We start from the raw sequence: 69,538 nt of genomic DNA on the forward strand, positions 1-69,538 counted from the left end.
TACTATAGTTAGAATGATCCGATTTAGGTCAAATATGCGTCGTTTTGTTCGATAACTTGTTGCCATTTTGAAGGTAATTTCATTATGCCTCTCTCATAGAAGCCCTCGTCCCTATTGGCAAAAAATTGAGACAGTCGATTTTCACAAGCCTCTTTTGAAGCGAATTTTTCACCAGCAAAATTGTTCGCCATGGACAGGAACAGATGGTAATCACTTGGTGCTAGGTCCGGACTATAAGGTGGATGCATAAGAACCTCCCAACCAAGCTCCCGGAGCTTCTGGCGAGTCACTATCGATGTATATGGCCTGGCGTTGTCCTGATGGAACACAATTCCTCTCCTATTGACAAAAGCTGGCCGCTTCTGGGCGATTGCTTCTTTCAGACGGTCCAATTGTTGACAGTACAGTTCCGAGTTAAGAGTTTTGCCGTAGGGGAGCAGCTCATAGTAGATAATTCCCTGCCAATCCCACCAAATACACAGCAAAACCTTCCTGGCCGTCAATCCTGGCTTGGCTACCGTTTCCGCCGGCTCACCGCGATTCGACCACGACCGTTTTCGCTTGACGTTGTCGTAAGTGATCCACTTTTCATCACCAGTGACCAACCGCTTCAGAAATGGGTCGATTTTGTTGCGATTCAGCAGCGATTCGCAGATGGAAATTCGGTCCATGAGGTTTTTCTTCGTTAACTCATGTGGCACCCATACATCGAGCTTCTTTTTGTATCCAGCCTTATTCAAATGGTTCCAAACGGTTTTTGTGCAATCTTTAGCTCTTGGGCAATCGAAACAGTGCTTACATGACGGTTGGACTCGACAATGTCCATGATTTTATCGATATTTTTGACAATTGGCCTTCCAGTGCGTGGTGCATCTTTGACATCGAAATTACCGGAACGGAATCGACGAAACCAAAATTGCGCGTGATTGGCTGTTACAGTATCAGGACCATAAACACTATTCACATTTTCAGCCGCCTGGCTTGCGTTTTCGCCTTTATCGAAGAAAAACTGTAAAATATAGCGTATTTTCTGTTTGCTAGTGTCCATCTTTGACGCGCGCTCAAACAAAACTGAATCAACTAATCACAAAACTGCCAGAAAAGTTTTTTTAGTATGAAATCTCATCTTTCTATCGGACTTATACAACGCGAGATATAGATAACTAAAGCCATCTATTGGAAAAATAATGGATTTCTTTTTACTACACCTGATATTTGAGTGTTAGAACTTTTGTTAAAAGGTAAACCATCAATGTTACCTAATAAATTTAATTTTTGTGGTTGTTTCTCTGATAAATTGATAAGCTTTTCAACTGCAGTTTGAACTCCAATGTGTGAATAAGTGCCTGAACCTACAGGTTTGCTGAATATGTGCTGAATATGTCGAAGAGTGTGGAGCAAAGTTCTGGGATCCTGAGGCATACAAATATTAGCTTCTAATTTTTTATAATAATTTATAATAATTATAGCAAATCTTGTAAAACTGAATGTGAAATGTTATGCGATATTGTCCATAATCGTAATTTATTGATAAAATTATTTTCATTATCTTTTACTACATTTGGTTTCAGATCTATTGAACAATTGCATTCTGTAATATCATCAAAATTATCCAAGGAATCTGAAGTATTAGAACAATCTGTTTTACTATTATCACATTGCAATTTTATATTTTCCATGACATCGTGGCGTCGATATGCGACGCCGCGATGCTCCGGTCCCACCCCCGCCGGCGCCGGGCCGCGTACTGGTGGACCGCGGCCCTCTCGGAACTTCAGGAGGCAGCCGTTCAGGCCAGACGGGCGTATACCCGGGCCCGGCTACGAGGCGGGAAGGCTGCGAAGGAGAAGGAGGGCTACTCTCAAGCGAGAGAAGCCCTCAAGGCCGCCATAGTCGAGGCGAAGAAGAGAGCTTGGGAGCAAATGGTGAACTCCCTGAACGAGGATCCGTGGGGGCACCCCTATAAACGGGCGATCGGCAAGATCCGCCCGTGGGCGCCCCCACCAACAGAGGCCTTGGACCCCCAGGCCCTCGAGGGGCTCCTGGACACTCTCTTTCCGAAGGTGGAAGGGAGCCCCCCAGATCCCTGCTTCCGAGATGAGAAAGGAGGACTGAGATGAGAGCCTGGAGGTCTCTCCGGAGGAGTTCGCCATGGCCAGGAAGAGACTCGGGGCCAAAGGCAAAGCGCCTGGCCCCGATGGCATTCCTGGCCGCTCCTGGGCTCTCGCCATCGGCGAAAGGAGCCTGTCCGCAGCCACACGGGACACTATCAATGGGTCCCCCCAGAGTGGAGGAGGGCCAAGTTGATCCTCCTCCCGAAGAACAGCAAGGTGCCCGGTCGCGCGCCGACTTTTAGGCCGATATGCTTGCTGGACGAGGCGGGCAAGATGCTCGAACGCATCATTGCCGACCGCTTCGTCCAGCATCTGTCCTTGGAGGGGCCGAACCTCTACGACCACCAATACTGGTTCAGGCCCGGACGGCCCACACTGGACGTAATCCAGAGACTCCGGGACCTGGCCAGGGTGGTCGTGGAGAGAGAGAGAGCGGGGTGTTGTTGGCAGTGTAAATGGATATTACCAACGCCTTCAACACTTTGCCCTGGCCAGAGATCGGGCGGGCCCTCGAGTATCACGGGGTGCCCGCCTATCTCCGGCGCATCCTGTCGGCCTATTGCAGGGACAGGGACCTCGCCTACTCTGGGAGAGGCGAGGTCCAGGGTGGGCGCGCCATGGAGCGTAGTGTCCTGCAAGGGTCGGTCTTCGGCCCCCTGCTATAGGACATCACGTTTGATCGGGTGCTGCGCTCTCCCCTTCCCCTCGGCTACTACGTCATCTGCTATGCGGATGACACGTTAGTGGTAGCCGGGGGGAGGGACTGGGAGGAAGCCCGCCTCCGAGCGGAGGTGGTACTGCATTCCGTGGTGGGCACAATCGCGGACCTGGGACTCAAGGTGGCGCCCCTGAAGATGGAGGCTGTCTTCTTCCATAACGCCGCGGGGTACCGCCGGAGACTCAAGTCTCGGTAGATGGAGTCCGCGTCTTCGTTGGGCCCACGATCAAGTATCTGGGCCTGATGTTGGACGGCCGGTGGGACTTCGGGGCCCACTTCAAGGTCTTAGGCCCCCAGGTCCGAAAGGCAGTCCTAGCGCTAGCCGGCCTGATAAAGACCCAGGGCAGATGGCACTCTCGTCGCCTATACGTCGGTGTAGTGCTCTCGATCGCCTTCTACGGGGCGCCCATATGGGCCCCGTGCCCTTGACTCCCAATCTGGGAGAGGCGTGGTACTTGGGCGTGGGGCTCCATGCGAGCCCTGGGGCCGGAGTGTCGGGAAGGGAATGCATTCGTAGTTCCCCTGACTCCCCCTACCACGGTCCGAGCGGTAGGCACCCCGCAGGGGTTTTAGTCGGTAGAAGTCCGACATAACCCCCGCCCTCCCCAAAAGGGCGGGGGTATCCATGAGGATTTCCCCCTGCGTGACAAAAAAAGGGTTCAACGGCCAGGGGCCTAGTGACTCTGAAGTTATAGGCCAGAGCCCGGGTACTGGAACGGTGGTCGGCCATATTGGCCGACCCCCGGGGACCCGGGCTCCGAACGGCCGAGGCCGCCCGCCCCTGTCTGCCCGAAGTGGCGGACAGGAGGGGACGGGGAATCACTTTCCATCTGGCGCAGGTGCTGACAGGACACGGGTGTTTCAGGAAGTACCTGTGCCGGATTGGGAAGGAGCCCACCACCAGCTGTCAATACTGCCCGGAGCCTATGGACACGGCGCACCATACGCTGGCGACATGCCCAGCATGGAGCCAGCAGCGCCGTGTCTTGGCCCGGGCGGTGGAGTGTCGCGTGAAGGACCTCTCGCTTCTACGCATGGTTCGCGCCATGTGTGGGAACGAGGAGGCATGGGGGGCAGTGGCCTCTTTCTGCCGCAATGTCATGTCGCGGAAGGAGGCCGTCAAGTGAGAGCGCCGTCTTGGTAACCACCGCAGGGAGCAGCGGCGTAGGCAGCGCTCCCCAGGGATGAATAGCGGGCCTGAGGGCGCCAGCCGAGGAAGAGCTGCCACCGGTTCGCTGGAGGCCTCTTCCTCGGCCGTCTCGGGCCCGCCTTCGGGTGCGTGGGGGGAGGAGGGTGACGGGTGCGTGAAGCCCATCCGCCTCCCCCCAGACGTCGATAGGGGTAGGTGAAGGGGGAGTGGAAGCCTAGTTGGGGCCGGGCTCCACTCCCCCGCCCTCCTTGATGAACAAGGGGGGTGCTGAGGGAGGGTGAGTGTCCCCTCCTTCCAGTAAGTGTTACCAGAAGGCCAACTCGGCCGGGTAACCGGCCGGGGATCGCGCCCCCGACTCCCTTTATGGGAGGGGGCGCGGTATTTAGGCGGGAGGCTCTGAATATGAGTGGGGCCGGGGTATCGGAGAAGGAATACGGGAGTAGTTCCCCTGATTCCCCCCACCACGATCCGAAAGGTAGACCCCCCCGGCCGGTGGGGTTTTAGCCGGTAAGGGTCCGGCATAACCCCCCCCCCAAGGGACGGGGGTATCCATGAGGATTTTCTCACTGTTATAAATAAAAAAAGCTGCACTGCTACACGCACCAGTGTAACAGTGCAGCTGAGAAAGACAGACCAAGAGTGGCGTGCTCGTTTGAATTCATTACTCTGACTAGTTTTGTTACATTCAGTGAACATTTATGGAATATTAATATAATATTTCTACAGACGATTTTTATAATACTTGAAGTAGATTTACAGACTATTCTACAAAATAAAAATATTCTATTAACATTTATACATGATTTCGTTGAGAAGATTCTTGTAACAGTATATTGGATGCAGCATTGAATATTTATAGAATATTGTGTGTTATTTGGATATGAATGTCACTAGAATATTACAATAAACGAAATTCCAAGATTTGGTCACAGTCATCATCTTTCTTATATATTACTTATATTTGTTTATTCTATTGTTAACACAACTGTAACGATATAGTCAAGCGATATAAATATTTCAGAAACTAAAGTGATTATTTTAAAGTGTTTATATTCATAATGCAACATGTATATACTTTGCAATTTTTATATCATTTTTGTGTCATTTATTGTCAGTGACGTTTAAGTGACAAATAAAGTCATATTGACATCATTATGATATCATTATGACTTCTATGTTCTACCTGGGTATGTCAAGAGCGCTTTTCGCTCGAGGGGTTAGTCCGCGATAGAAAGTTTCCTGCGACTGGAAGCCGCTGTGATTTGAAGTTAAGTTGCAGCAAGAGCATTGTTATCGGGCAGCCCTGAGACAGGCTGCTATCATCCGTCCGTGACGTCTGCTGCGCGCCTTTGCGATTATCGGCAAATTCAATTTTCTCGATTGTTCGTGCGATTTCAAGTGGCCATAATATATGGCGATAATACATAGCAATATATGGCAATAATATATGGCAACAATATACGGCAACAATATATGGCAACAATATATGGCAACAATATATGGCAATAATATATGGCCATAATATATAGCAATAATTTATGGAATATATTTTTCGTTACAAAGGTCAATGCAAATTTGCGGCATATACAATGTAATAATAAAAGAGCTCACTGCGAGCATTGAGTCAAACGTTCACCGATGATGATATTGATGATGTCCCGTTGCATCCAGCTGGATCCGCCAATGTCCGTCCATGTCCGCTGCCGTTCTTCATGTTGCGCAGCACCTATCTTGCAGCGTGTCCCACATTGATTGCTACACCTTCACCACATTTGCGCAACGCGGTCGATACTTCTATTAGAGCGGCGATATTTGCGTCAATTAATGAACGTTTTATCGACATCTGAACACGACACACACACACACAGAGAGAGAGAAACTGCTGCTGTCTATCCGTTTGAGACCCCGCTCACCGCTCAACTTGTTTCGACGAGCCAAGCGAGAGAGAGAGAGAGAGAGAGAGAGAGAGAGAGAGAGAGAGAGAGAGAAGGAATGTGTTCGCTCCATCTCGCTCTGACTCGCAACGTTGCCGAGACTGTGCTTCCTGACACACGGCCGAGACTGACGTTTCCCTCTTGGCGTGAATCCAACGAGATGATCAATAGCGATCGACCAAACTCGTTGTGTCGATAGATTTGCATGACAAATTAACATTGCATATAAAGATACGGCGTACCATTGAAGCGTTTGTGAGAAAATTGCGATTGAAAATCGCGAGTGCTTCATGGACTAAATGAAAGATTAGGTTTCTCAGAGTGTGACTTGGTGGAAGCGTGCTAGACCCGCGAGGTTGAGGTTGGTGGTTCGCGTCCCAAGCGGTTGACGTTGCCTTTTTTTCAAACAATCTTTTTTTTCATTTTTTAAGAAAATGCACGTGTTGCATACAACATACGCGTATCACAATCTATTTTTTTCATTTTTTAATAAAATACATGTATTGCATATAACATACGCGTATCACATTGCACGTTTCATTGATGACACTCCATCTGAGACCCCGCCCTCCGCTTGGCTTGTTTCGACGAGCCAAGCGAGAGAGAGAGAGAGAGAGAGAGAGAGAGAGAGAGAGAGAGAGAGAGAGAGAGAGTATGTTTTCGCTAGAGACCCTAGAATACAGAGTCTGGACAACCCATAGACATCTTTTCATTAGTTCATGTTCTCAGGCCCTTCAAAATGCGAATCACATTGCAGCGGGAACACGCATATTCAAAGTATGATAAAGGTAAAATATCGATTTAAAAGCACACATATATTTTTATTAAAAATATAATTAAATTTACATTCGAAGAAACTAAATTGTTGGCTGTGTTGTTAGAAGCTGTAATAATTTGAATGTTTTTATTGTTAAATATTGTAGGGACTGCTATTTTTTTCAATTTTTTCTTTCCGTCAATCTGTTTTTCCCACATTTCAGTCGCAAAATATGCCTATGGTATATTAATATTATTAAATAAAATTTAATAAATATTTATACAAGTAACCTTGCAAACATAAAATAATAGTTATATAACTGTTAGTTGTGATTTCCCATTCAACAATGTAACTGTTACATAACATGTGTGTTATTAGAAGCGCAAAAAAGTTCTGAGCTCTAGATTTCATACTACTGAAACCACAATTTAAATTGCATTAATTTTCCCGCCCTCTTGCGGTTTTAAAGCAGTGACATTTGGTCTTTCGAAACATCGTACGATTTGGCATTTGATGCACATAACCTTAAAATCAGCAGTGTTCACGATGGCAATAACAAAAGAGCATATTCGATTTTCTATCCACTTCGCGTTTCATCTGAAGAAAAATGCTGCTGAAGCCACTGAAATGATCTGTGTTGCATATGGAGAGAACGCTGTAAGTTATGCTACGTATAAAAGGTGGTATCAAAAATTTCGCCAAGGAGATTTCAGTCTCGAAGTCTTCAGTCTTGAAGATGAACCGCGTGCTGGACGCCCTCAAAAGATTGAAACGGACGAACTGCAAGCATTGTTGGATATAAACTCTGCACAAACTGAAAAGGAGCTTGCAGAGCAACTTGGCGTTACGCGACAAGCCATTTCCACACGTTTACACGTGCAATGGGAAAAGTTCAAAAGGAAGGCAGATGGGTTCCGCATGCACTGTCCGAAGACAACAAAAATCGACGGCGTGACACGGCACTCACTTTGCTTTCAAGGTTCCGGAAAAGGATTTTCTGCACCAAATCATTACAGGTGATGAGAAGTGGATACTTTATGATAATCCGAAGCGTAAAAAATCATGGGTTGATCCTGGTTAACCTTCGACATCGACGCCAAAGACCAATATCCACGCCAAGAAGGTTTTGCTTTGCATATGGTGGGATTGGAAAGGTGTATTGTATTACGAGTTGTTACAGCCGGGTGAAACAGTAACGGCAGATCGCTATCAGCAACAATTGAGCAATTTGAGCGATGCGTTTGAAGAAAAGAGGCCATTTACTGGCAAAGGACGTCGTAAAGTGATACTGCTTCATGACAATGCCCGACCACATGTTGCGAAAGTGACTCAGGACCATATCTTTGCGTTAGGCTGGGAACTTCTCCCTCACGCGGCGTATAGCCCAGACATGGCGCCTTCCGATTACTACCTATTCCGGTCTCTGCAGCATTTCTTGGCTGATACACATTTTGTGACACTTGAAGAGATACGAAAATGCATTGATGACTTTATCGCCTCGAAGCCGGTGAGCTTCTACCATCAGGGAATTCGCAAGCTGCCCGAAAGATGGCAAAAGGTCATTGATGCAAACGGGGAATATTTCGTTGATTAATATAGTTTTGTTTGTTTTTAAATAAATTTTGAATTTTGCAAAAAAAAGCTCAGAACTTTTTTGCGCTCCTAATATATAACAGTTACATTGTTGAGTGGAAAATTACAATTAACAGTTATATAATTGTTACTGGGTGTTTGCTGGAAATATTTCTAATGCAGCTTGTTAATGCACCAGGTGTATGCATAAGTGTTTTCCGGTTTAACTAAGAGATGGCGCCAGCGAAAAGTACGCAGCGTATTAATTTCACACATACGTCATTTTGTTCGTCTGACATTAAACTACAAACACACATAAGTTGAGTCCGCCAAAAACTAGCGTCTTTGTTTTATCGTTCAGTGATCATGTCGAGTTTTGTGCCTGAAAAAGAACATTTGCGGCACGCATTGCTTTTCTTATTTAATCAAAGGAAAAAGGCTGCTGAAAATCAACGTTTGCTGGTAGAAACATATGGTGAACACGCTCCATCGATTAGAACATGTGAGATATGGTTTCGACAATTTAAAAGTGGTGATTTTAATGTGAAAGACAGTGAGCGCTCTGGTAGACCACAAAAATGCGAAAACGAGCAATTGCAGGAGTTATTGGATGATGACCCAACTCTAACTCAACGGCAATTAGCAGAAGCATTACATGTGTCACAAGAAATAATCAGCAGATGTTTACGAGCAATGGGGAAGATCAATAAACTCGGTAAGTGGGTCCCACACGATTTGAATGAACGTCAAATGGAAAATCGCAAAGTCACTTGTGAAGTGCTGCTTCAACGCCACGAAAGGAAATCATTTTTTCATCGAATTGTGACGGGTGGCGAAAAATGGATTTATTTTGAAAACCCGAAGCGGAAAAAATCGTGGCTTTCACCTGGCGAAGCCGGTCCTTCAACACCAAGGCCAAATCGCTTCGGCAAGAAGACCATGCTCTGTGTCTGGTGGGACCAGAGCGGTATTGTGTATTATGAACTCTTGAAGCCCGGCGTTAATACACAACGCTATCGCCAATAAATGATTAATTTAAACCACGCATTAATCGAAAGACGACCGGAATGGGCCAGAAGACATGGCAAAATGATTTTGTTACACGACAATGCGCCGTCTCACACAAAACCAGTGAAAGAAACCTTGAAATCGCTTGGATGGGACATCCTTCCGCACCCGCCGTATTCGCCAGACTTGGCGCCATCTGACTGTCACCTCTTCGCATCAATGGGGCACGCGCTCGCAGAGCAGCACTTCAGCAATTTCGAGGAAGTTGGAAAATGGCTCGACGAATGGTTTGCCGCAAAAGACAAGCAGTTTTTCTGACATGGTATTCATAAGTAATTACCTGAAAGATGGGCGAAATGTGTAGAAGCCAATGGCTAATATTTTGAATAAGACAAAAATTAATTTCCCTTGAAAATTACGTGCTTTTTGGAACCAAAAAACCGGAAAAAAACTTATGCATACACCTGGTAAGTAAAGAAAAATAAACTTACCTCGCATATGAAATGGGCTTTTGTTGAATCTAAGTCAAGTCGACCAATATTCATAATCCACTGTTGCTTTCTTTCCTTCCCAGACAGCACCGGGACATCCAATGGATGTACGTTTCACGTCCAATTTATGTCTGTATGCCCGATTTACGTCCGTGGACATAAATTGGACGTAACAAGGATGTCCTTATTGGACATCGGACCTGTAGAACGTCCGATTTACGTCCACCGGATGTCCTATGTCCGAAGTTGTGACAAACGTACGTCCTATGGACGTCTTTTGTAAAAGAAATGAACATATAACTGATGTCCAATGGACATCCGTGTGCTGTCTGGGTTATCTGTTGGTAAGCGATGCATGGAGAAGTGTTTTTTTATGGATTGGAGCACTTAGTTACACAACAGTAAGGCATGGCTTATTCTGTAATTAAAGTTTATAATTATAGTTGACATTATATTTTAAGGTTAGGAAGAACATAACTTATGTGTTTTAACTTATGTCTTATGAAGAATTTTCTAATTTCAGTTTCATATATTGTTTATTAAGATAATCAAATATCTTGTCATTTATTACTTACCCTTTCTTTTTATATCTTCTATAATAATAATAAAAACAGTCAATTCTATATAACTTTTTTATACACTTTTATATACACTTTTTCTGTTATTATAGCTCTCCTCACTATATATGTACGCCATTTTGAGGGGCTTTATCTCAGATGTCCAGACTCTGTATTCTAGGGTCTTTAGTTTTTGCTCCATTTCGTTCTGTCTCGACACGCAGCCGAGGCGGATATTTGTTTCTCGGCATAGATGCGACGAGGAAATGATCAACAGCAATGGATTTCGTTGCGTCGATAGACTTGCATGACGAATTAACATTGCATACAGATCGGCATTATTTTTTTTTCCATTTATTTCTTTTTTATGTGGGGAAATCCTCATAAACACCCCGGCTCCTTATTAGGGTAGTGTCAGACTCTTGCCGACTAAGATTCCACGGTACCTTACCTCTGGCGCGATGTTTGGGAGACCTTTCCGCGCCTGTCCATGTATAATTTTTCTTTGCGTATGACATATTAATATTTTTCTATAACTATTACATATACAATTACAGTTATAAATTGAAAATATATTTATATATATTCCTGAAAAAGATTATTTAATAATAATCAGCAATTTTTTGCAGCTCATAGTTTATGTCGTATCATAGAAAATGTTTATAAGTGAAATATACACCTATTTGTATGTACTTGCATGTATATTCTCTATATTTCTATAAGAAAAGTGTTTTTTTGTGAAGAGAGCCTATGTAATTCATGAAGTTGTGATGTATAACGTAAGACGCAGAATCGTTAAACATACAAAATTTTGAACTGGAAAGAAAATATTCCATTTGTTGGCATTAATAAACATGACCTCGCAATCATCGAATCATCGAAAGATCGCAATCATAGTTGAAACAATAAATCTTAGGCTACAGGTCCCATTATGGATAAACAAGAGGCTTTAATACGGTCATGCTATAAATTGCAAAATTGTATACATTTTGTTATTAACAAGGATGAGATAAAAGATACAAATAAAGCGTTGAGATTTGAAGGAAATATAATCATTTGATTGACATTATTCGTTGGCTCACGGTATTCTAAAAAAACAGGGTAAAGAATGAGTAAAGAATACCGTGAAACATGCAACAGAAGTAATTCCAGTGAGAATTACATAAATGAAATAATAAATAAAAGCGACCTTCAATATATATGATGGGAAAAAGGGCATTAAAAGCACATAACTGATTTTTTGCATATGCAGAAAATGTGGAATATACAGGGTGTCCCATTTAACCTGACAAATCGTAATATCTGGAAAACTACATGTCGGATCAAAAAAAGTGGGTAATAAAATTTGTTCGTCTCGAAGGAGGACATCCAATGATATCAAACTCGACCTCCCACCCCACTCCCGGGGGGTGGGGGTGGGGGACAACTTTGAAATCTTAAATGGGAACCTCCATTTTTTATTGCAGATTCGGATTCTACGCCACAAAAAAAAAGTTTCGTTCGAAACTTTTTTTTTGATTCGTGATAGATAGCGCTATAATCTCTATAATCGCAAAAAATTAGATTTTCTGCAATTTTCCAGAAATGATCATGGGATTGAAAAATAAAAAAATACCTATTCAATATTTTTAAAAATATTTTTAAAAAACATAATAACAGTTATTCCCCCCATCCCCTCGGGGTAGGGTGGGTGGTAACGTTCAAATCTCAAATGAGAACCCACATTTTTCATTGCAGAATTAGATTTTACGTGAAGTTTTTATGAAAACAATTTTTTTCATTTGTGATAGATAGCGTTGAATTTTTCCGAGATGCTGTCAATTTGTATGCTGAGCATTTTCCTGAAAGAGTACGATCACGTTCTTCTTTCGTTAGAGTTGTTACACAGTTTTGTACTGATGGAAGTGTACAACTGAAGAAAAGAACGCGTAGAGCTACTGTTTGTGAAGAAAATAATCAAATATCAGTACTAGCTGCAGTGGCTCATATGTGAGCATCCGAGAAATTTCGCACCAATCAGGAATTCCTCATATAAGTGTTTGGAGAATTATGAAGTTCTATAAATTTCATCCGTATCATGTGTCCTTGCATCAGGAGTTAACTGGCGATGACTAAAAGTAGTTTCTCGGAAAAATTCAACGCTATCTATCACGAATGAAAAAAATTGTTTCCATAAAAACTTCACGTAAAATCTAATTCTGCAATGAAAAATGTGGGTTCTCATTTGAGATTTGAACGTTACCACCCCTCCTACCCCGAGGGGATGGGGGGAATAACTGTTATTATGTTTATTAAAAATATTTTTAAAAATACTGAACAGGTATTTTTTTATTTTTCAATCCCGTGATCATTTCTGGAGAATTGCAGAAAATCTAATTTTTTGCGATTATAGCGCCATCTATCACGAATCAAAAAAAAAGTTTCGGACGAAACTTACGTATTTTGTGGCGTAGAATCCGAATCTGCAATAAAAAATGGAGGTTCCCATTTAAGATTTCAAAGTTGTCCCCCACCCCCCGGGAGTGGGGTGGAAGGTCGAGTTTGATATCATTGGATGTCCCTCTTCGAGACGAACAAATTTTATTACCCACTTTTTTTTATCCGACATGTAGTTTTCCAGATATTACGATTTGTCAGGTTAAATGGGACACCATGTATATAAATATACATGTATATCTATACATATACAGGGTGCACGATTTATCTGAAGACATTGAAATATCTCGAGAACTATGTATTGGATAAAAAAAAGTGGTTAATGAAAGTTGTTAGTCTCGAAGGGGGACATCCAATGATACCAAACTCGACCTTCCACCCCACCTTCTGGGGGTGGGGGTTGGGGGCAACTTTGAAATCTTAAATGGAAACCCCCATTGCAGATACGGATTCTACGCCACAAAATACGTAAATTTTATCCGAAACTTTTTTTTTTATTCGCTATAGATGGCGCTGTAATCGCAAAAAATTATATTTTCCGCAATTCTCTAGAAATGATCATTGGATTGAGAAATAACAAACCTGTTCAATATTTTTAAATCAACAAGTGCCAACAACTCGTGAAAACATGATAGAACGCATAAGAAACGTTTGCGCTAAACTCCCGCAGATATGCTTCTATCCTGTGTACAGTCATTTGAAGAAAGGATCAATAAGTGTATTGAAGTTGAAGGTAAAAATTTCGAACACTTACTCTATAAATAATTGAACAGTGAGAGGCAAGGGTACTCACATTAAAAAAGCACCCGAAGGGAATATAAAACTACTACGTCCTCGTCGTTGTTCCTGTGTAACGCTACAAGTAGTTTCTCGGAAAAATTCAACGCTATCTATCACGAATGAAAAAAATTGTTTCAATAAAAATTTCACGTACAATCTAATTCTGCAATGAAAAATGTGGGTTCCCATTTGAGATTTGAACGTTATCACCCACCCTACCCCGAGAGGATGGGGGGGAATAACTTTTATTATGTTCTTTAAAAATATTGAACAGGTATTTTTTACTTCTCAATCCAATGATCATTTCTAGAGAATTGCGGAAAATATAATTTTTTGCGATTACAGCGCCATCTATAGCGAATAAAAAAAAAAGTTTCGGATAAAATTTACGTATTTTGTGGCGTAGAATCCTTATCTGCAATGGGGGTTTCCATTTAAGATTTCAAAGTTGCCCCCAACCCCCACCCCCAGAAGGTGGGGTGGAAGGTCGAGTTTGGTATCATTGGATGTCCCCCTTCGAGACTAACAACTTTCATTAACCACTTTTTTTTATCCAATACATAGTTCTCGAGATATTTCAATGTCTTCAGATAAATCGTGCACCCTGTATATGTACGGTTCACCGTGACGAGTCCTGCTAATTAAAGCCTGAAATTTATGCAATTGTTTCAACTATGATTGCGATCTTTAAGTCATGTTTATTTATGCCAACAAATGGAATATTTTGTTACAAATTCAAAATTTTGTATGTTTAACGATCCTGCGTCCTACATTATAGAGGGTTTGTCAAAAGTGTGGAAACCCTTAAATAATTTTTGTAAAAATGAAAATATCAAAAAACGGTAAAACACGTATTTTGGTTTTTCAAAAAAGCTACCCTATGACATGGATACCGATCATTCCCCCTGGTATACGGGGGTAAAAGGGGGGTTGAACATTTTAAATTGGATTAAAGGTCGAGTGGGGGCTCATTTGAAAGGTCTTTTCATAACAAACACACCCTTAAAATTTTAAGTCGCTACGACCCCCATTAAAAATGGCGGCCGTTCAAATTTCGAAATTTCATGCACTTAGTGTTATCCAGGATCAACTGCGTGGAAGTGACATGAATTTGATCCCTTGTGTGTGCGTGTGCGTGTGCGTGTGCGTATGTGTGTGCGTGCGTGTGGCTAAACAAGTGTGAATGTGTTGTATGTATAGTCGTGATAGGTTGCAAAACAGACGATTGAAAACTGTCATTTCTCTTTAATGATTCAAAACCTTTTATTCCGTGTTTTAAAATAAATTTTACTCAGTGTGTTAAAGTAAATGCTGAAAGTGGCTGCCATTTACTTCCTGACAATATGCCAATCTTTGATTGAATGCAGAAATGGCTCTACGATTCGTCTCAAAAGGTATCAAATCCATTTCATCCCTTATTCGCTGTATCAATTCTTGGATGCTTTCAGGTTTTGTTTTGTAAACCTTACTCTTCAGGTGTCCCCATAGATAATAATCAAGAGGAGTTAGATCTGGTGACCGAGGTGGCCAATCTCCTCTCCCATTTCTGTTCCTTCTTCCATCCATCGTACCATGGGAAGTCTCAACCATATTCTTCGAAATTATTTGGAAAAATATTTCGTATGGCTGGAATTTATTTTGATTCTACAAGTAAATCTGGTCATTACCTAATATGGAGTGCTGGTTCCATTTTCTGACATATAATCTTGATTGAATGCAGAAATGGCTCTACGATTCGTCTCAAAAGGTATCAATCTTTCATCCTTATTCGCTGTATCATTCTTGGATGCTTTCAGGTTTTGTTTTGTAAACCTTACTCTTCAGGTGTCCCCATAGATAATAATCAAGAGGAGTTAACTGGTGACCGAGTGGCCAATCTCCTCTATTTCTGTCCTAATCCATTTAAAATTTGACGTGGCCCTAAACCAAAATAAGCGGAAGCTCCATCATGCTGAAACCATATTTCTTCGAAATTATTTGGAAAAATATTTCGTATGGCTGGAATTATTTGATCTACAAGTAATCTGTCATACCTTTGAGCGTTCAGATTTTCTTAAAAAAAAAAACGGTCCTATTAAGTAGCCATCTATTATTCCACACCATACATTTATTTTTTGTGGGTATTGTGTGTGAGTTTCCTGCACCCAATTCGGATTCTCATCTGACCAGAAACGAAAATTTTGATTATTATCTTCTCCCGTTAACGTGAAAGTTGCCTCGTCTGTAAAAACAATTTGATAAGGGAACATGGGCCGGACATCTATTAGTGCCATCATTCTTTCACAGAAACCTATACGACGCTCCACATCTCCGTCTTGCAATTCTTGAACATATTGTAATTTGTATGGATGGAACTTGTTTTTCTTTAAAATTCTCCAAATGGACTTGGGAGCAATATCGTGAGTTTGATTACGGCTCTGTTAATAGTAGAATTGGGACCTTCAATAAATGTCTGCAAAACATCAAATTATTTTTCTTCGTTAATGGCAGGTCTCCCTGATTTAGGGCGATTGTTTACGCTACCAGTTTCTCTAAAACGTTCCATTGTTTTTAAGACAGTGGAGTTATTAAGACTTATTAATGGTTAAGACTTATTAATTCGACGATTCGGATACGTCTCATTAAATAATTGAGCGACAACAGCGTATGACCGCTCGTTATCACCCTATCCACGCATCATGAGGATAGTGATTCTTTCACGTTCCGACAATTCGCCAGCCATTTTTAAAACGTTTAATTTTTAATCTGCCTAAGATCTGTGAGAACTGATTTTAAGTAGCCGTGAGAACAATTGATTTTAAGTAGCAGTGAGAACAACTGATTTTAAGTAGCCGGTTGATCCTGGATAACACTAAGTGCATGAAATTTCGAAATTTGAATGGCCGCCGTTTTTAATAGGGGGTAGCGACTTAAAATTTTAAGGGTGTGTTTGTTATGAAAATACCTTTCAAATGAAAGGTATTTTCATTTGACCCCCACTCGACCCTTAGTCCAATTAAAAATTTTCAACCCCCTTTTACCCCCGCGTACCAGGGGGTGGGGAATGATCGGTATCAATATCATAGAGTAGCTTTTTTGAAAAATCAAAATACATGTTTTACAGCTTTTTGATATTTTCATTTTTACAAAAATTATTTAAGGGTTTCCACACTTTTGACAAACCCTGTATATCACAATTTCATGAATTTCATAGGCTTTTTCACAGAAAAATAGTCCTCTCATAGAAATATATAAAATATTCATGCAGGTACATACAAATAGGTGTATATTTCACTTACAAATATTTTTTATGATATGAGGTAAACTTTAAGTTGCAGAAAATTGCTGATTATTATTGACGTAAATAATACATCTTTTTCAGGAAATTTATATGTAAATTTATATGTAAATGGAATTATATGTAAATGTAATATGGAATTTATATGTAAATATATTTTCAATTTATAACTGTGTTATATGTCTAACAGTCACAGAAAAAATTAATATGTCCTATGAAAAGAAAAATTATATTAGGTTGGGGAAAAAGAAATCCATTATTTTTTCGTTTATTTCAAGGCTTTATTTAACATAGTTAGGATTGTTCGATTTTGGTCTAATAAGCACCGTTTTGTTCTACAATTTGTCATTTTAAAGGTAATTTCATGATCCCTCTTTCATAGAAGCCCTGGTCCTTATTTGCAAAAAACTCGACTAAGCGATTTTCACAGTCTTCTCTTGAGGTCAATTTTTTACCATCAAGGAAGTTTTGCAATGACAAAAACAGATAGTAATCGCTTGGTGCCAGGTCCGGACTATAAGGTGGATGCATCAAAACTTCCCAACCAAGCTCCCGGAGTTTCTGACGAGTCATTATAGACGTATGTGGCCTGGCATTGTCCTGATGAAAAATAATTCCTCTCCTATTGACCAATTCTGGCCGCTTCTGGTCGATCGCTAGCTTCAAACGGTCCAATTGTTGACAATAGAGGTCCGAATTTAGTGTTTGGCCATATGAAAGCAGCTCATGGTGGATGATTCCTTTATAGTCCCACCAAACACTCAGCAAAACCTTCCTGGCCGTTAATCCTGGTTTGGCCACCGTTTAAGCCGTTTCGTTGCGCTTTGACCACGATCGTTTTCGCACAATATTGTCGTATGTAATCCATTTCTCATCCCCAGTCACCACCCGTTTCAGAAATGGCTCGATTTCGTTCCGTTTGGTCAAGGCTTCGCAGATTGAAATTCGGTCCATCATGTTTTTTTGCGTCAATTCGTATGGCACCCAAACATCGAGCTTTTCTTGAATCCTGCTTTATGCAAATGGTTTAAAACTGTTTTGTGGTCGATCTTCAGCTCCTGGGCGATACTACGACTGCTAACATGCCGGTCCACTTCGATCATTTCCATAATTTTATTGACATTTTCGACAACGGGCCTACCTGTGCGAGATGCATCTTTAACATCAAAATTACCGGAACGGAATCGACGAAACCAAAATCGTTACTATCGTTACCTTTACTATCAAGAATATATTACTATAATAATGCCCTAACTTTTGTTAACTTATCGACCTTTGGAAATTTCAAAATTATTAAATTAACAAAAGTTAGGGTACTATTATAGTAATATATTCTTGATAGTATATAAATAAAGTATATAATATATATAATAATAATAGTATATAAATAAATAAAATAAAAAAGTAATACTATTTTTTCTTTCGACGAATAGTTAGCGAGATATCGTAAGTTAAATGGTGAAAAAATTACCAAGTTTTTCTTAAATATCTCAAAAATATTAAGCAAATAAAAAAATATTTCAGACAAAAGTTGTTCAAATTAGTTGGTCGAAAAAGATGATATAATAAAAGATTTCTATTTAAGAAAATTGATGATTAGTGAATATCTTGAAAGTGGCGCCATCTCTAAACAAAATGCTATCGCTGTCTTATATCCCCTTTCAAGCCAAACAACTTTTGTCTGAAACATTTTTCGATTTAACGCAGTGTTTTTGTGAGTGAGATATTTGAGTGGGTCCTTTAAAATGGGACACCCTGTATATACATACATACATATTGCTGCGTCCGTGTCTTTGGGGGACATGATATCCCCACGCTCCTGGGAGTGGACTGCAAAGGAATCGAACAGAGATTGTTTGATAGCTGTTGTTGTCAAGGAGGTTGTTTAATAAATAAAAAAAGGAGAGATGAGAGAGTCGCCCGAGTTTTGTCAAGACGAACGGACGTGTTAAAAATAAAGCTTCTTTCGTTTTGTTAATTCCGTGTTATTTTTCTTGCGCAAGGGCGCAACAATATATATATATCTATATACGTGGACGGTCCGATAAGTACTTAGCCTCACCGCCCGATGGCGCCACTATCACAAGAGAAATTTACTATCGTGTAGTACATTCTCGTAGACGGCTACTGTCGAAATTTCAGCCGAATCGGACTCGTAATTTTGTTTTGACCGCGTGTGGAAGCGGGCGTGTCCGCGGATTTTAGAAAAATGGAAAAAGAGCAATATCGGTCGGTGATTCGATTCTTGTTTTTGGAAGGGAAATCGCGCAGCGAAATCAAAGAGCGCTTGGATGCTGTGTACGGTGACTCTTCTCCTTCGATGGCGACCGTCAAAAATTGGTTTAACGAGTTTCAACGTGGTCGCACGTCGGTTTTTGATGAGCCACGCCCAGGTGCCCCGAAAACGGCTACCACGGAGGATAACATGACAAAAATCCACGATCTCGTATTAGCAGACCGCCGATTGAAGGTGCGCGAGATAGCTGAGACAGTAGGCATCTCAAAAGACCGCGTGGGTTATATCCCGCATGAAATTTTGGGCATGAGAAAGCTGTCGGCGCGATGGGTGCCGCGTTTGCTCACTCCGGACAACAAGCGCAACCGTGAAACCACTTCAGCAGTGTTTGACGCTGTTTAAGCGCAATCCGAAGGAGTTTCTGCGTCGTTTCGTGACCGTCGACGAAACATGGATCCACTGGTACACACCAGAGACTAAGGAACAATCGAAATATTGGACTTCACCCGGCGAACGTGCTCCGAAGAAGGCGAAGACTGTCCTATCGGCCGGAAAGGTGATGGCCACCGTTTTCTGGGATTCACAAGGTGTGATCTACATCGACTACCTGGAGAAGGGCAAAACGGTCACAGGGCTGTACTATGCCGAATTATTGGGCCGATTCGACGCCGAATTGCAGAAAAAACGGCCCCATTTGGCGAAGAAAAAAGTGCTCTTCCACCATGACAACGCACCGGCTCACACCTCCGCCCTCGCCACGGTCAAATTAATCGAATTGGGCTACGAACTGCTGCCCTATCCACCATATTCTCCAGATTTGGCCCCGTGCGACTTTTTTTTGTTTCCAAACTTGAAAAAGTCACTCGCCGGGTAGAAATTTGAGTCGAATGAGGAGGTCATCGCCGCCACGGAGGCCTACTTTGCAGACCTCGAGAAAACGTATTTTTCAGACGGGTTAAAGAAGTTGGAGCATCGCTGGGTCAAGTGTATCGCTCTAAAAGGAGACTATGTTGAGAAATAAATCGCCACTTTTCCAAAATTTTCGTTTTTCTTTTGTAGGCTAAGTACTTATCGGACCACCCTAGTATATATAAAGCATTATTGCATACAAATTATATTACAAATGTTGCTGCAATGTTACACTGCAATGTTACTGCAATATTTCATTGCAATATTGCTGCAAGCGGACATTTTACCTTTGCTGCAAGATTGCAGCAACATTGCAGTAACATTTCGCATCGTTTCTGCAATGTTGCAATCTTGCAAAACAACGTTGCTGCAATGTTGTTGCAACGGTGCTGTGCTGTATGGGAATGCACATTTTTCAGCGAATATTTAATGAAAGCTGTGTCATACCTCGATGTTTAACGATAATTCGCGACCGAGTCTCAGCTGACGAGTCGAAAACGAAACTTCGTGACGCGAAAACCGAGTTGCCTTTACGCAGCTGGCGCGCTGAACTTTTCTCGGCATTCCGACGATTTATTTCACTTCACTTCGCGCAGCGGAACGAACGTCATTCCACCATAACATGCGCTCGAAACTTATTTTCGACATTCCCGGTAACGATTTAAGGCACGAGACTCAGCTACGATGAATGTCAAAATCACAAGAAATCACGGGCGACGGTTTCTTGCACACAACACAATCCGTAACCGGCGCCATAACTAAGGCCATAACTAAGGCGCCATAATAAATAGGAATCGCAACTGCGAACAGCACTACAAGCGGGATACTCGGGAAGCTGAGTTGACCAATCGCGGTGATTCATTTCTTTCCGTAGTGGAACTATTTATCTGCACAAAGTGTACGAGGACGAGGTGCGGGTGAAAGCAGTCGATGATATTTCGATTTAGGCTGCGTTCCGAAATTCACTGTTCGTACTGAAAATACATAGTTTATGTCACGTATACTATAGAATTTTAGTGCTGGCAGTGAATATCGGAACGCAACGTAGTCTTCAGCGCGCCCATATGGATGCGCAATCTATCTATATAAGTCTATAGGCCTGTTCGTTTTGTCTGCACTGCTGAACTGGTGCAACAAATTGAAGTGAGAAAACCTACGTTTGTCTCACTTTAACTTGTTGCACCAGTTCAGCAGTGCAGACAAAACGAACAGGCCTTATGGTAGAAACAAATGCGTCTGGCCAAAATATCTAGTGATTTTCGATTTGGATAAATGTCGGGTATTAATAAGATTGTGTACAGCGCATGAAATGCAGCAACTAAATATTTTATTTTTTAGGGTTTCTAACTTGGCAACTTCTTTGTTTCTAGAAAGCAAATTTTCTTATTGGATATCTAAAATCATACGTTGAATATCGGATACAGTGTGAATTATTCGTAAGAATTTACCGCCATCCGTTTTCCTATCTACAATCCGTCGACCGTTGCTTCTTCTCTGTCGGATTCTCTTTGGTTTCGCTGACCTCAAGTATCAGAGTCCTCCTTGTTACATCTCATATTGGTCACGTTCATCTGGACAACAGGAGTGGTTCTACGGTTATACGTGCTTCTAAAGTAAGTAATACAGTATACGAAAAATATTGTGAGCCGAGAAATCATCGATTCGGTCACCCTCGTTGCACGTTCGTTCGATCAAGTTTCCGTGATGTTTAATGGCCTCGGCCATCATCGTGGTCTATGTACCGCGCGCGATCTTAACCTCTGAATCAGCCGTCTGGCATTATGTGCGTAATCCACACGCATGACGTGTGTGCCTTCAAGGTGCGCCCGATATAACGTACAATGGAACGACGCAAAGAACTCTCGATGCGGCCATTTGTTAAGAATTGCATTGAACTGTCTTTGAGGTCAAGTGTCAGAATGTATTGTGACTGTCGTGGCCACACGCTCTTGTCTCCGCATTTTTTTTAGTCACATATTGATAAATCGACGATTATATCATAAGGAAGGAAAAATTTTTAACGCTCCCAATACGTCGGAGTGTCGAATCTTATGTCTTGCAAATGTCCTAATATATTTCACAAGTTTTCGCAACTTATCTTTGCCATCTTGAAAAAAATAGCTTTGAATGATATAATGTTCGAGAGAGGGCATTTTGATTACATTTTATTAACATTTTGGTTTTTATGTTTTCCAGAAGGTTATTGTATGAGTCAAAAAATAGAAAAACCGATACTATCAGGTCAACGTATAAAGACCAGAAAAAGAGGTAAAAATAAATACTCATATTGAAAGGGCATATGAAATTCCTTAGAGGTATTGAATTATAACACAGTCATCATTAATAGATGAGAGAGAGAAGTATGATCCAACGGGGTTCCGTGATGCAGTTTTGCTTGGCTTGGAAAAGGCTGGTAACGACCTAGAAGCAATTTCTAAATATTTGGACGCGGCTGGTTCCAAGTTAGACTATCGTCGATACGGGGAAGTACTATTTGACATTTTGATAGCTGGAGGCCTTTTGGTTCCTGGTGGTTCCATTGCTCAAGATGGCGACAAACCAGTTAAGACCAGTGCATGTGTGTTTGAGCAGCCAGAGGATATGGAATCTATGCGGAATTTTGAGCAGGTAAATATCAATAGGAAGGTAAATTTAGATTGCTCTTTGCAATCATCTGTCTTTATTATTTTGCTAAGAGGAAAACTATGTTTTACGGGTAATACATATCTATGAATGAAACAGGTTTTTATCAAGCTCATGCGACGATATAAATATCTGGAAAAAATGTTTGAAGAAGAGATGAAAAAAGTTTTGGTATTCATAAAGGGATTTTCACCTAAAGAACGCATCAAATTAGCTAGAATGACAGCATTATGGATTTCTAACAGTTCTGTACCACCTACAGTACTCTCAGTGTTGATCAATGAACATCTGGTCAAAGACAATTTGGCATTGGACTTTCTTTTAGAAGTTTTTGTCACCTGGAAACAAGAGAAAGGTTTATCCAGTTTAATGACTGCTTTGAAGAAAGGAGGTATCGAAGGAAGGTATATATAATGATAAACTATAAATATTACATGTAACTCTTGAAATCAAGCACGAGAAAAATGACAAATAAAAGTTTTATCTTAATTACCAGTATTTAGCTGTGCGTGTGTGTATGTAAATCAAATATAATTAAGTTTGTATGTAATATGTAATATAATTAAAATTGTATTAATTTGTAATAGTTAAATATGCAATATAGTTGCTCAAGTACTATTATTACTTTGCATGTTCACATAATTCTATATACATTTATTTAATACTTAAGTAATTTATTTGCTACTTATGTAATTATTTTAGACTGATGGAGTTTGTACCACCAAATAAACGAACAGAAGAACACTTTCGGTCTGTGTTTGAGGCAGTGGGCTTAGCTGACATTGTGAAACTGCATAAGGCTCAGGCAAGTCAGGAAGCTAAGCGAGATCTGCAACAACTCCTTCTGGACGATTTAGCGGATAATAGGCCGATGAAGGATATTATATTCGATCTCAAAGAAATGGCACAAAGGAGTGGCATTCCCGAACATGAAGTGATTGGATTGGTAAGATCAATCTTTTTTTTAATGGATAGTTTGAAATTCACAAAAAACTCTTACGAATGTTGACCATTTCCGTCTATAGATTTGGGTTGTTGTAATGGGACAAGCCGAATGGAACAAAAAAGAAGAATTAGTCGCTGAACAAGCACTGAAACATCTAAAGATTTACACTCCACTGTTCGGTGCTTTCACAACCACTGCCAGATCTGAACTCGCGCTTATCCTCAAGGTCCAGGAGTTCTGTTACGAGAACATGAACTTTATGAAAGTCTTCCAGAAGATTGTTTTACTCTTTTATAAAAGTATGTTGATACACGTGTCGGAAAATTGTCTAATATTCTAATAAATATAACTAAATGTGTGACCCCTTTGCAGCGGATGTTGTCTCAGAGGAGGTAATATTAAAGTGGTACAAGGAGGGCCATTCAGTCAAAGGTAAAATGCTCTTCTTAGACCAAATGAAGAAATTTGTAGAATGGTTGCAAAATGCCGAAGAAGAATCGGAATCAGGAGAGGAAGAGGATTAAAAGCACTCTCTCAAGTAAGTTTTTTTCAATAAAATCCCCTTGTACATTTATTATGTGTCTCTTAATGCGACTTCCTTCAACAGGACGCATCATTGCCAGAAACAAGAAAAATTGACATAGTCCCGAATTTTCAAAATGGGTCAACAATTCAATATCAATCGTAAAAAGCACTTGACAAAAGTCCAGTTATACAGATAAATAAAACATAAGTCAATGTTAGGTACTGTATGTTGGATCAAGTGTATAAGAAAATAGGAAATTTTTAAATCGTCAATAAATTAATGCTAATACCCAATCATCAGTGTGAAAGATGAACTGTAAATTTGCAATGTCTTTGAATTGTATTACTTTAAGAAAAAAATATTTTGTGTTACATTTTTATAACTCCGCTACAAAAATATATACAGAGAATAACAAAAAAGTTATAAGAAAAAGAAGGAAGAGAAATCTTTATCCCTGTGTACGTACAATTTTCGGATCCTCCTTTCTTTGTATAATATTGTACTAGTTTTTAGAAAATATACTGTCAGGTAGAGTATTTGATGTCCGATCTTTTGGTGAATCCTAACTTCCTCGTGAGTAGAATGGACAAATTTTTCAATGAAGAATCTTGACGTTATATTACGACTAATTGTTATATTGATACGTATATATATATATATATATATGTGTGTTAAATATCGAATAATATAAAAATAGTACACTTTTTCGAAAGGATAAAAAAAGGGTATTCATCCTATATCAACTGAAGAGATTCGTAATGCGGTTGCAAAATGTCGACTAATTTTCAAGAGATCAAATCTACTTTCACATGACTTATTACGACTAAAAAATTTGTTCAATCTATGATAAAAGCGTTTCTTTATTTTAATAATACATGTTTTAATAATTGCCATTGTAGTTATATATCACTTTCACTTAAATCTTGCTTATACTTGAAAGTTCTCATAGTCGCGACTGGTTGCTTTCTGATGAGCGTTTTATCCTTCATCAGAGGCACCAGGCTCTTCGGTACAGTGATACGCGCGTGCTTCGTCTGATAAGACTCGCATAATGCGATCAACATGCGAGGTATCGCGCAAGCGGTCCCGTTCAGCGTGTGCACATGAGCCGTGCCACCGTCTTCGGTTTTATACTTGATGTTGAGTCGTCTCGACTGATAGTCCGTGCAATTACTGCAACTTGACAATTCGCCGTACATCTTTCTTCCAGGCATCCAGCCCTCTATGTCTGACTTCCTGAAAAACATTCACCTTTTCGTAAGAAAGTAGAAGCTACTTGCGAGATATACTTGTGTCAAATGAAAAAAAAAGAATATGTGTGTTACAAAATTTCCATGGCTTTGTAAACGCGTGATACTAATTGTTTTCTTTTTCTTATTGATTTTTCAAACGAATTCTGCGAGAATAAACTCGTCTTATTACTGTACCTATAAGCAGATGTACCCAGGTCAGTCGGAGGCATGTCCATTACTCGGAAATGCAGTCCCAACGACGAGAACAATTCTTCCTGCATGTTCCGGAGATCATGGAACACTTCCTCGGATTGCAGCGGTTCACAACAAACGAACATTTCTACTTTGGTGAACTGATGAACCCTATTTATAAAAGTGAAAGTCGCAAAAATAAAATGGCTTTGAGTTGAAAAAAAAAGAAACATAATCTCAACGTTGCTTCCAACGTTACTTTACCTATAGATACCTCTTTCGTCCAGTTTGGTTGAGGTCTCCGCGCGGTAACATCGACTAACAGCGACTAATTTCAGCGGTAATTCATCGCGAGAAAGGATAGTGTTCATCATTCTACCGGCTAATGCAATCTCCGCGGTCCCGGACAAGCTGTAATCGTCTCCATAATAAGGATCCAAGTTGTATACAAGGGTGCGAGCACCCTCCATTATCAAACCGCACCTATTGATTAGTTCTGTAGGAACAATATCGGGGACCGACAGCAGTTGGAATCCATTCTTCAACAATTTTTTCACTGTGTAACGGACCAATGCTTCTTCCAGTCGTGCCAGGTCTCCTAAGAGCATGTACGCTTTTTGTCCAGCGACAGGTCCCAATCCTGTTCTTATCAGTCTCAAGTGATTGGCAAGTTCCGTAAATTCCTGAGGTTCAAAATCGTATTCTGGCTTCTCGCCGTATTCCTTCAGAAACTTCGGTGTATCACCGTACTCGAATATCGCGGAATGCGTGCAATTTGGTATTCTGCTCAATTCTTTCGAGAGCAATTCTCTCTTCTCGGGTTTATCCGATAATTCAAGAACTCTGTTGATATCTCCGATACTCTTTCGCCTCTTTATGTTATTCAAAATGGTGTCACGATTGGCAGGATCGCATAAAAAGTCTGTGTTGTACTCAGGCTCGGGTATATGTAACTTCGTGCTGGCAACATTTTTCTCTGGTACTTTTGCAGGCTATTGCATGAATATCAACGACATTAATATCATTATTATCGAAAAATATCATCAGCAATGTGCGAGTAAAGAAATAAATAATAGAAGTCCAGTAAACAAATAACATTAGATTAATATTTTGAAATGTCGATTTTATGTCTCTTGAATATTTTCACATATTTGAAAAAGAAAATTCAAAGATATTGCTAGACAATGTAATCCTGTCGAATGTTCTAAACATATTATTATTAAACTGTCAAAATTACTTGCAATGATGTTGATACTACATTCAAAATCATATATTTCAGAAAAATATATATATTGTTAAATATCGTTTCAATCAATGTTCAATCAATGATTTTTTTTGTTTGCTGGGAAGCAAGACATAAAATTACGTACCAATGTATGTAACCAAGAATGCTGTAATCTATGGATTTGCTTGAATAATTCCTTGAATTTCATTTTGTCTAAGATTAAATATACCAACTGGCTGTCCTATGCAAACAACAGAAAATTCTGACAACAATTCTAGAAAATTATGACTCGATTAGATCTTATTAAACCTCCATCATTGATGTTCATAATTGTTCATAACATTATATTACAAATAAATGCAACTGAGAACACATTCAATATAAGAGAAGAAATGATAGCTCTATTGTTGCTACTGATGTACAAATTTGATATTTAACAAATAATATCAAATATTCTAATCACATTATGAATGATTTTCTTTAGTAATTCATAAGAGTAATTAAACGATTGAATAGACAAATACAAAAATTATGTCCGGATACGACAGAACATGATACGATATACGATAATTAAATTTTGGATAAACCTTGAGTGCAATTGATGGTTTTTATACGACTTTTCATCGAACAATTAAACGGATCACACATTTAGCTAGCGATAACAATACACACACATGAGCTTTGCAGCAACGGTCTTTTTGTACCCGTGGACGAATAACAAAACCTCTATTGTTATTTCGGAATTTAGAATCAATCTGCATTTTAAGTTAATTACCCTGTGACGAAGCAACAGTCGCAAAAAATTAATTGGTTCATAATTGGCACTTGTAAGTGAATATATAAACTTATTGACGGGAAACCGATCACAGCACAAATGTGCTTAAAAGATTAGTTGAATTTTTACATATATTTCAATGGATATTCTTCTTATTTTGAAGATGACATACAACGTGTAAGGTGCGGATACATCACGTGTGATATTAAAAGTAATGTTGGAGTGTTGCGCCATGTAAAATGTGTACTAGAGTTATATTTAGTAAAGATTGTTTTTTTCCACTTACCGACAACCGTTGATTCGGTGTGCGTGTATGTTGCGTAGTTTATTTCATAATAATTATACTTATTAACGATAAATATGTACTGAACCAATGATTGTCAATAAGAGTCTACAGAACACAACCTCGAACCTGAAAGAAGAAAAGAAAGACCTTGTATACACTCCACAAAAACGTACGTCGAATCCACGAGGAATTCACAAAACCGCATGGATATGAAAGTGAAGTGGACATAACGTTCCTATTTTTGTGGGGTATTAAACAGATATTTCTTAACTGCGGATTTATTTCATCAATATTTCTTTCAACATTCAATATTCGACGTTTCGTCGCTTCTCAAGCAAGCTGACGCGGATAATTCCAAAGTCATGTATTCGCACTCTCGCCATGTTTTACATGTGATCTACATACGTTCCACCATATTCATCCAAGCTTTATCATATTCGGCCTAAGATTCAAAGTGTTTAAAACGCTGCTGATAACTCTAATTAGATCATCTTTCGAAATATATTGACAATATTGTGTTTACGTTTGTATAATTGAAATTGTGTTCAGTATGCTACAACAGAATAATAATTACTGCGTTATTTTAACGAAAGCAGGTCCTAGGGAACCAACTACTTCCGACTGATTTTGCACATATTTCCGAGGTATAGTGCAAGTTTAGCAATTCATATAACGGCTTGCTGTTTTGTAAAAGTTGTGCGAGCAATTTTGAATCGACCAAATCCTTGGTCCGAAAGGAAAGCCACACATTCTCGACATAATTTTTTACGTACGATCCTACATCATCGATTCTCGCTGTTATCGGATTGATGGTATTTAAAATATTTTCTTTGTCGTCTGAAGATAAACTTTGGCAATAGCTTTTAATAAGAAACTTGCAATATCTTCCGCATCAATTGTAATTAATTTTTTTGTAAGCTTAATGTTACTTTTACGTATTTTCTTTTCTCAAACAGGTTATATCGCTTTTCTTCGTGACTGTCACTAACAAATGTCGAGCAAACGCATTCCGATTTTCCTTGTTGCCACAGTCTACCACTGTCTAATGTTGAAATTATTGAAATATGCTGATTTCGGCAGCAATATTGTCAGTATCTTCAGGCCTACTTTAGGAGACGACATGTCGGACGCGTTGGGTTCTCTATTGCTCACTGGTTTCCGCACAACAGACGACTTCCGGCTGCAAGACACGACGAACGAAGCATCAGGCGAGGAAGAAAGCGAGGCGACAGCCAATTGTATCTCGCTACAAGTCCCTAGCTTCCTCACGAACAGACCGGTGATTGGCCGTTGCAGGAATCACGCGTTATTCCCTAGCGTCCGGCGCCTCTCATTTGCGAGCAGCTAACGGAAAGGTAAATTCCGTTCCCAAGCGTAAGGTCTGGCGTCATTTGGTCGAACGGCAAAAGGAGGCTACGAGAAGAGGAAATCCAAAGCGGCGGCGTATCGACCGAGCACTAACGTGCCCGCGATCCTCCGGCGCGTTGTTACGCATCATCAGAGGTACGACGATCGATTAGCGACAATTGAGATCATACGTGCGGCGGTTTCGTCCCGCGCGTGCACCACCTCCGCTTTCGCGGGCTCGGCACGTCGTGTTCCGCGTGACGATAACTCCACTCGCTGGCTCCCCGTTGGCCATTTTGCTATCCGTTGATAAATTCACGGGATTTTCGTACCGACCGGTGAATGTGCCGCGCGCGAGAATAGTCGCGTCACACAAAGTGTCAAAATGCAATTTCGTGCGTGTTCAGGCGTGCTTTGACATGCAGGCGGAGCCCGTGAGTGAAATTTCGTGATGGATCGAGCGCGGCCGTGAGCGAGTACGCGCTTACCTGCGATGCCCGTTGTTGCCAATATTTCGATACGATGCGCGATGAATCGCCGGAACACGCTCGTAGTCTCGCGTTACTTTGCCCCTGAGAGGTATTCTGTGGCCGTGCGTAGACCTCTCTCTTTCTCTTTTTCTCTCTCTTTCTCTCTCTATCTGTCTCACCGATCGCAGTTTCGTGCAGCAATCAAAGTATCCTCGCATACATAATATTCGTCGGCATAGAACGCGCACGGCTTCGTCTGCGCGTTATTTAGCATCGGTCAGCAATCCGCGCACAAATTCGTGCATAATATACCCGCCAGTTTTTCTCGTGTTATGCGCGTCCCGTTTGCGATGCTCATTAATCCGCCGCTTATGCGCGCACGTTAATTGAGGTTCGATCGCGCTTCATTATTTATGTCATTAACTATGTCTTATATTCTAGGTACGATATTGCAAAGGTGCATGCTAAACGATGGAGATATCGTCGGATATATTACAGTCTTTGGATATTGTATCGAGTAAGAAGAACGTCATGGAAGTGTTGAAAGACGATGTCGCGGAGGAGAACATTATCTTGGAGTCTGAAGCGACAGAGGATACTGAGGAGACAGAGATAGAAGAAATTATAGAGATAATTGAAGAGATTGACGAGGACGATGAATCTCTTTCAGATGATATATCCTTGCCAAAGGACGATGATAAGATACCAAGTACAAAGGAGAACGGAGAAGTTATAAGGGATGATATATATGATCAAGAAACAGACAAGAACATTGAGATTTATGGTTTTGATGAGGACAATTCAATGTTCACATCGCCAACTATAAATAAAGAGGAGGCAACCAAAAATACAAATAACAACACACAAAAAAATAGCAGGAAGAAGCAAGTTATAAAGTATGATGTAGATGAGGATTGGCAGGATGAGGATCTGGAGCATATGGAGGATTTGGATAATACTGACGTACAGGTGCAGATTGCTCCCAAAAATAATAAAAAACATACAAATAATCAAAACATTACACCATCATTGCCATCAAACAAATTAGATATAAAGTTTCATACAAATTCTATGGCAAAGTCTGACAAGTCAAGAATGGACAGTGGTATTGGGAGTAATGTAAATAATGTGGAAGACAATAGTGATACTCATGAAATAGTGAAGAATGTAGAGAACAATTTGTTGTATACTGTACTTGGAACAAAGAAGCAAGATTCATCTACGAAGCAGCAAGAGAAACTTAACGATGGGCATTATATCAAAGTTATTGTCTATTGATTGAAATATTACAAAATATCAACAATGCTTTCATATCTTTATCTAACAATTATGTTTTAGATGGAACGACTTGATGAGAACACCATACCAGTTGAGGGTACTATTTATTACGAAGGAGATAACATGGAGACACTGTATGTAGCACAAGCTATTGACGACAATGAGCAATATCAGTATGATAATGCTACGATTGAACAAGACGAGCAAATGTGGGAAGCTTCGAATAACGATTCCAATCAAACCCAAGAGGAAGACAATTCTCAAGTATATAATCTACAATGAAATAGCTAACACACTTATGAATTTTACTGGCGAATGTGCTATGAATGTCTTATGATGATTCCAGGATCAGATATTTTTGCACGAGGACGAAGACGGACAGCTCTATTTCAAAGATGATTCTGGTGCTTTGCAACCGGTGTATCTGACAGATGATGGAAATTACGCAATCGCGGAAAGTAACGACGACCAAGTAACTAGTAAGGAATCGAAGCTTCAGCAGAATAATAAAACGGTGGAAAATGAGGATAGCTTCACATTACCCGAGTTAGAATCTAAATCTTCCAGTAAACAGGTATTATTGTGCATCAATAAGTTTGATACATGGAAGACTTGACGTGGTACTCTAGTATATTTATGATCTTTTTAGACATCTAGTGCTACTGTAACAGCAACTTCACCACTGCAAGATATTGACAATGAAGATAATAATACTGTAACCATCTCATTGATAATATCAGAAGATGAGAATGGACAAAAGAGAACTCAGGTCATTATACCAACAACAGACAACTTGAAATGTGACATCTGCAATAAGAGCTTCAAAACGTCTTTCCAGTTACTTAGGCATAATCGATTGAAACATGCTCGCGAGGAAGATATAACTACAAGAAACTTCCCTTGCGACTTGTGCCCTAAGAGGTAAGTTATGATTATTTTTTTATTGCACCTATTCATGTTGTATTTATTATTATTCAATCCATTCCTGCATATATTGTGTGCGTGCGTGCGTGTGCGCGCGTGCGTGTGTGTGTGTGTGTGTGTGTAGCACCTTAGGCTTCTGTTTTATAAAATGCCATTACACTTATATCCGATTGATATCTTATCCTATTATTACTGTATGTTTATTTCTTCCCCTTCCCCTCCTTTTTTTGTCACGTTTCAAATTAACTTGTATGGCTAAAACTGAAACCAGATACTTTCCTCTTGTCTGTATCTATTTCTCACTTTCCATCTTATTACGTCTATAATTTTCCTTTTCTATCCAACATACATGGTAACTACTCAATATCTAAGCTACTTATCTTTGTAATTTTTCATTTTGTTGTCGTTATTCATTAACTTTTTTATATAAACTTTTTTCTCTTGCTTTAAAATAAATGTATATGAATTAAACTCATAATTGATACAATTTAAACAGCTCACAATTAACACAAAATAATATGGAATTTATTCAAAAACTGAAACGTGGTTTCGAACATCGTCATTGATATTTCGTAATGTTCCCCATATTGTCTCTATCTTCCAATATATTCCCCCTCTGTTTAACCCTCGCTGTAAGTATATAATAAACATTAAGATTACGATTTTATACTTATTATTCATCCAGGTACCCAGATCAGACTTCTCTAGCACGCCATAGAAAAACTCACACCGGCGATCGGCCGTTCCAATGCTTGGAGTGTCACAAAAACTTCCCTACATCCACGGCGTTACGTCGTCATTTGAGTCTCCACAATTCACAATCACGACCGCTCCCCTGCATCTACTGCGGCCGTCGATTCATGGAGAAAGCAAGTTTGACGAAACACGAAGAATCGCACATGCCTCACGAGCAGCGTGTACACACATGCGACATATGCCAGAAGAAGTTTACACACGTGACCGATTTGACCATGCACAAGAAGTATCACGATCCTGACAAGAAATTCGATTGCGAGGTATGCGGCCGCGAGTTCAACCGTTTGAACAATTTGCAGAGACATATGATGGTTCATCAGCAAGTAAGCACAATCGCTTTGAATCCAGTCAATAGTTGTCCAGTGAATACACTTCATTGTAATTTCTTTTTTTTTTTTCGCGCATTTGTCTTCTTGTTTCACATCGTTCCATGTGATTGTGGACGTCGTTCCATCTGATTGTGGACGTCGTTCCATCTGATTGTGGACGTCGTTCCATCTGATTGATAAATTATTTTTTCTTTTGCAACACAGCAACAAGGAGGAACCGAAGAGATACTCTCCTGCGATGTATGTGGAATCACGTATAAGTTCATGAGTTCATTGACAAGGCACATGGTGACTACGCACATGAATCCTGAGAAGTTGAGACAGCAAGCGGAGGAGCAGCGACGAAAACGTGAGAACAACTACCGAAAATATCTGGAGAACCGAAGAATGTACGAGACTCAGCACACTACATATAATACAAAGCGCAACTATCATCATACCTCGCGTTCACTCACTGGTAATAACGATGACACGGCCTGACTTAATTCTCGCGTAGTATCTTAACTTAACGGTTTCGCGAAAACCATTACGACTATCTCCGTGGAAAATCACCTATGTAAAAAATAATACCATTGTATCTCAAACGTGCTGCATGCAGTCATGTTTGTTTTGTATCATTGATTGGCATAACCATACATAGATGTGCATTTAATGGACTTGCCGAGAGTATATAGCTAAAAAATATACACACGTGTGTGTGTGTTTCAGAGTAAGATTACTTCTTAATTAGATTGACATTATGGAATATGTATGCCAATGATACAGGTATACGAAAGAATACATGCATACATACATATATATATATACACACATCTATATATATATATATATATATGCACATACATACGCGTGTATGTGTGTGTGTACATTGTGTATGTATACAAGCAAATAATTTCTTTAGTCCTGTATGCACTGAAAATGCTGATTTAAAATAAAATAGCACCGTTTATATACAAACGTTTCAAGCGTGCCTTAAACTACTTATTCGTTTATTTGCACAACGTCTCGAGCGCTTTAAAATATGCATACTTAATATCAAATTTCATGTCATACCAATAATTAACGGATATGCAAGCATGGGACTGCGTTACATGATGGAACCATAGAGATGGCAGATACAGCGCATCTCCCGCATTCAGTGTGACTTTCAGAGTGTGTACCATACTTTGGATATCTATAAATAAAATGATTAGTTTACTTTGCAAGTTCTTCTCTCCGGCGAGTATTATCGGAGAAACAGAATGTTTCGTCGCATGTATACTGAACTTTTCATAATCTGGCTTTAGAGGGTCTATACATATCCATGGTGTCAATGTGGAAGAATTTGCAATTTGTTCCGAGTCGAATGTGCCGCTGCTGTCAGATCGATCGTCCACTTTCCAGACTCGTGTTCTTTATAAACAGCGGATGGATAATTTTGATATGGAATTCATGGTAAATCCGTGGGAGGATGTAAAATGAAGTTCTCACCATTCACAACACAATATGTTTTCATAATGATCTTTATGCACTGCAAGAATTAATAACGCAAATAAATGGATATACGTTGGAGTCTCATAGGTCCTTAGAATTAATCGCATAGACGTCTATTAAAATTATGTTTACGTTAATACTTATGTATACCAAGCGTCAATTATCAATGATCCTTTCTACAGATTATGTATAAGTATAAAATTCAACGAAGAAACGATGATCGTGCGTACGATTTTTTTTAACACGATGAGATTGAAAAGAAATTAAGATAGTCTCAATGTGTTGTCAAGTCAAAATAAAACTTTACTGGAAGTCACAGCTCTTTCATCTCCCATCCAGAAGTTCACGGCATCTGGTTACTTTCCGAACGCTTCATTAGCCCACGGTATCTCGATTTCTGCGTCCGACCACAATTTACAAAAACTGCTTATAAAATTTGAGTTCTGTTTCTGTATGTAAAATATGCTGTTCTTCCATGGATTCTCCAATTCATCGAGGAATTCTGACATCATGAGATTACGTTCTTCAGGCATTACGAAAAATTTTTTCCCAGTTTCATCCGTTTTGGCTATCGCGTCTGCATAGCCGTTCGGTGTTACGGCGACTGAAATCTTCTCATCACCGAATATCTTACGGAGATATGGTATGGACCACTTGCTTATAACAGGCCAATGTTTTATTGCTCCTCGTATCACTAATGGTATATTCTTTGAGACAAATTCTCGGTAGAAAATAAGCGGTGTGATTGTATGTGTTACTTCTGCAATATCTCTTTCCAAACATAATTCTATGAAATAAAATTATAATAAGAGAGGAGAGAATTATATGAATGTGAAAAAACTATTCAAGTATATTACTATTAATGTAATTGTATAAATTTAGATACTCTTTGTAGATACGTTGGTTGATATTACGATATAATGTAAGATGTTACAAAATAATTTATGAAATCACGATAAATTAAAGTATATATATATATATATAAAAATTCAATTTTATATACATAAGTTTTTTTACACAAATCTACCTTACGCCTCTCATGTTCATTTTTATTTTGTTTCTATTTTCATTTAATTTTATTTTTTATTTATTCATATTTTATTTGTATATTTGTACGTAATTATGGTTTATTTGTACAAATTATTATTATTATCACAAATTATATCATATAGCGATAGTATTTTTAAATTTTTTGACGAATGTTTTCATAAAAACATTTTTTTTGCCTTAGTAGATAGAAATCGTAAATCATATAGATCATTGTGCAATGTGTGTCCAATGAGGTTACTAAACATGTATCATTTAGATAAGCAACAAACCTTTTGTCTCTTGCGATAAAATGTAAAATGCTTCTTGAATTTTAACTTCAGCATTCGTCATTCTTCGAATATAAGTTATAAAAGAAGAAAACACAGCTGAATACTTATTGACAGATATCTAAAGTGTGACGGATGGATGTTAGGTTAGATCAGGAAATATAAATTCGTACATGTGTGTTTGTAATCGATACTCGCGACTTGTGAACACCGATGATTATTTGTCACATGCTATCGGAAATTTTATTACCGTCTGATTATCGGTAAGTGATAGGCGAGAAAGATCTACGTAACATATTTTAATGTGCATACGTAAGTCCATTCATCAATAAATATAGAATAGCAGTAATAGCATAATAGCATAAAAAAACTTATACTGAAGCAATTTTTAATTATATATATATATATATATATAGTAATTTTATATGTACACAGTTATGAAGCAAATAGAGTAATACTTATTGTATTAATGCCCCAGACAGCATACGGATGTCCATTGGACGTGCGTTATATGTCCATCTTTTTTACAAAAGACGTCCATAGGACGTACGTTTGTCACAACTTCGGACATAGGACGTCCTACAGGTTCGATGTCTAATAAGGACATCCTTGTTACGTCCAATTTATGTCCACGGACGTAAATCGGACATACGGACATAAATTGTACGTGAAACGTACATCCATTGGATGTCCGGTGCTGTCTGGGACGTTATATTATAGTGTACAAATTCTGTTATATTGTTATATTATTGTAATATGCATTTGCAAATCTTCTTAATACTGTCCATAAAATTGTCCATATACATGCATATTAATTATTGAATTATTATAAGTTTTATATAAAATAGCAGCCGACGATTTTACTCAATATATTATGTAATTATGAGTAAGAAGTAAAAAATGGTTCATACTGTGTAATTTTTTTTGTTGAAAATACTTATGCGGTGAACAAAAACTTATAGTTGTGCAAATGTATCAAACTCTAAAAGCATCTTTATTAATTGGAATTAAAGGTATAATATCAGAGTTTTGCACAAATAATAATATTTTGTAGGCACAATGTACGAGATAAACTAACAGAAACCTAAGACAAACTTGTAGATAAATATATTTTTAGCACATAATATTCAGCGATTGTCGCAAGCATGGAAAAACATAATATATTACAAGTACATCTGGAAAGACCTCTGTATGAACATAAAACCTTGAATCAAATTTATTGTTATGATAAACCAAGATCATCATGTGAGTGGTAAAAAAAGCCTATCGATGTTTGTGACTTGACATGTACGAATCCTACAATGTGAATTATCTTTTTATAGTGATACAAAACACAGTAAAAAATATCAGATCAAAAAATTGGAGGTCTTATGTAACATCTGTAGTACCAGCAATAAGATGGCTAGGTTCCTACAGTTGGAAGGAAAATATACTATCTGATATAATCTCTGGTTTAACTGTGGGAATTATGCATATACCACAAGGTATGGCTTATGCGCTTCTGGGAAATTTACCTCCCGTAGTCGGCATATACATGGCCTTCTTGCCTGTCTTGGTATATTTTTTCTTCGGAACATCTAAGCACATATCCATAGGTGAGCATATGTATGAAAGGTATAACATATGTATGAAAGTGATATATGTATAACAATAAGGACAAAGTGTTACAATAAGACATGTGATTTTTGAAAATATGCTGAGAGGATATTAGATGGAACAAGTTTACAAATGTTTAAGATAATCATGTATAGTGTATAGGTGTATAAAATATCATACAAAAAATTTTCATCTTCACACTGATGACAAGTTCTTTGGTCTTAGGAATTTAATACCAAATCACTTGGAATGACTCTGTCATAAAAATTACAGTCATGAATTATAGAATATGTGTCTACATGCTCTGTGGTTTTTAGTACACGATTAATGCATATACATATACATGAAATGGTGCAAACATAGTGAAATGCTACTTCCATTACAGAACTATTAAAAATAATACATCTTAAGTTTGACCTTATACAACAAGCTTGAACAATCAAACATTCTTGGCACCTATCAGGAACTTTTGCTGTGGTTTGCTTAATGACTGGCAAAGTAGTAACAACTTATTCGACAACTTACTCGACTGTGGGACACGTGTCTACGAATACCTCAGATGCAGTTTCTCAACGTCTCGAGGATGTCACGAATATGCACACACCAATGCAAGTAGCGACGGCCGTAACGCTGATGGTCGGGATATTGCAGGTCAATATTGCGTCGTTTTTCAGAAACTTGTTTCAGTCAACAGAAAATTAAGATTTTTCTTACTGTTATAGGTAATAATGTATATATTCCGATTAGGCATTGTGGCAACGTTGCTCAGTGAAACTTTAGTAAATAGTTTTACGACAGGAGCTGCGGTTTACGTTTTAATATCGCAGATCAAGGATCTTCTCGGTCTTAAGTTACCAAAGAATAAAGGATATTTTCAGTTAATTTTTGTGAGTAAAAATCTTGTTTGCATTTGGTATTGTATACTATGTAATATTATGTATATTATTGTAATATTATTGTATACTATGTAATATTATGATTTGTTTCCTGAATTCCTCCTTTCAGTCTGTTATAGATATATTTAAAGAAGTGAAGAATGCAAATATAGCTGCTGTGATAGTATCAACCATATCAATTGTTGTTCTTGTTATCAATAATGAGGTTTTAAAGGTAAGCAAGATTTTAACTTCATGCTCGAAGTTATAACTAAATTTTTTTTTGCCACTATATTCCATTAGCCACGGATAAATAAGAAATGCAGCATACCGATACCGATTGAGCTCATCGCGGTCGTCGGCGGGACGTTGGTCTCGAGATATTGCGATTTACCAAAGCTTTACGATATTAAAATTGTCGGACATATCCCCACAGGGTACGCGTATTCTTTTCAACATGAGACACGAACGCAAACGCAAAATTTAGATGTTTTTTTTTAATGATCTTTCGGCAGACTTCCCAAACCGGAAGTACCGAGTATCGAATTGTTGCCTTTGATAGCAGTGGACAGTATTGCGATAACCATAGTTTCGTATACCATCACCGTGTCGATGGCACTGATATTCGCGCAGAGGCTCAGCTACGAGATAGATTTGAATCAGGAGTTTCTTGCAATGGTGAGATGTAAACGTTACCTCAGAAATCGCAGTATTATATTTTCTTCCCAATCTTCTAACGTTTGATTGAATTTCTATGATTCCAGGGATTCAGTAACGTGGTAGGCTCTTTTTTCTCGTGTATGCCGATTTCAGCATCTCTAAGCAGATCACTTATTCAACAAGCTGTCGGAGGACGTACGCAGATAGCGAGCGTCGTCTCCTGTTTACTACTGCTCGTTATACTTCTATGGATCGGGCCGTTCTTCGAACTTTTACCGAAATGTGTACTGGCTTCCATAATAGTCGTGCGTATCGAATTAACAGTAAAACCATACATCTATAATCGACGATCATGAGAAGCCTTAAAAAATTTGCAAGACGATTGTTTTCTTCTTTTTCACAGGTAGCGTTGAAGGGGATGTTTGTGCAAGCCAAGCAACTCGTGAAATTCTGGAAGCTGAGCAAGACCGACGCCATAATTTGGGTCGTAACGTTCCTAATAGTGACGTTAATTAACATCGACATCGGATTATTAGCGGGATTGCTAGTGTCGCTCGTCATTATTTTACTGCAAACTATTCGATCTTATACATGTCTGCTAGGCCACATACCACATACAGATTTGTACTTGGATTTGGACAGATATAAAGCGGTAAGTTTTTAGCGATAGAAAGGTACAACAGAAAGGTAAAACAGAATTAGAAGAACTTTTTAAGAATTAGAAGAACATACATCGTCGTGTAAAAGCTAATACTATTCTGTAAATTACTCACCGATTATACGACAAGATGAATAGAATTTGAAATTTTGTTTGAAACGAGATAGTCATTTCTTTGTTATATATATCCTATTTTTCTTTTATTCAATCTTTTTCCAGGCAAAGGAGATTCAAGGGGTCAAGATATTTCGCTACAGCGGCACCCTAAACTTTGCAAATAACAGCCACTTCAAATCCGTTGTGTATAAATTAATAGGAATATGTCCACAGGAAATGATTAAACGCAGGAAGAAACTAGCGGAAGAGAGTCGTTTCTTAGAGAACAAAGATGTCAGTGAACATGAATTTCAATGCATCATCATGGATATGAGTGCGTTGAATTACGTCGATCCTAGTAGCGTTCATGTGTTGCACGTAATCGTAGAAGAGTTTGCACAGGTGAACATCGAGTTCTACTTTGTCAATTGCCTCGGTCCTGTTTTCGAAATGATAAATAAATGCGACACTTATATATACGGTGCAATATCGTTAAAGATTTTCGCAACTGTGCAGGATGCCATCGTTCATTTCCAAATGAGCAATGAGGTTGCCGCAAGATAACACCCGAGAACATCTGTTTTTTTTATTTGTTTCATCACGTGTACGCTATATTTTTGATAATCATGTTAACGTGCAATAGGCAGAAAGGAACGAACAGTTGTTGTACTTTGCGCTGTTATTGCTCTTCCTTTTACCTTTAAGAGTATTCCTTATATAAAGAGATATACGTAAGAGATATTTTCCAATCAATGCCAAAAAATTTCACGGCGCGTTATGAAGAATGATCGATTTATATTGTATAGTTGTGTGCTGCAATTTGCGACTTCGATTAAGTACAACTTTTTAGGAAATTAGGAATTTAGAAACAATTTGTTTGCAATTCCAATTTTACATTGTGAACAATTGGAGAGAAGTCGCTAATTGTTGGATGTTTGATGTACGTTAATACTTAGAGACTGTATTGAAAACAAAGTGATAAAAATGTACTTCATAATTTATAAACTTTCCTACGGATGAATATATATAATTGTTCTATTGGTTTTAATCATGTCGTTTTATTAATTAGCTTTTAAAAGATCTTATGCTACTGTTGATTAAAAAGACTCGAAATTGTGGTGTACTTACGTCGTATAATTATAAGAAAACCTAATGGGAGGAGAGATATCGTTAACCTCGGGTTTACAACTCTGTTTTAAAACATAAGCGGTGAAACAAGTTAACGAACCACAGTCAATTGTTCTTACATTTGTTATTGTTTACGTCTTAAAATAAGATTGTGGACTCGGGGTAAGAATTACAATGATATAATCGAGCAATCGACCTGTTTATTTACAGCGATCGCTCTATGTACAAAGTAACAGTTTTCAGGTTATACCTTACGTAACCGTCATCGCTGAATTAAGTTAATTTTTCTGTGCCTTTAAATTATAGAGTCGGCAATAATATCCCTATATGTGCCTGTTTGTAAGACACAATAGTTCTTTTTTCTGTTCTCTAATTCTGCGGCAGTGTCGCCTCTCATTGATGGTGTGTATATCATATTGCAGAATAAATACTAATAAAAAAAAAGTTGCAGGACATCATTCAACGATGTGCATGCGACCTGAAGGTAATTGATATTACTTTTTGTTTTTTTTTCCTAACCGAACCGAACGACAAAAATCCGATCGGTGAAACAAACTTGATGAGGCGAGTCGTATTGCATTTACGCAAGACCGTATTTCTTCTTGAGAGATTCCGGCATCTCAGGTGGTGGCGGACGGGGCATACGCAACCAGACCTTTACGGCGTCGTAGATGAACCACTGCGCGGCGGTGAGCGTACCGATCATGACGATTCTCGGCCCTAGACCCCTCCATACGCCGGCGAAGCCTAGCTTCTTCAGAACTTCGCCCGCAGATGCACCTTTCTCTTGATTTAACTTGGACACCACCTGTGCGCGAAAGAAATTCGTGTGTACACAAAAGTAAAATGAACAAAAGTGTAAATAAGATGAGAAAGAATCATGCAAAAGAGAAAATGAAATAGCAAAGCTTTATTAAAAAAGAGAGAAAGATCAAAGTAATACTGGTAACTACAAAAGAACTATCAATTTGCAAAATTGTTCGATGATTATATAAAATATACTTGTTTGCCAGACACTTTAAACCGATGCATTTCATTCAAGACTTATCAGACGTCCAGTAAAAGAACCAATTTTATGAGAATTATTAAAAAATAAATGCTCTCCTTTCCAATTGAAAAAGCTAAAGATTCCTTTTTGTCTCAACGTTAAAAAAATATACTTGTTATTGAAACGTTATACACTCAAACGGCAAAAAGTGCAATCTAGTTCGGCTGGAAAGAACAGCTGGAAGAAGCTTAACGTCAATCAATTCGAAAATAAAGAATTTGATCGAGCGGCAAATATAAACAAATGAATAAAGATTTACCGAATCGGCAGGGTGAGACACGATGGCGCAGAACACACCGGCGATGTATCCGGCCGCGAAAGTGACCACTAATTGTTCAGCTTTACTGCATTCATTTCTAGGTTTGGGTACTACGTATTTATACAAGAGTTCAACCGTGCGCTCGAAGCAGGCGAACTTCATCATCGTGTACGGGATCTGGCGCAACCACAGCGGCACCAAGCCCTTGTAGAAGCCGGTCAGACCCTCATCCGCGTACATTTTCGGCAATGCTTCTCGTAGGGTGTTTGCGTACCCCGGCATAGTTTGTATCCTGACCTATATAAAAAAAGATAAATTTAGTGTAGCAATTTGAGTTGCGAATATATGTGAAACAACAATAATTATCGCTGCAATAATTATCTCCTTTTTTTATTATACAAGATGTTCTATTTTAATCAACATATTTTAATATCTCTTAAACTGATTGAGATATCGAGCTTTTTTTTTTCAAAGTTGTGAGTGATATGTGAGGGGGATATATTATAATAAAAATAAAAAAGAAATTGACCTTGGACTACTCCATCAAGATTATGTCACAAGGTCACATTGAACTTTTTCAATAAAATGTGGCTTTTTGAACACTAATTGATTTTGTAGGTCATTTTTTATATATAATAGTATACTGAATTGCTAGTTCTCATAGGGGAAAAAGCTATATATATATATAAAAGTACAAAGATTGAAAAGTATGTATAATGTATAATTTACAATATAAATATATATATATATATATGTATATATAGGGTAAGCGTCCTATAAAACGTATTAAAATCAGCTAAATATTAACTTCCATGAACAGATGAGTACAAAATGTGAAATATAGTCCATTTTATGAAAGATGCCACTCTAGTTTTCATGGAAATATATTTTAAGAGTCATTAGATTTAATTAGTATATCTGAATGGATATTTTAGAAACAAACTTCAATAACAAGTAGCTTGTTACCTTGGCAGCTTCAAACGGCGCTAGACCGATGTCTGCGAAGAATTCCGCGGAGGCCGATGATATCAAGTATAGAGTAGTTCTGTATTCATAAGACAGTTCCTCGCCGGCTAACGCCGAGTAGTAAACTTTGAAAACTTCATAGAGTCCGAATTTAAACATTCCTTGAACGGAATAGCCAAGGAAGGTGGGTGCCCAACCTCTTACCAATCCGCGGGTACCATCTTCGGCGTGTGTAATCTAAGATAAGTGCAAACGATAAGCATATTCTATAGAAAAACTCATCAATGGAGAGAGAACAAATGACAAAGATAATTACACGAAATCCATGGAACACTGATCTATATTTCTTCGAGTCCACTTGGATTCGACATTTGACTAAATCTAAGGGAGTGATCATGGTGTGAGTGATGCCGCATGACAAAATGCCACCGAGACCGCATAGCAGGAAGTAGTGGTTGGATCCAAACTCGCAACTGTCTGCGAATATATAAGATGATTGCTGTTATTTAAACAGTTGCAAAACAACAAATTCCATTTGGTTTCTGCCACCAGCTCGCTATCATATTCTGTATGTTCCAAAATATACTGACAGTGCTAAAAATCTATAGTATACATGACATAAAATATACATCTTCACTATTGTCAGCATATTTTGTAACTTATCTCTACTACCTCTCTGATCACAGATTTCGTCATATTTCTCGTAGCACAAGCTACAGATAAAATTTTATACTGGAACATCATGCAAGATCTATTCCTGCAGGTTTGGCTATCCGAGGTGGAGATGTAACATCGCGAATCGACGCATTCGGACGGTTCAAAGATCGATCTAAAATTTGTACGAAGTAATCACATTTAAGAAAGTTAAAGCGATTTACACATAGTAAAACGCGAGTGATAAAATTTAAGCATGTGACGAATGCGTTCAAAAATGATCGACATAATACTATGATATCGAAATTCTCGATTGGCCAATTCGTTCACTGCTTAGATTTTTTTTCGTGAGCTATAATACTCAATTCTTAAAGAGTGGAAACATTAATTTTTTGTTGTACAATGGTATCTGAAGGACGTCATTCGATCAGCTAATTGATCCGTACGCGCGAGATGCCTTTCCTTGGCACGAGTTCAAAATTTCAACCGATCCTGTGTCGCTATCTCTCGCCCTACTTGATCTATAAAAAAAGAAAGAACGTCCCGCGCGCACACGACGACCTTGCTGCTGCCATTTCTCGGTCATGGTCAACGTACACGGAGAAGTAACAATAGTTAACGTGCGGCATTATTTTTACTTTAGTCGTCTATCCAAGGTCTATGTGGACGCACGTTCTTACAACGCACCCTGTATATTTTTACAAGATGGCTACACGTCTTATGCAACCTCGTAGCATGCATGCGCTTGTTCAAATCCACGGATTAAGTCCACGATTCGTTGAAGCTCCGGCATGACAAAACGTCACCGGGTATTATGAATTACATAATATTACGCGATTGAGATTCGACGACGAATATGAATAAATCGCGCGCATGTGATCGAATTTTGACGCCTGTTCGAATTTTGAATAGAATGTTGCGGCATGCGCTACGGGCGTACAATCTCTCCCTCCTCTTTTTTTTCCAAAGTTACATAATTAATATATTATATCGATCATGTGACAGATCTGCAACAAGAGTAACAGAAGAATGTGTTTAACAATCAACAAATATCATTAAATCATCTACCATCTCCGAGCATCACACGATCACGTGAAAATATCAAAGAACGATCGCAGAAAATATTCGAATCCGGAGTCAGAGAGAATCTTGACAGTACCTCGTGTCACGTTCAATCATATTTCGGGTTATGTAATGCAATAGCAAAGGAGATATGGATAAAGCACGCTGGGTCGACATACGGACGAAACTTCTCGTGTGATTATGTGACAGAAACGAACGATTACTCGTGATTCGCGAACGTGTGCCCTTCTCTGCGACAGAGAAACAGCACCGAGAGCAAGTATAACCTCTCACAAGCTTGCGGTGTTGGGAGAATCGTTTAATCTCAACCACTCGCTTTCGAAGAAACGGCGATAAGTTCGATCGAATCAACTGTTTTTGGGTACTATTTGCTCGCTTGCTTACTGACCACCTTCTTCGATGGAAGCGGCCGCAATGTTCCGGTGCGGTATGAGTGGCCGAGCACCTCTGTCCTCTAGGCCCTGACATTTGGCGGTCGTGAAAGGCGACGCGAACGGATTCATTTTCATCGTCTCCTGCACCCAAGACAACATTCTGACCACTCGCGTTTACAATACCTGAACAGAAACTTTTGTCAGTGACAGTTCGACAGTATCGATGGGTCACAATCGTTGAAACGTCAAAGAACGTTTTACACGGCACCTACTGTGTTAGACGACTCTCGCGGATCTCGCCACTGCTATGCCGACGCACGCCGAGAAATCCGTGAAAGAGTGGCAGAGGATATCGCAACGCAACCCGTTTAAGCGATATCAGCATAGAGTCACTGCATTATAGATGTGAAACGAGTTCGTAGTGTTTTGTACGGATCTGTGAATCCGGCATAAAATCATGTATCCCCTAGCCAACTTCGGTCGCGCGGCAACTTCCGCCACGTTTCGCCGTGTGAAACCGGCCGTCCAGAGGCGCGTTCTGTTTCACATAATGCGCGCATTTATCTATAGTTTATGTCACGTATACTGTAAAAAATGCGCGCATATGCGTGAAATGGAACGCACCTCAGATCTTCAACTTGAGCCTCAAAAATTTAAAGGTTATATTCGCAAGCTGATCGAGAGAAATGATTTTTTCCGCTATCTCGGAAAAAGTTTTGACGACGCTCGTCGTCGGGAGATTTTATACATCTGTTTTTCGAATGATTAGTAAAAGTTCCGTCGAAAACTCGACAGAGAGTAATGTAGCAATTGAAGATGACATGGTGCGTTAAGTATAATTTGTGTTTATCTCTTCTATTGCTTGTAAACAAAGATATATTTGTACGTGAAATCCTGCTTATTTGTACATGTCACTGTCAATATTCCAATTATTAAATATTGAATCATTTTCAACTCATGAATAAACTAACTGATAGTATATATAGTAAGTTAGAACAATTTTTATATCTGACATTTGATATGTACATTAAACTACTAATATATATATAAATATTGGTGAACATTTTTCTGTATTTGCAGCCCGTACAATTGGAGAACCCCTATGTAAGAGAGAAACAACAGTGTATTCTATGCAAATTAAATATTGAGCCAGATTACAAGAATGTGCGATTACTTTCGCAGTTTCAAAGTCGCTATACTGGCAGGATATATGAAAAGCATATCACTGGATTGTGCGAATACAAACAGAAGCGAGTACAAGAAGAGATTACAAAGGCTCAATGTGCAGGTGTGTATAATATACAAATTTATTTATCGAACAGTAACTGTACTGAGTTTTTTTTTACATTACAGGCTTGATGGGTTTTATGAGTAAGAAGCCAGAATACGTCAAAGATCCACAGTTGTTTGATCCGAATCATCCCTTTAAACCACATCCATTTTAGATGAATATTGGTTATGTGCATAAATATATTTATATTTGTACATGTATATGTACATGTATACATACAATATTAAAAGCAAATTAGGAAGTTTAGAATCAGTTGTTTTTTTCAAACCTTTTAGATTTTTTATAATTATAATAAAAGCTTTTATGTGTATAGAAAATCAGTAACTAGTCATAATAAAATTCATGATAAATTCCATAAGGAAGTCATAAGAAAATTAAGTATAGATGAGATGAGTATACGTCAGCATGTCGAACGGGTAAATGATAAAGTTTATGGGCTTGTAAATATTGGGAATAATATCGATGATGAAAGAATAGGTTACGCAAGAGAAGCTCTCGTGTTCATGTTAGTGGCTATAAATGAATCTTGGAAAGTTCCATTGGGGTATTTCTTTGTAAATAGTTTGGGCAGCGAAAGAAAAGTGTATTTGGTAAATCATTGTCTGCAATTACTACACGACTGTCGGATTACAGTTACAAACATTACTTTTGACTGTTGTCCTACAAATTTAACTATGGCAAGAATTCTTGGATATACACTTGACTTTAAATATTTTAAGTCAGATCACAGTGCTAAAAAATATGTGCTCATTTTACAGACAAAAATAAAAAATATAAATCCTACATTTATTTTTCTGGATCCTTTACATATAATAAAATTAATACGCAGCACTTTTGCAGAAAAAGAAATCCTGTTAGATTCCAATAATGAGGAAATTAATTTTTATTATGTTAAAAAATGAACTGTAGGAACAAGGATTGAATTTATGTAATAAACTAAGTAGACGCCATATCGACTTCTTTAAGCAAAAAATGAAAGTGAAATTGGCTACTCAATTATTAAGTAAATCTGTTGCGGAAGCTTTAACATTTTGTTCCACAATATTAAAATTGGAAGATTTTATTAATACTGGTCCTATAATTAAATTTATTACAATAATGAATGATACTATTCTAAATTCCAGGAAAATTTCTGATTATAATTACAAACAAGCATTGTGTGAGAAAAATATTGAAAAGTTAAAAGAATTTTTTGCATTTCTAATTATACTGATTATATATGTACATTAAAAGACCACAATGGAACTTTCATTTTAAAGTCTAACAGAAAGACAGAGTTTTTATGCATGTTAGCGTCTACGAAAAGTTTGCTTTGCATGTATGAATCGTTTCTGCATAAAAACATAAGTTTTATACCAGCATACAAATTGTCACAAGATCATCTAGAGTTATTTTTTGGGTCCATTAGATCCTGCGGTGGATGTAATAACAATTCAACTTATAGACAATTAATTTCTGCTTACAAGAAAATATTAATTCATGCTGAAATTCGAGAACACGGAATGGGCAATTGTATACCCTTGCAACATATGAACATCTTAAAGTGTAGCTCTACATGGAATAGGAAAACGGATGATACTAACAAACACGTTTTAACTGAAAAATTAATGGATTTAGAAGAAAAAACATAAATTTCGACCATGACTATGTATATCATACTAATTTATCGCAATATTCGAAAGAAATTGTCATTTATATTAGTGGTTTTATTACGAAAAAATTATTTTCTACAATTAAGTGCGCAGATTGTTCCTCGGCGATTGTCGGAACTAAAGATAACTTAGAAAATACGTTTTTAGAACTTAAGAATAAGGGAGGTTTAACGTTTCTTAGCGATGATTTAATATATATTTGTATGGATTGTGAAGTAATGCTACGTACTTATTCATCTCATGAGCTTTACACAGCATCTATAAAAGAGCAATTAGAACAAAATATTTTACGTTAATTCCTTAATAAAGAAATATTTTTAGAATTATTTATTATTCATAAGCAACAAAGTATTGAAGAGCATGTGATTAATTTAATTACGATAACTATTGCGGAATATTATAAATTACGCATGCATTATAGTAAACGTGCAATTAATGAAACTAACCAAAGTTATGTTAGATCATTTTATAACAAATTAATATTGTTTAAGGGGCAATAAATAGTTATTAAAATAATCTAATCAGTTTTATTTTGCTTTAGAACATATAACATGCAATTGGATGTATAGCGGGATAGACATGAGGAGATTCTCAATATATCTTGATAATAATAAAAAAAGTGGGGTCATTACTGAAAATTGAATTATGCCGTACAGAAATTACACAATTGCTTCTGCTATATTTTGCATAATATCATGTTTTAATAAACACCAATAGAACATCATAATTTCCCATTAAACAATGTAACTACAATATAACACACCTCCCAGACAGCATATATGTCCAAAACTGGGACATAAGACGTCTTTTAGACATCTTTGTCGTCTTTAAGATGTCTGAAAATAAGACATCTTTAAGTCGTCTTAAAGACGTCTTATGTCCCAGTTTTGGACATTGTGCTGTCTGGGCTGTTACATTGCATTTATATTATGGAGTGAAAAATTATAATATTAGTATTATGCAGTTGTCTATAAACAAATTTATATTATATATATTTCCTTATTATAATATATATATTTTTACAATTTATTTATAATCTATATATATATATATTTATAATTTTTTGTAATTTGTTACATTAATATTATTACTATCTAATATTACCCAATACCTAATAAATAACTAAACGCGTGCATAAATATATTTGTAACAAACATATGTTACATTAATTATTCCTATTCTTTCATTGCACAAAAGCTGTAAATATAAAATGAAATTACCGGGTTACTAAATTTTCTTATAAGAGTTAAAAATTTATAGTAAAAGATATATTTTATAGCATTCAATGTCTTATCTTTATTTAAGCATGCACATTTTGTAAATATATATGTCAGCGCATACGCACATACACATATTTACATAATTATAAACAAAATTTTAAGGTTTCTATTATAAATTTGACAAAATTCATAACCGTACAATAAGCATATATCAAAAACTTCTTTCACATTATTGTATGTTTTACATTTTTAAACAAGGTTATATTCTTTTATTCAAAGTATATCGCTATTGCTTTGCTTCCGGTAATGTCTACTATGACGTAGTTACGTCACAAAACTACACCTATTTCGATTATCGATATTTCACCATATATCGCAAAATGCTCCTTCCTTATATTCTTTATTCAATGCCTTAAATTCATGAGGGATTGCAGTTTGTCTTCTTCTTTCGGGCATATATGGAATTAGATCTTGATATATTTGCATTGCTGCCTCTCGAGATAACCTACAAATATATCCAATAATATATTACCATATAATATATATTAAAATACGTATATATGTATGTGTGCTTAATAATAAATATTATAGATACATAAATTTATAGAAATAATAAAATAAATTACAATAATATAATAATAATTATTATTACCTTTATAATTCTTGAAATTGTTTTTCTGGGATATCAAATACAGATCTTAAGTATTCCTTAAAATTTTACGTATAATATGAAGTGTATTATCGTTTCTCTCGTTTTCTTCATGATTAATAACCCACCATGCAGCAGCTATTAACTTAGTTTTCATGTGAAATATTAATTCGCATGAAATTGTTCACTTTTTCGCTTTACGTGAGAATTTTCATTTTTTATGAATTCATCCTAGGGGAAAAGATATATGATTGACCCTCAGATCCATCAAAATCTTCGGCCCCGAAAATAAAATTTGAAATAAAGGGAAATATATTTGAAGTTAAATTCAATACTAGCGAGAATATTATTATTTTTAAACCTAACAGTAACCCACTTCCAAAGGTAACAGATTCAAATAATAAAGATTTGGACAAGAATAACGCTGATCCGAAGTAAACCAAACTTTGCTTTGACTATAGAAATATGAACTGTTAGTATCCCATTTTTCTCATTTATCGGGTAACGCGACAGTTTCCCGAAAAATGGCGAACACAAGGTTGGTATCAACGAAAACTTCTAGACGACATAATTTTAATTCCTAAAAGTTAGTAATATTGTTTAAGTGATAAGCTGTTAGTTTGCGCAAACTTTTTGACAGATGTACGCATGTGTGTCACAAATATCATGTATCGTCAAATTATAAATGTAAAATACTTTATAATATTAAATAAAAATGACATAAGTGAAAACATAAAGTGCGTATAACAAAATAAATGAGACGAGTGAGAACATAAAGTCAATAAAGTAAAAAACATAATAAACAAATAAATATATATATATATATTATATATATATATATGTGTGTACATGCATATATATGCATGTATAACTAGATAAATAATTATTAAATGTAAATAAATAATTTAAGTTTTTCAGTGTTTTGGCATGCTTCAGTAAATTATCGGTCATGGTTGTGACTTGGTTCTTCGCATTGGCATAAGTTTTCCACTATTGCAATAAAGAAATACATATCAGATAAGTAATTAATATTCACATAAAATAAAAGATTAAGTATCTATGTATAGTCAATAATGATAGATGTTGAACCCATTCTTTCTTTCGATTAATATTTTGTTTCAGCTTCCCAGCTATCCAAGTTCTTGCAGAATATTAATAGTTGGAGGCCACTTTCCTGTGAAGTAAGATTACCAAAGTCTGAGGTTACTGTGTCCTTGAATGCGTCCCAGTAAGCAAAAGTTGAATCACATCCTAACGTCAAATATCAGAGTAAGATGTGTTACTAGCAGTGTGATGACAAATTAATGCATCAAACTAAGAATAAGTTCGTAACATTGATGTTTACTGTCATATCATCAATGCATTTGACAGCTGTACTCGAAATTTTTTATCACTTTATCATGTAACATACTGACTGATATATTCTTCTTATCTTTTAGGAAACAGGATGTTTTGCCTATGTTTGCCTCTGCAAATTAGGTTATTGTGATTTACGGTCAAGAATGATGAACTTTTTCCCAAAAATTGAGGATCAGTCCTTAAAAAAGACAACTACAGTAAAATGAAAAATAAAAATCATATAAATGGAAGATGCAAGAGTCACGAGAAGTCAAGAATCACAAAGAAAATAGAAAGTAAGAACATGTTATGTTATGCGTTTATTTCCTTTTTTCCTATTAATTTTGATAGTTCGTACGAAATTAATAGTAAATCTAAATCTTTGCTTTCATCAATTTTGGCCCAAATGTCTTGTAATCGGATCTTGCCCAAAATGTTGGATTCTTCATCATGTTATGAACGTTTCTCTGATGTTGTGTTAAATTTTCTGTAATATATAATATTAAATTGTAAGAATGCTAAAAATATTCTGGCAATAAATGCAATAGAATGGTTAATAATATACCTAAAAATGTAATGATTGTTGAATGTTTACAAAGACTTTCCTTCAGTTCTCTATTATGTCGCTCACTTATATTGTTTGTTTTATGTAATCAATATTAATATTCTGCACGAACTTGGATAGCTGGGAAGCTGAAACAAAAAATTAATCGAAAGAAAGAATCGGTTCAACATCTATCATTACTGACTATACATAGATACTTAATCTTTTATTTTATATGAATATTAATTACTTATCTGATATGTATTTCTTTATTGCAATAGTGGAAAACTTATGCCAATGCAAAGAACCAAGTCACAACCATGACCGATAATTTACTGAAGCATGCCAAAACACTGAAAAACTTAAATTATTTATTTACATTTAATAATTATTTATCTAGTTATACATGCATATATATGCATGTACACACACATATATATATAATATATATATATATATTTATTTGTTTATTATGTTTTTTACTTTATTGACTTTATGTTCTCACTCGTCTCATTTATTTTGTTATACGCACTTTATGTTTTCACTTATGTCATTTTTATTTAATATTATAAAGTATTTTACATTTATAATTTGACGATACATGATATTTGTGACACACGTACGTACATCTGTCAAAAAGTTCGCGCAGACTAACAGCTTATCACTTAAACAATATTACTAACCTTTAGGAATTAAAACTATGTCGTCTAGGAGTTTCCGTTGATACCAACCTTGTCTCCGCCATTTTTCGGGAAACTGTCGCGTTACCATTTATCGCTGTGTTGAAAAATGTATCCAACATCTTCGATAGTTGTCGAGATTTAAGCTAAGACTCCATGCATGCGGTGAGCTCCGGCAAACGGCTGCGGTGACCAATCAGGAGACAGACGCATGCCGGAGCTTGCCGCAACCGGACTTGTGCCTCCCTCCTGATTGGTCATCGCAGCATTTGCCGCAGCTCACCGCATGCATGGAGTCTTAGCTTTAAGCTCAGCTCCATCGACCAAAGACCGGGAAATTTAAATGTATCTTAAGATGTATCTATCATAATAAAAGACATTTTATAGTCTATATATCATAAATGCAATATAAATAATGATTTTAGTTAATTTAGTCGATTTTATTAGATTATGAAGTGATAAATTACATAATAATTATAATATGTAAAGAGAAGTTTGAAGTGAATAAATGCAATATAATACAAAATATCCAACAATAAAGAAGAATATACGTATATTAAAATATATATTAAATTTGGGACATAAATACTGTCTTTTAATAAATGTAATTTAACAAACGCAAACATAATTAAGACTAACAAAAAATAATACAATTTAACAAATGCAAGCATAATTAAGGTGAAATAAATATAAATGTTAAAAATAATATTTAAACATTATGTAACAAAACTTAATATAACAACACTTAACGTAACAAAACATAACAAAACTTACTGACCTTTAAAAAGAATAAGTTTTTGTTAATATTGAATAGTTTTTGTTAAATCATGCCTGGGCCTCAATTCTGTACACGCTTACCGACAACTATCGATATCGTTAACGGAGTTGCGCAGGTTTTCTACGATATACAAAAGCTGCGCAATACAGTTAACGACATCGATAGTTGTCGGTAAGCGTGTACAGAATTGAGGCCCTGTACCGCGATTCTGTAACTCGTTATTGGAGTTAACGACAGTTTCGTTATTGTTGCGCAGCTTTTCTACGGTCGGTCGCAAGGGGGGGAGTAGGGGGGCGGCGAAACGCCTTCCCTACCTTCCCCCCCGAGCGACCGGACAAGTAAGGACAGGGGGGAGCGGTGCCGCGGTTGGGGCCGGGCCCGCTCCCCTACAAATCCTCCCCTCCCTGACTAGCAGGGAGGGGGGAAGGAGGGGGGGTGGATGTCCTCTCCCTCCTTGACAGGAGACACCAGAAGGCCAACCGGCGGGGGGTAACCCTCGTCGGGGACCGCGCCCTGGATTCTCTTCGTGGAACAGGGCGCGGTACACAGGTGGCGAGGGGCTCCCGGAAGGGAGCCCTGGGACCGGGGGGCTGGGGAGGGAATACGGGAGTAGTTCCCCCGACTCCCCTCCTCACGGTCCGACAGGTAGACATCTCGCAGGGGTTTTAGTCGGTAAGAGTCCGACATAACCCCCTTCCCCCCCAAGGGGAGGGGGTATCCATGATGGATTTCCCCTGCGTGACCAAAAAAAAAAAAAGCTTTTCTACGGTATACAAAAGCTGCGCAACGATAACGAAAGTGTCGTTAACTCCAATAACGAGTTACAGAATCGCGGTACTGGAGCGCTATTCTGTACACGTGTACCGACAATTGTCGGTGTCGTTAATGCTCCCTACCGACATTTGTCGGTTAGAGCTATTCTGTACAGCTCCTCACCGACGCGCGTCGTTAAAAATGAACGACAAGTATCGGTCGTAAACGATAATCCTACCAAGGGGTCCCTTGGCCATCGGTAGCGCTTGACCGACGCACACTGACGAGATTATCGTCGGTTTATGTGATTATGTTAGTGAATTCGCGATTTGAGGTAGTGATACTGCACACATTGCGATTTCACATATTTATAAAATTTTTGTTTAGTTTATTACGTTTCTGTTGGTATAAAATATATTAGTGTGTGTGTGCTGTAAATTGTAACTCAAAAATGTGCAAGTAAGTAAATTTAATTAAATTCTCGTAAAATTTAGTCAGTGGAGTTAACCTTCAATTCGTATTGCGGTCTTTACACGGCAGCAGGAAATAAAAAATAGTATTAGAATAGTATATAATATGTACAAAACCTTATCCTTTTACCCTAAGTAATGAATGTACAATCTATTATTGTTCATGACTTAGGTTAAAAATATATCCTAAAATATATTAAGGACGAAAATAGTTCGCTACGAACTGAAGGTTAACAAGTGATATTAATTAGAGTTTTTCTTTCGCATTTTTTGCGTAATTCTTTTAACTCATTTACACGTCGAAAAGAATAAATTTGTCTATACTTATAGGGTAACGGTCAATTACTGCCATTTTCTTTAATTGTAGTATTACAATAAAAAATATGAGCATTATACCCAGTAAACACAATGTTACATGTAACATTGTAACTGGATAGTTACACTAATATATCCTAGTAGATTTAATGGGATATATTTAAAATATTTTAATATTAAACCAAGATTTTAAATATATAACGCTGTCATATTTTTTATTTTAATACTATAATTAAAGAAAATGGCAGTAATTAGGACATTGGCAGTAATTGGGACCGTTACTCTAGTGTTTTATTTATATCGTCGGCAAAATTAGAAAACCTCCTAACTCCAATTTTTTATGAAATTGAAATATTCCCAGCAAACACAATGTTACATGTAATGTACATATTAGTTGTAATTTCCTACTCAATAATATAACTGTTATACAGGGTGCACGATTTATCTGAAGACATTGAAATATCTCGAGAACTATGCATTGGATAAAAAAAGGTGGTTAATAAAAGTTGTTAGTCTCGAAGGGGGACATCCAATGATACCAAACTCGACCTCCCACTCCACCCCCTGGAGGTGGGGGTTGGGGGCAACTTTGAAATCTTAAATGGAAACCCCCATTTTTTATTGCAGATACGGATTCTACGCCACAAAATACGTAAATTTTGTCCGAAATTTTTTTTTTTATTCGTGATAGATGGCGTTGTAATCGCAAAAAATTATATTTTCCGCAATTCTCCAGAAATGATCATTGGATTGAGAAATAAAAAATACCTGTTCAATATTTTTAAAGAACATAATAAAAGTTATTTCCCCCCCATCCTCTCGGGGTAGGGTGGGTGATAATGTTCAAATCTCAATTGCACTGCCTTTTATAATAAGCCGTAGGCGTTGCACTGCCTTTTATAATAAGGCATTGCACTGCCTTTTATAATAAGCCGTAATTCGCTATACACCCACAGTGGCGCGTCGAGCAGTTCCCTCTTCGATTCGGGTTCCCATTTGAGATTTGAACGTTATCACCCACCCTACCCCGAGAGGATGGAGGGGAATAACTTTTATTATGTTCTTTAAAAATATTGAATAGGTATTTTTTATTTCTCAATCCAATTATCATTTCTGGAGAATTGCGGAAAATATAATTTTTTGCGATTACAGCGCCATCTATCACGAATAAAAAAAAAGTTTCGGACAAAATTTACGTATTTTGTGGCGTAGAATCCGTATCTGCAATAAAAAATGGGGGTTTCCATTTAAGATTTCAAAGTTGCCCCCAACCCCCACCCCCAGGGGGTGGAGTGGGAGGTCGAGTTTGGTATCATTGGATGTCCCCCTTCGAGACTAACAACTTTTATTAACCACTTTTTTTTATCCAATGCATAGTTCTCGAGATATTTCAATGTCTTCAGATAAATCGTGCACCCTGTATAACATATGTGTTATAACAGTTACATTGTTGAGTAGGAAATTACAACTAACATGTACGTTACATGCAATATTGTATTTGCTGGGTTCATTTCATCCAACTTATCTTATTAAGTTGAATGAAATGAAAATCTCAAATTCGTTAAAAATTGGAATTAGGAGGTTTTCTAATTTTGCCGACGATATGTTATATCCAATAATATAATAATATAATTGTTAAATCCAATAATATTTAATATGAATTTAGTATGGCTGAATACCTCATGTGGGATCTTTTATACCTTGAGAATCGCGTGAGAATGCTACAACGTCGAATAGAAAGAAGAGTCTGGCGTGATACTAATGATCCATTCGAGTTACACGATAATGTTTTCATTAATTTATTTCGCTTGCCACTTGACACTGTGTTGGAATTAGCAGAGATCTTAAGACCAAGGTTACAACGATTACGGCCATATGGAATTTCAGTACAGCGTCAAGTATATGCACATATATTTTATGTGTGTGATTTAATATGAAATTATTACTATTATTTCTATATGTTCAACAAATATTGTTTAATAGGTATTAATAGCTTGAAGCTTTTTATGCTGTTGGCTGCTACCAAGGCCATTGGGGAACAATGGAATCTGGCTGTCAGTTAATCGACTGTAAGCCGTTGTGTAGCAATCGTGACAAATGGAATAAACGACCTATTACTATGACCATGGGTAAAATTTCCTATTACAGCGGAGGATCGACAAGCTGCAAGAGAAAAGTTCCGCACAGCACAACATCCGTTTATAGGTGCTATCGGTGCAATAGATTGCACTTATGTATCGATTCTGGCACCGCAACTTCACGAAGAAGCCTACGTCAATCACTGGGGTGATCACTGTCTCAATGTTCAAGCGGTATATATAAATAAATAGCATAAATGTTAAAATTGGGATAACAATTTTAATTTTATGTATATATGACATTTTTTTGCAGATTTGTGACCCTGATTTAAAAATTCTAAACATTAATGCTCGATATCCTGGGGCACGACATGATGCATATATTTGGGCAAATTGTGCTACTCGTCGTGTCATGGAACGATGGTATATGCAAGGAGAACGCAAGACTTGGCTTATCGGTAATACTATTATTTTTCTCTTATTAAATACTAGGTAAAATATTTCTTCAAAAACTTGTAAAATGTAAAATGGTTGTAAATAATTATTTAAAACAACTGCTTATTAAATATATTCATCATATTGAAAATGTAAAATAAGTAAACTGAATCTAAAGTAAAATCGAAGTGTTATTTTCACAGGTGATGATGGGTATGGACTGGAGCCGTGGTTAATGACTCCATTGAAACACGAGCAGCCAGGAACTCCACGTTTTAATTATAATGAAGAATTATGCAGTAACATTGTTACATTAAATATGTACAATGTAGAATGTAAAGAGCGGGTCTGTGGGATTTGATAAAGGGGATCTTCGTCATCCATCTCAAGTCGTTCAATATTTTCCTACAACAAACAATTATTATAACGTAAATTGTTTCTTTATGTACGTATTATAATTATTTTAAATGGTAAAAGAGATACATTGAACATATATACGTATATCTTCTTCCACGCAACTATCAAGACAATGCGTATTTCCCTCAACATAATCTAAACCAATTGCAGACACTACGCGTTATTCAATGTTCTGCAATGGGGCTCCTTCAGCTGGAAAATTGCCTATGCGTAAGCGCTCAGCTCTTAACTTGCTTGCTTTCCTCGAAGAAACGCTCTTCAGATCCCGCCATACCTAAATATATTAAATATAATAATGTAATATGCAAATCCCAATCAAATGTATCCCAGTAAACTAGTCATATAACAGAAAAGCAATTATATAACATTGATATTAGAATGTCAGCTGAATAAGGGAGAACATTACATAAAATTTATTTAACATGTATCAAGATACTGGGGTTTACTACGAAATTTATACATGTCCGGAAATCAAGGTGGGAAAGTAATTAAAAAAATCTCAATTATTTATATATAGCTTATCGCATTTGCATCATATCTGTTTGCTCTTGGTAAAAATGTCTGGAATATATATTGTGTAAATAACTTAAAATATATCTTACAGTTTGCCACAGCTTGACCGACTTCTTTGGCCCGGGTAGAGAATTTAGCCTTTTACACAGTTCATCCCACTGCATCTGCAGTTGCAGTTTCTCCTCATTTTCGTTAAACCGGCCGGCAGTGAAACGGCTATGCTTTTCCATATAGGATACCAAATCTTCAATTTGCAATGTTGATGCACGCGAAGAACGTTGCTTTTTAACAGTTTAACTACAAAAAATATTACTGTTTATTGATAGTACAATTCTCTTATTAAGTTATCGAATAATATTTATTAGTATTGTAAGATTTAAAAAGAGAGATCGTCTATTTCTCTATTCTTTTCTCTTTCAATCTCTCTCCTTCTTGATCCTCTTCCTTAGTTTGTAAAAAGAGGGATGTTCAGGATGTTAAGGTTCCGAGCGATTAATGTGAACTCTTCTTATTATGAACAAGAATATAAGTATATATATTTTAAATGAACAATAATACAATAGTATCCGACACCGCAATTTATATCAAATATATCTCTTTACAAAGCTTAACGCTCTACGACTTTTTCTTCGACTCGATTCTATTTCTATTATTCGTCTCAACGTTAATTGGCAAAAAGCTAAAGGCAAAAAGCTCCGTCTTTCTCCGTGCGTCTCCTTTTATCCTTTTCTCCATCCGTCGAATCTGATCTCTTAGGACCGGCCTTTCTCCCGTGGCTCCCCCGGAATAGACTGGTGCTGTCATCCCTCGTCTGTATCTTACAGTATACCCACACAGCACAGATGTTTAGGGGACGTCGTAAGGAGATTCTAAAGATGTCCCTATGTCCTACATACATCCTTTGGATATTTTGTGCTGTGTAGGTATTACATTATGTGTATATATATATATATATATATATATGTGTATATATATATATAATGTAATATTTACCCACACAGCATATATATATATATATATATATATATATATATGAATAGCATTAAAAATATATATACATACCTACTTCTACTCTCTGACATGATGCTTTCTCTTGTATCTTCTCTATTTTTCTACACAACTCTATGAATACGGTTATGTTTGTAAAACTTGAAAATCGCGGACTTTCTCATAGACTCGTTACGCGATTGGTCGAATTACGATGTATTCTCACTTTTGTCCGTGACTGTCTCTCGACCATTTGTGACGTCAACCGACGATTGAAATTCGTCGGTTGCACCGATGATTGTCGGTAGTGTCCATATAGAGAATAGGTGTGCATCGTTCTTGTCGGTCACGCAACCGACGTTCGTCGGTAACGACCGATACCAACAATTGTCGGTAGACATGTACAGAATAGCGCTCCTGATGAAAGTATGGTGTATTTTTAATATAGTAGTTTTGCCGTAATGAAACAATTTTATTTTAAAAAATAAAAACAGAATTTATTTTATTAATATAAATTTATGGTTTTCCATAACACTTAACACTTCCATAAATTCATGTGTATGCATATCCAAGTTTATAAATAATATAGATATATTAATATTTCTTAAAGTATTGGAAATCATCTTATGAAAAGCATTGAAACTAGTCAACTGATTATTACATCATATAACATTCAATTTTGTTCGCGAAAAAAATAAGTAACATTATAATCATATTTATAATATTTCATCCTAACACAAAATATAAAAATTAGATTTAAATATTAAATTTTTAACTTACTTATAGCAAGGCACAGAATATTTCTCTGTTTCCTTTTTGCTGTGATATTTGGATGATTTGTAGCCTTGTACAAAATAATAAATAACCATGTTCACGCTTTTTGTTGTATTAATCACGTTAATATCGCGTTAGACCAAGCACTTGATTAATGACAGAATTTTAGTTCTGGGATTCCTCACTTAATCGATAGAGGCGCAACACATCTTGGCTACCAATTTGAAGTTAGCTACTGGCAGTCCATATTTCTATAGTCAAAGAAACTTTGACTATATTCTTCTTTATTGTTGGATATTTTGTATTACATTGCATTTATTCACTCCAAACTTCTCTTTACATATTATAATTATTATGTAATTTATCACTTCATAATCTAATAAAATCGACTAAATTAACTAAAATCATTATTTATATTGCATTTATGATATATAGACTATAAAATGTCTTTTATTATGATAGATACATCTTAAGTTTAATACGTTTAAATTTCCCGGTCGTTGGTCAATGAGGCTAGACATAATTAAATCTCGAAAACTATCGAAGATGTTGGATACATTTTTCAGTACAGCGATAAATGAGAAAAATGGGGTACTGACAGTCCATATTTCTATAGTCAAAGGGTGTATTCAGTATTACAACCGCTTACTGAGCGCTAAGTGAGCTCTTGCATCTGATTGGTATATACCTTTAGATTTAAAAATATAGACCAATCAGATGCAAGGGCTCACTTAGCGCTCAGTGAGCGGTTGTAGTACTGAATGCACCCAAAGAAAGCAAACGAATCTAGACATTGCATGTTTTATGCTTGTCCAGGACGTAACAATCCATATTATTAGTGGAAATCAATATTCAGATGAATTTTTCTTAACCGAATGTAACTAGCAACTAAATTTTTCATTGGTCATCAAAATATCAGTGGCCGCGTTCAGTAGAACAAAATGATCAGTGAGTGCTTAGTGATTATTGTCTGTGATTGGAGCATTCTTTTAGATTCTTCATAGACCCAGAAGTATTTACCAATCAGGAGCGAGAATCACTAAGCGCTCACTGATCACTTTGTTCTGCTGAACGCAACCATTGGTAGAAATGGGCATCAAGCGATCAGCAATTCAAGAAACTGATTGGTTTATATCTGATAATCTAGGCTGCGTTCCAAAATTCACTGCCAGTATTGAAAATCTATAGTATACGTGACACAAATTATGTATTTTCAGTATTGGCAGTGAATTTCGGAACGCAGCCTATGTCAAGATCCAAAGCTGCGAGAATGCAGATGGCGTTTTCGAATAAAAGCGGGAGTTCCCAAATCGATCGATAAGTGTCAAGAAGTCCTATATTCAACAGGATTGCGAATTGTTCTGCAATACGTAGTGAATGCGTTATCAGAGTTGCGAGTTGATTTAGTAAAAATTCGTCGAACAATAATCAATTGATAATAATCGCGACGTGGTGGACTCACAGATCGGCCGGACAACTTGCATAATTTACGTAGCTTGTCGCTCCGCGTATCATTTTTCCTGACACGCAACAAATATATCCCTCCTTCACGCTTCTTTCTCTTTCTCTCTCACACATACATACATCTGATAATGTCAGAGAAGGGTGGTCTGCTTATAAACTGAAGAAAATTCAATGCATCGTAACATACGATATATGTGCAAGAGAGTGGTGTGATGTTTAACATTAATTATTTTATCGATGAGGAGATGGAATATGGTAGTGAAGAAAGTGACAGCGCCGGTCGCCGTATAAGAGGTACGTATTTCCTCAGGATTATTGGTAATATTGGTAATATATGTGTGTATATATATATATATAGTGTAAGGTTATACGACAAAATATACGACGTATTCCAGAAATAAACCGCTGAATTTCGAGAGTTTGTTCTGTTTACTTTGAGAATACAGTAAAATCACAGAGGAATGTTCTTTTTTGTGATTGTAAATCTTCCGTTACCTCTAAAACTGATAAACAAACTGTTTATAGCTCAGAAAGAGAGAACGTTTGCAAACATATGACATATCTTATTCTATTTTAAGACAAACAATGAACAAAATTCCCTTTGAAAGTTTATCCAATAGTTTATAGAGCTTCCTACATACGTACAATATACATTTGCTGATACAAACAAATCTATAATGAATGTAAGAACCAATTTCACTGAATGATAATCAAGCGAGTCTTATCTATACCTATTACTTCTGATTGGAATTTCACATCAAATTTTGTGCTGGAAAAAGAAAGATACAAAATTTAATTGGATCGAAAGATTAATTTACGAATATTATTGGTGCAACCAAAACACAGAATTGTCAAATTAATTGCTTGATTTTTAAAATTAAACCATTTTACAAACCTTCGGTCTAATGAATTAAATACAGATTTTAATAATTGGTTAGGACTGCAAAAGATCTAGGTTACCAGTTTTCTTCAGTGAGATTTTTTATGTTTTTACATATTTTTCTTCCTACTTTGTATCAGAATATCAGATCAAACCTTATAATACCAATAATGAATGAATGTAAACAGATTGTTAAACATGCAGTATGATACAATTGCAGATGTGTCGGATGATAGCTCAGATTCTTTCAGTCTGGATGAAATACCAGTGCCTATTAACAATACATTTGATGTGACATTACCTGCGACTCATTCTGTAAGTATAATGTTTACAACAATTTGAGAAATCTAATATATATATATATAACATTTGACTTAAATCTATGTAACATAGAATGACCTTTTGTAAAAAAAATTATAAATGTATACTTATAGTATCTAGGGCCAAACTTGGAGGAGTTAAGAGGAAGGACAATATTGGATGATGGCATATATATGAATCTACCGCTATTGATTAAACAAACTGTGTTGTTTCCTGGACAAACATTGCCCATGACAATTTTCAACCTGCAGATTATTGACATTCTAAAAAATTGCATAAAGAATGATCGTACTTTTGGTTGTGTGAGTTATGGTAGTCCTGTAATACATCAAATAGGAACAACTGCTGAGATATATGAATATAGAGAGGGATCCGGAAGAAATAGCTTTCATTTGAAAGCCAAAGGCAGACAGCGATTCAAAATATTACGTATTGTTACACCGGTCAGTTTTTTCTTACATCAACGAATTACATATATATTGTGTTATTAAAATATATTCAATTATTGGAATTTATATGTATGTGTGTTTGTGTGTGTGTGTATGTGTGTGTGTGTACACACACAAACAATATTTTATATATATGTATACATATGTATATACATATATATAATATTGAAGGTACAATTAGTTTCTAATATTTGTGCAAAGATATTGGAAATAAATTGTAGATCTTTAATATCCGATATTGTGTAAAAATAGCTATGTACATTGTTTTTATCATAATTTTGCTTATAAGAATTTAATATTGCTTATAATTAGGAACACAATAAAATTTTGGCCAATGTTAAAGTGTTACCAGAGATAACACTTGGGCCACCATTTTTGGACCAACGCTTGGCCTCATTAGATCACTTGAGAGTTTATCCTGATTTGGAGAAGAATGTTAAAAAACAAGAAAGAATAGAAAATTTAGATGCAGTAATAACTCCTTGGCCAGCTTGGGTCTATAGGCAATACGACCCTGCAAGACTTTCCATGAAAATACGTCAACATTTGCAGTTTCTTGAAATTAGTGAGTTATGATTATAATTAGAATATATTAGAAGAAATTGCATATATTCGAAATTAATTTGTGATTTTCAGTAAACATGAATTTGTCTATCTTCCAAAATTGTTTGCATTGATTTACAATTTATTTGAATTTTTTTTCTACATCGTAGGGGGAGGTAATGTACCTAAAGATCCTATCGGTTTATCCTTCTGGGTCGCAGAGAATATTTTGATAAATCACAATGAAAGACTCGAGTTACTACGTTATGATTGTGCTATTACTCGTTTGCAACGAGAGATAAAGTATCTCATAGAGGTATGAAATTTACGATGAAGTTACTTAAGGTATTTCATATTTTAAGTAACTTTATCGTAATGAGATTAAGTCAATGAAACTTTGTCAACTCTGTTGAAATGTTATAGTTACATTTTATTAATATAACTCTGATGTGAGTTTCGTTTGCATAGGATAAAATATATGTGTGTGTCCAATGTGAGACTCTCATCGGTAGACAGTCACATATGTTCCCGATGAATAGGGAAGGCCCACAAGGTACTTACGTCAATCCTGAGGGTGTTATACACGAAACTATAACCTTTTATCACGTACAAGGAGTTGCGCTTAGCAGTTCTTCACCTTCGACCAATTACAGTTGGTTCCCAGGGTAAAATATATAATATATTATTTTATCAGCGTATATTTTTTTAACAGTTAAACATGTGTCTCATCCTAATTCTGATAATGGCGTTTATTTAGATATGCTTGGACAGTGGCAATTTGCAAACGTTGCAGTCAACATGTCGGTTGGAAGTTCACCGCGACGGACAGTAATTTAAGGCCCAAGGTTTTTTGGGGTGTGACACGTAGAAGTTTGAAAGATAAGGACATAAGAATTAAAAAGAAGGATTAAAGAGTATTAATGTACAAACAATCCTTATAGATAAAATATAGCTGTTATGTTATCAATAGTTGTATAAGTTACAATACAGAGATTTTTGTGTATATTCCAACTGTCGATTGACACTGTTGTGGATTGAAATCTATTCTAACTCCGCTATTATGTTTTATTATAAAGTTTTCTGAATGCAGACTGTAAAACTAAAAGATAATCAACGCATTTCTATTATCCTTTTTCATATCAGTTAATTTGTTATTCTGGTTTTCATTGATATATACATACATATATGCATATACATACCTACGAACATATATATACATACATACACATATACAGAGTGTCTTAGAACTTTGGGACACGGGCTCCGTAGGGACATAGAGCTAAGTGAGAGGAACAAAAAAGTCCTGTACCATAATGTGAAAATCGTAATAGTTTTTTAGTAATAACAGCCTAAAGTTAGGCATTTTCCACGCCTAGCACAGCCTATAGACGCTCCGCGGCAAGCTGTATGTGTAGGGGCTGAGCGATAACGCGGCTCGCGCTGACCGCGGCGTCAAAGCGCCAAGACGCCATCGCGACAGTCAGCGCGAGCCGCATTATCGCTCAGCCTCTACGCATACAGCTTGCCGCGGAGCATCTATAGGCCGCGCTGGGAAAACGCCTAACTTTAGGTTGTTATTACTAAAAAACTATTACGATTTTCACATTATGGTAGAGGATTTTTTTGTTCCTCTCACTTAGCTCTATGTCCCTACGGAGCCCGTGTCCCAAAGTTCTGAGATACCCTGTATATGTATGTACGTATGTGTATATATGTATGTATAAACACACACACATACACACACATATATGTATAAAGATTATTAATATAATTATAATTTAACATATATATTACTAGCTGATATAAAAGTGTCTCTTAAACTTTGTACATAAGCACCTCAACGCTAATAGAATTTTTCTTTTGTTTTATACAAGATGTCCGGGATCTTTTGGAAAATTGAGAAGAAAAATCAAATACCATTTTGCAAAAGTCGCAATAGTTATTAAATTATTAATGATTGAATATGACCACATCTAGAAACTTTTAATTGATAACTTGAAAATTTGCGTACTTATTTGCAAAATGGTAAAAGAGCCTCTAGATGTGATTATTTTCAATCATTAATAATTTACCAACTATTGCGATTTTTGTAAAATGGTATGTGACTTTTCTTCTTCATTTGATCTGATTAATCTTCACAATTTTTTATTTCCGGAAGATTCCGGATACCCTGTATAATTGTAATAAGAAAAAAGTGAAAACTATGTATACACACACACACACACACACACACACACACACACACATATATATACACCATTTGAGTTTCCTATATCTAGAAAGAGAATATGAAATGACGCGTATATATGAATATATTATCTGTAGGATAATTTTTATCACAATTATCAAAACGATTTCATTCACTTATATAAAATTTCTTTAAGATTCAATGATTTTTAGTGGTAAAATATAATAATAATAAATGGATCAAATAAAATCTATATGAACTTTGCAAAGAATTTATATTACCTTATAGCTCCCCTCAAATTTTACCGGCCATAGGAAGTGTCCGAAAAAAATTGTTTCCTTATTTTTAAACATGTAATACTAATTTTTAAATATTTCCGGTGGTCGAAGAAAATCGGGCGAAGAGTTAACTTCTTTGTCTCGAAGATCACTATCGAATATAATTCTAAAAGTTCATAAAAAATATATGGTTTAAATTTTGCCTTTATGGGCGCTTGAAATAGAACAAAATCTAAACTAGACATTTTTTATAAATAAATATTTAGAACTACATTCGGTAGTACTCGTCGAGACAAAGAAAATGAAACATCGCTCAACTTCCTACGACCAACGGAATGCCAAAAAAAATCGTATCTTTTTTTAAACATGAAACACTAATCTCTCCAACCACCTCTGGTGGTCGTAAAAAGACGAGCGAGGAGTTATTTTCTTCGTCTCGATGAGAAACAATAAATTCAATTCTAAAAGCCCAAAAAAAAACGCCTGGCTCAGATTTCGATCAATTTCATGGATCCATGGGCCCAAGTGCTTGTAATCGAGTATTCCATGTTCGAAAAATGTAAACAATTTTTTCAGGCATTTCCGGTAGTCGCAGAAAGTCAGGCGAGGTGTCATTTTCTTTGTCACGATGAGCACTACCGAATGCGATTTTAAAAGTTCACAAAAAACGCCTGGCTCAGATTTTCCGTAATTTTATGGCCTCATAAAATTAATGAAAATCTAAATCAAGCGTTTTCTGCAAACTTTTAGAATTGCATTCGATAGTGCTCGTGGAGACCAAGAAAATGACACCTCGCCTAACTTTCTGCGACCACGGGAAGTGCTTTAAAAAATTGTTTAAATTTCTGAAAATGTAGCTTTAAGTTACGAGCATTTCTGGTGGTCGTAGAAAGTCGGATGAGGTATCATTTTCTTCATTTCGACGAGCACTACCGAATGCAATTCTAAAAGTTCGTAGAAAATGGTTTAGATTTTCACTTATCTTATGGGGTCATAAAAAAGAAAACCCAAACCAGGCGCTTTTTATGAATTTTTAGAATTGCAGATAGTGCTCGTGGAGACGAAGAAAATGACACTTCGCCCAACTTTCTACGACCACGGGAAGTGCCTGAAAAAATTGTTTAAATTTCTGAAAATGTAACTTTAAGTTTCGAGCACTTCCGGTGGTCGTAGAAAGTCGGGTGAAGTGTCATTTTCTTCGTCTCGACGAGCACTACCAAGTGCAATTCTAAAAGTTCACAAAAAACGCCTGGTTTAGATTTTAATTTCATGGGTCCACAAAAATGAAAATCCAAACCGGGAGCTTTTTGTGAAGTTTTAGAACTGCATTTGGTAGTGCTCGTCGAGACGAAGAAAGTAACACCTCACCTGATTTTTTACGACCACGGGAAGTGCCTGAAAAAATTGTTTAAATTTCTGAAAATGTAGCTGCAAGGTTCGAGCACTTCCGGTGATCGTAGGAAGTCGGATGGGGTTATTTTATTCGTTTCCACGAGCACTATTGAATGCAATTCTAAAAGTTCACAAAAAGTGTCCGGTTTGGATTTTCATTTTTATGGCCCCATAAAATTAATGAAAATCTAAACCAAGCGCATTTTCTGCGAACTTTTAGAATTGCATTCGGTAGTGCTCGTCGAGACGAAGAAAATGACACTTCACCCGACTTTCTACGACCATCGAAAGTGCTTGAAACTTTAAGCTACATTTTCAGAAATTTATACAATTTTTGCAAGCGCTTCCTATGGTCGTAAAAAGTCGGGCGAGGTGTCATTTTTTTCGTCTCCACAAGCACTATCGAATGCAATTCTAAAAGTTCATAAAAAGCGCCTGGTTTGGGTTTTCTAGTTTATGGCCCTATAGGGGAGAGTTGCTATCATTGGGCCGGCTCCTTCGATGAGCCACCTCCATTATTTTGTTGTTATTAACAGTAAGCGCTATCTATTGACTGTTTACTATACTACATGAAGCTTGAAAATCGCCATCTTGACTGTGAGTTGATCCACGCACAAACAAGGTTCCTATACAAGAAAGTAAGATTTTTGTACTTTTCTTCTAATTTATCAGTGTCAACAAAATATGGATATCAGTGAGACGTTAATAGTGTTTTAGTTGTTATTGATAATATTTAAAACTGTATTCAATCAGCGTTATTTAGCCATATTAACATTGGAAGTTCACTTTGTTATAACCGAAGTCATGGACGTATTACATACCGTCTGTTAGTTGCCTTCAATGAGCCAGCCCGAGTTGCTATGAATGGGCTGATGGCCCAACCATGGAAACCATATCGAGCCTAATATTTTTTCGACTTCTTCGAGTTGTACAATAAAATGTCGTTGTATCTGATTTAGTAAAAGCCTATCACGAGTAATTAAATCGATAATTAGATAATGATCTCATTTTCTTTATTATAAAAATAATTATATTAATTTAATTTTAATCTAAATCGGAGTATCCCTCATTCGTGTGTAAAATGAATATTCTATTGAAATTATAATGATAGAAGACAGCCAATGTTAAACTTTTATCGCCGCCGTCAGCAAATATCAATTCCAACGAGGATTCATGGTTCTGTGCTATCTGTTGTGATGACTTCAAGGAAGACATGATTCAATGTCTGTCATATAAACAGTGGGTTCACGAGAAGTGTGCTGGTGTTAGAAAGGGGATCAAAGTGTATTACTGCGAAAAGTGCAACTGAACTCAGCAAGAATGAATACTTAAAAATTTTGTCTTGTCTTTTTTTTAAGACTGTACAACAATTTTTTCGTTTTGTGACAACCATTGTATTTATTTGATGCAGTAATTTGTGTAATAATTTGATTAATAATATTAGTAATAATTTAATTATTTTGTGCGATTTTAAAGTTTTCAAGATATGGTTATTGTTCTTTTTATATAATTTATAAATTATCCTCAAATTCTCATTTCCATTTAAATTATATCTAATAAACAAAATTCAATGTTATTTCGTAGATTTTCACATTATTTTATAGTTACAAAACAGTAAACAAAAATCCTACTCCTGATTTTAAAGTAGCATTTAATGATTCCGTATGAATAATGCAAAACTATCATTAATATGTTTCAACGTATTTTCTGTGGTCTGTGTTGGGTTCTAATCAGCCTTTTATATTTACGAATCATGCTCAAAATAGTTTTAAACAATTTATTGGCTTGTATTAAAGTGATATTGTATTAAAAAACTAAAATGGCAACCGGCGTATGTATAGAAACTTCTCGGCCCAATGAAGGCAACCGGTTTCCTTCATTGGGCCAACGACACTTATTTTTATTTTTTAATATTTCATAATTAAACTTAACATTTCATAATTGTAACGGCTACTTCTAGATATGTATAGTATGAAAAGTAATATTTACATTAACATGCACAAAACTGTAAAATTGACAAATTTGACGATTTTATGGAGCGTTTTGTTTAAGTGGCCCATCGATGGTAACCTTAT

The 69,538-nt window shown here is 37.0% G+C and overlaps 9 protein-coding genes and 1 long non-coding RNA gene across 26 annotated transcripts in view; 7 read left to right on the forward strand and 3 right to left on the reverse strand.

The window, feature by feature from the left end:
• The first annotated feature begins 21,347 nt into the window (after nt 1–21,347).
• kra (basic leucine zipper and W2 domain-containing protein kra) lies at nt 21,348–24,413 on the forward strand. The gene is made up of 8 exons (XM_011155372.3): nt 21,348–21,552; nt 22,136–22,207; nt 22,287–22,567; nt 22,682–22,986; nt 23,285–23,528; nt 23,608–23,827; nt 23,901–24,066; nt 24,136–24,413. The coding sequence occupies exons 2-7, from the start codon at nt 22,147–22,149 to the stop codon at nt 24,050–24,052; spliced, it is 1,263 nt and encodes a 420-aa protein (XP_011153674.1). The 5' UTR covers nt 21,348–21,552; nt 22,136–22,146; the 3' UTR covers nt 24,053–24,066; nt 24,136–24,413.
• Nucleotides 24,414–24,887: 474 nt separating this feature from the next.
• SerRS-m (Seryl-tRNA synthetase, mitochondrial) lies at nt 24,888–28,955 on the reverse strand. 6 transcript variants are annotated; one of them, XM_025301930.1, is made up of 6 exons: nt 28,872–28,955; nt 27,765–27,890; nt 26,849–26,939; nt 25,743–26,470; nt 25,482–25,649; nt 24,888–25,290 (listed from the first exon to the last, which is right to left on the reverse strand). In XM_025301930.1, exons 3-6 carry the CDS (start codon nt 26,909–26,911, stop codon nt 24,954–24,956), a joined length of 1,296 nt encoding a protein of 431 aa, XP_025157715.1. In that variant the 5' UTR covers nt 26,912–26,939; nt 27,765–27,890; nt 28,872–28,955; the 3' UTR covers nt 24,888–24,953. The 6 variants fall into 6 exon arrangements, with proteins under 6 accessions (XP_025157715.1, XP_011153668.1, XP_025157714.1 ...); XM_011155366.3 differs by having other exon boundaries at nt 26,849–26,944; XM_025301929.1 differs by having other exon boundaries at nt 26,849–26,944; nt 28,694–28,909.
• A 73-nt stretch (nt 28,956–29,028) lies between these two features.
• On the forward strand, nt 29,029–34,653 carry LOC105191737 (zinc finger protein 354C). Of its 5 annotated transcripts, none has more exons than XM_011155354.3 (7): nt 29,029–29,267; nt 30,023–30,844; nt 30,920–31,123; nt 31,206–31,433; nt 31,509–31,780; nt 32,469–32,862; nt 33,073–34,653. In XM_011155354.3, the coding sequence occupies exons 2-7, from the start codon at nt 30,053–30,055 to the stop codon at nt 33,346–33,348; spliced, it is 2,166 nt and encodes a 721-aa protein (XP_011153656.2). In that variant the 5' UTR covers nt 29,029–29,267; nt 30,023–30,052; the 3' UTR covers nt 33,349–34,653. The 5 variants fall into 5 exon arrangements, with proteins under 5 accessions (XP_011153656.2, XP_011153660.2, XP_011153659.2 ...); XM_011155358.3 differs by having other exon boundaries at nt 32,469–32,799; XM_011155357.3 differs by lacking the exon at nt 29,029–29,267 and adding an exon at nt 29,283–29,703.
• On the reverse strand, nt 33,858–35,813 carry LOC105191739 (Jumonji domain containing 7). Its single transcript, XM_019845349.2, is given in 7 exon segments — nt 33,858–34,029; nt 34,031–34,042; nt 34,135–34,225; nt 34,228–34,355; nt 34,357–34,378; nt 34,649–35,128; nt 35,661–35,813. Coding segments are annotated over 7 exon segments (966 nt in total). The 5' UTR covers nt 35,722–35,813.
• On the forward strand, nt 35,754–40,664 carry LOC105191740 (solute carrier family 26 member 10). 5 transcript variants are annotated; one of them, XM_011155363.3, is made up of 11 exons: nt 35,754–35,920; nt 36,775–36,902; nt 36,980–37,252; nt 37,717–37,904; nt 37,976–38,140; nt 38,259–38,363; nt 38,432–38,565; nt 38,644–38,806; nt 38,893–39,093; nt 39,192–39,440; nt 39,666–40,664. In XM_011155363.3, the coding sequence occupies exons 2-11, from the start codon at nt 36,803–36,805 to the stop codon at nt 40,104–40,106; spliced, it is 2,019 nt and encodes a 672-aa protein (XP_011153665.1). In that variant the 5' UTR covers nt 35,754–35,920; nt 36,775–36,802; the 3' UTR covers nt 40,107–40,664. The 5 variants fall into 5 exon arrangements, with proteins under 5 accessions (XP_011153665.1, XP_011153662.1, XP_011153666.1 ...); XM_011155360.3 differs by having other exon boundaries at nt 35,789–35,920; nt 36,712–36,902; XM_011155364.3 differs by having other exon boundaries at nt 35,795–35,969.
• A 510-nt stretch (nt 40,665–41,174) lies between these two features.
• Nucleotides 41,175–45,504, reverse strand: Mpcp1 (Mitochondrial phosphate carrier protein 1). Of its 3 annotated transcripts, none has more exons than XM_025301931.1 (6): nt 45,327–45,504; nt 45,072–45,237; nt 43,260–43,420; nt 42,944–43,180; nt 41,978–42,274; nt 41,175–41,478 (listed from the first exon to the last, which is right to left on the reverse strand). In XM_025301931.1, exons 2-6 carry the CDS (start codon nt 45,211–45,213, stop codon nt 41,251–41,253), a joined length of 1,065 nt encoding a protein of 354 aa, XP_025157716.1. In that variant the 5' UTR covers nt 45,214–45,237; nt 45,327–45,504; the 3' UTR covers nt 41,175–41,250. The 3 variants fall into 3 exon arrangements, with proteins under 3 accessions (XP_025157716.1, XP_011153655.1, XP_019700907.1); XM_011155353.2 differs by having other exon boundaries at nt 45,069–45,237; XM_019845348.2 differs by having other exon boundaries at nt 45,069–45,237; nt 45,323–45,419.
• Nucleotides 45,505–45,669: 165 nt separating this feature from the next.
• Nucleotides 45,670–46,594, forward strand: mRpS18C (mitochondrial ribosomal protein S18C). Its single transcript, XM_011155352.3, has 3 exons — nt 45,670–45,878; nt 46,135–46,342; nt 46,408–46,594. Exons 1-3 carry the CDS (start codon nt 45,741–45,743, stop codon nt 46,497–46,499), a joined length of 438 nt encoding a protein of 145 aa, XP_011153654.1. The 5' UTR covers nt 45,670–45,740; the 3' UTR covers nt 46,500–46,594.
• Nucleotides 46,595–54,402: 7,808 nt separating this feature from the next.
• LOC112589300 (uncharacterized) lies at nt 54,403–58,050 on the forward strand. 2 transcript variants are annotated; one of them, XR_003113430.1, is made up of 5 exons: nt 54,403–54,418; nt 56,411–57,056; nt 57,136–57,280; nt 57,461–57,702; nt 57,825–58,050. It is a non-coding gene; the product is annotated as an uncharacterized LOC112589300 (long non-coding RNA). The 2 variants fall into 2 exon arrangements; XR_003113431.1 differs by lacking the exon at nt 54,403–54,418 and having other exon boundaries at nt 56,649–56,663; nt 56,728–57,056.
• A 3,212-nt stretch (nt 58,051–61,262) lies between these two features.
• ohgt (E3 ubiquitin ligase component cereblon) lies at nt 61,263–64,844 on the forward strand. Its single transcript, XM_011154561.3, has 7 exons — nt 61,263–61,706; nt 62,513–62,607; nt 62,727–63,056; nt 63,375–63,627; nt 63,776–63,921; nt 64,074–64,270; nt 64,363–64,844. The coding sequence occupies exons 1-7, from the start codon at nt 61,625–61,627 to the stop codon at nt 64,514–64,516; spliced, it is 1,257 nt and encodes a 418-aa protein (XP_011152863.1). The 5' UTR covers nt 61,263–61,624; the 3' UTR covers nt 64,517–64,844.
• A 3,056-nt stretch (nt 64,845–67,900) lies between these two features.
• Nucleotides 67,901–69,538, forward strand: part of LOC105191276 (tctex1 domain-containing protein 1-B-like) — a 4,160-nt gene continuing 2,522 nt past the window's right edge. Inside the window, exon 1 of the transcript XR_003113432.1 lies at nt 67,901–68,101. The gene's annotated coding sequence lies outside the window, so the exon portion shown is untranslated. The remainder of the gene's footprint in view (nt 68,102–69,538) is intronic.

Source organism: Harpegnathos saltator, unplaced genomic scaffold (assembly GCF_003227715.2).
Source record: "Harpegnathos saltator strain DR-91 unplaced genomic scaffold, Hsal_v8.6 scaffold459, whole genome shotgun sequence".
Taxonomy (NCBI): domain Eukaryota; kingdom Metazoa; phylum Arthropoda; class Insecta; order Hymenoptera; family Formicidae; genus Harpegnathos; species Harpegnathos saltator.

Coding starts and splice junctions, on each gene's coding strand:
- Mpcp1 (XM_011155353.2), bottom strand. CDS start 45,213: ATGTTGTCTTGGGTGCAGGAGACGATGAAAATGAATCCGTTCGCGTCG. Junction 42,275..42,943: donor CGCCGTTTGAAGCTGCCAAG/GTAACAAGCTAC, acceptor TTTTTTATATAG/GTCAGGATACAAACTATGCC. Junction 41,479..41,977: donor TGTCTCACCCTGCCGATTCG/GTAAATCTTTAT, acceptor TTTCGCGCACAG/GTGGTGTCCAAGTTAAATCA.
- kra (XM_011155372.3), top strand. CDS start 22,147: ATGAGTCAAAAAATAGAAAAACCGATACTATCAGGTCAACGTATAAAG. Junction 22,568..22,681: donor CTATGCGGAATTTTGAGCAG/GTAAATATCAAT, acceptor TGAATGAAACAG/GTTTTTATCAAGCTCATGCG. Junction 23,529..23,607: donor AACATGAAGTGATTGGATTG/GTAAGATCAATC, acceptor TTCCGTCTATAG/ATTTGGGTTGTTGTAATGGG.
- LOC105191740 (XM_011155363.3), top strand. CDS start 36,803: ATGGAAAAACATAATATATTACAAGTACATCTGGAAAGACCTCTGTAT. Junction 38,807..38,892: donor ATCAGGAGTTTCTTGCAATG/GTGAGATGTAAA, acceptor CTATGATTCCAG/GGATTCAGTAACGTGGTAGG. Junction 39,441..39,665: donor ATTTGGACAGATATAAAGCG/GTAAGTTTTTAG, acceptor ATCTTTTTCCAG/GCAAAGGAGATTCAAGGGGT.
- LOC105191737 (XM_011155354.3), top strand. CDS start 30,053: ATGGAGATATCGTCGGATATATTACAGTCTTTGGATATTGTATCGAGT. Junction 31,434..31,508: donor CTAAATCTTCCAGTAAACAG/GTATTATTGTGC, acceptor TGATCTTTTTAG/ACATCTAGTGCTACTGTAAC. Junction 31,781..32,468: donor TGCGACTTGTGCCCTAAGAG/GTAAGTTATGAT, acceptor TTATTCATCCAG/GTACCCAGATCAGACTTCTC.
- mRpS18C (XM_011155352.3), top strand. CDS start 45,741: ATGATTTTTTCCGCTATCTCGGAAAAAGTTTTGACGACGCTCGTCGTC. Junction 45,879..46,134: donor TAGCAATTGAAGATGACATG/GTGCGTTAAGTA, acceptor CTGTATTTGCAG/CCCGTACAATTGGAGAACCC. Junction 46,343..46,407: donor TACAAAGGCTCAATGTGCAG/GTGTGTATAATA, acceptor TTTACATTACAG/GCTTGATGGGTTTTATGAGT.
- SerRS-m (XM_011155365.3), bottom strand. Junction 25,650..25,742: donor GACGAAAGAGGTATCTATAG/GTAAAGTAACGT, acceptor TTTTATAAATAG/GGTTCATCAGTTCACCAAAG. Junction 25,291..25,481: donor CTGGGTACATCTGCTTATAG/GTACAGTAATAA, acceptor AATGTTTTTCAG/GAAGTCAGACATAGAGGGCT.
- ohgt (XM_011154561.3), top strand. CDS start 61,625: ATGTTTAACATTAATTATTTTATCGATGAGGAGATGGAATATGGTAGT. Junction 63,057..63,374: donor TATTACGTATTGTTACACCG/GTCAGTTTTTTC, acceptor GCTTATAATTAG/GAACACAATAAAATTTTGGC. Junction 63,628..63,775: donor TTTGCAGTTTCTTGAAATTA/GTGAGTTATGAT, acceptor TCTACATCGTAG/GGGGAGGTAATGTACCTAAA.